The sequence below is a fragment of the Dryas octopetala genome, chromosome 8 (assembly GCF_963921425.1).
Source record: "Dryas octopetala chromosome 8, drDryOcto1.1, whole genome shotgun sequence".
Lineage (NCBI taxonomy): Eukaryota > Viridiplantae > Streptophyta > Magnoliopsida > Rosales > Rosaceae > Dryas > Dryas octopetala.
Window position 1 is genome coordinate 14,647,207 of NC_141373.1, and position 66,436 is coordinate 14,713,642.

General features: G+C 35.7%; 3 protein-coding genes and 2 pseudogenes across 8 annotated transcripts; 3 read left to right on the plus strand and 2 right to left on the minus strand.

Moving 5' to 3' along the window:
• The first annotated feature begins 5,186 nt into the window (after positions 1-5,186).
• Positions 5,187-10,893, plus strand: LOC147277498 (uncharacterized). Of its 2 annotated transcripts, XM_086253804.1 has the most exons (6): positions 5,187-5,311; positions 5,407-5,543; positions 7,246-7,423; positions 8,260-8,350; positions 8,720-8,812; positions 10,188-10,893. In XM_086253804.1, the coding sequence occupies exons 4-6, from the start codon at positions 8,285-8,287 to the stop codon at positions 10,596-10,598; spliced, it is 570 nt and encodes a 189-aa protein (XP_086109930.1). In that variant the 5' UTR covers positions 5,187-5,311; positions 5,407-5,543; positions 7,246-7,423; positions 8,260-8,284; the 3' UTR covers positions 10,599-10,893. The 2 variants fall into 2 exon arrangements, with proteins under 2 accessions (XP_086109930.1, XP_086109931.1); XM_086253805.1 differs by lacking the exon at positions 8,720-8,812.
• A 22,506-nt stretch (positions 10,894-33,399) lies between these two features.
• On the plus strand, positions 33,400-35,055 carry LOC147277499 (flavonol 3-O-glucosyltransferase F3GT2 pseudogene; annotated as a pseudogene).
• Positions 35,056-40,237: 5,182 nt separating this feature from the next.
• LOC147277500 (egg cell-secreted protein 1.1-like) lies at positions 40,238-40,642 on the minus strand. Its single transcript, XM_086255650.1, has one exon. The coding sequence runs from the start codon at positions 40,640-40,642 to the stop codon at positions 40,238-40,240; it is 405 nt and encodes a 134-aa protein (XP_086111776.1).
• Positions 40,643-42,889: 2,247 nt separating this feature from the next.
• LOC147277501 (pentatricopeptide repeat-containing protein At4g13650 pseudogene) lies at positions 42,890-51,754 on the minus strand (annotated as a pseudogene). 3 transcript variants are annotated; one of them, XR_015124068.1, is made up of 8 exons: positions 51,666-51,754; positions 46,002-48,529; positions 45,822-45,874; positions 45,164-45,446; positions 44,635-44,726; positions 44,092-44,153; positions 43,749-43,863; positions 42,890-43,326 (listed from the first exon to the last, which is right to left on the minus strand). The product of XR_015124068.1 is annotated as a pentatricopeptide repeat-containing protein At4g13650 pseudogene, transcript variant X2 (transcript). The 3 variants fall into 3 exon arrangements; XR_015124066.1 differs by having other exon boundaries at positions 44,092-44,726; XR_015124069.1 differs by lacking the exons at positions 42,890-43,326; positions 43,749-43,863; positions 44,092-44,153 and having other exon boundaries at positions 44,708-44,726; positions 45,298-45,446.
• An 11-nt stretch (positions 51,755-51,765) lies between these two features.
• Positions 51,766-56,371, plus strand: LOC147277502 (embryogenesis-like protein). Of its 2 annotated transcripts, none has more exons than XM_086255479.1 (2): positions 51,766-52,465; positions 56,050-56,371. In XM_086255479.1, the coding sequence occupies exon 1, from the start codon at positions 51,928-51,930 to the stop codon at positions 52,456-52,458; it is 531 nt and encodes a 176-aa protein (XP_086111605.1). In that variant the 5' UTR covers positions 51,766-51,927; the 3' UTR covers positions 52,459-52,465; positions 56,050-56,371. The 2 variants fall into 2 exon arrangements, with proteins under 2 accessions (XP_086111605.1, XP_086111606.1); XM_086255480.1 differs by having other exon boundaries at positions 56,053-56,371.
• Positions 56,372-66,436: the final 10,065 nt, after the last annotated feature.

Sequence of the window (66,436 nt, forward strand, 5' to 3'; positions counted from 1 at the left end):
GTATTTAACTTGGCCACTGGAGCAAACGTCTCCAAGTAGTCTATGCCATAGGACTGTGTATAACCCTTTGCTACCAACCTTGCCTTATACCTTTCAACTGATCCATCAGCTTTGTGTTTGACTGCAAACACCTATCTGCATCCAACTGTCTTCTTCCCCTTAGGTAGAGAAACCAACTCCCAGGTTGAATTCTTCTGTAATGCCGCCATTTCTTCAGCCATAGCTTTGGTCCATCTAGAATCTGCAAGAGCATCCTGCAATCTACTAGGGATAGAAACAGAAGATAATTGCAGAACATACGATTCATATGACTTTGAAAGCCTAACAGATGACACATGATTATTAATGGAGTACCTAACTTTGGCATTTGGATCTGGCTCATATTTAGCTGGTGGTTGTCCTCGGTTAGACCGAGGAGGGAGTGTAAATGTAGAAGCATTAGAAACAAGATCTGAACCTGAATGTGAATCAAGAGTATTGTTTGTTACCTCAATGGATGAAGAAGATTGATTCAATGGAGTAGGAGAGATGGCGGTACTATCATGGAGTGGTGATTCCTCAGGCTCAGAATTCGTGGATTCTTGTCCTACCATATCCTCAGTAATTTCCGCAATCTCAGTCTCATCCGCAGTAATTTCCGCAGTCTCAGTCCCATTCTCAGACTCAGACACTAGGTGAGTCTCAGTCTCATTCTCAGACTCAGACACTGGGTGATACACTGAGTGATCAGTAGTCTGTTCTGACCCTTCCTCAAAGAACAACATATCATCTCGATTCTGCACTTCACTAGAAACCTCCCCCTGAAGAGTAGAATCCAATGGACGGGGAGAATAAAAAAGTTGATGTTCATGAAAAGTGACATCCATAGAAACATAGAAGCGCTGAGTAGAAGGATGATAGCACCGGTACCCCTTCTGGGATGGACCATAACCAACAAAAACACACTCTAAAGCCCGAGAGGCGAGCTTGGATTGCTGATGAGAATGTAAATGCACAAAAAACAACACACCCAAAAACCCGGGGTTCCAAATGAAGGATACCTAGTAGAGAGACAAAATCCGAGAGAACATCCAAAGGTCGCCGAAAGTCAAGGACACTAGATGGGGTCCGATTAATCAAATAGACAGCAGAACTCAAGGCATCACCCCAAAACAAAGATGGCACGTGACCCCCCAGAAGAAGGGACCGAGTGACTTCCAATAAATGTCGATTTTTGCGTTCAGCAACCCCATTCTGTTGTGGAGAATGAGCGCAAGAAGTCTGATGAAGAATTCCCGCAGAAGCAAAATACTGAGTCAATTCTGTATTAACGAACTCACCACCATTATCAGAGTGCAAAACTTTAATAGGACAGGCAAACTGGGTGAGGACCATGTGATGAAAAAGGCGAATAACAGCACACACATCACTTTTATGTTTCAGAAGATAAACCCAAGTCATTCGAGTACAATCATCAATAAATGTCACAAACCACTTCATTCCTTTATGTGTAACACACGGGGCAGGACCCCAGACATCCGAGTGTACCAAAGCAAAAGGAACATCCATACGTGTGTCACTAGAAGGAAACACTGAACGATGGCTTTTGGCCAACACACAAACTTCACAATTAAAAGTAGAAATGTTCAATCCAAGAAATAAAGAGGGAAATAAACGCCGAAGATAACGAAAGGAAGGATGACCAAGTCGGCGATGCCACAACCAGATCTTCTTCTTATTTTCGGAGGAATTCTTATTTCCGGAGGAACCATCACTAACTAGACTCACAATGCCACGACCATCGGAATCGGAAACTCCACTATCCAGATAGTACAATCCACCACTCTTTCTACCACTGCCAATCTTCTCCTTGGTATGAATGTCCTGGAAAACACAATGGGTAGAAAAAATGTGGCCACACAATTATGAGTTTTGGTTAGTTGACTAACAGAAATAAGATTACAATTTAAGGAAGGAACAAACAGCACATTATGCAAAGACAAATCAGAGGAAAAGGATACCGTGCCACCTCCTAAAACAAGAGATGACACACCATTGGCATTGACAATAAATGGCTTAGGACAGACAGACGAAAAATGACTAAAAACATAACGATCAGAAGTCATATGATCCGTAGCACCTGTATCAATTATCCATGCACCATCACTAGTACAAGCAGAAGTACTCAAAGCAGAGTTAGAGATACCCGACTTGGCAACAAAGCTGGAGGAACTAACAGAGTTCGAACCAACCATATTATTGGTTCCATGTAAATCCGTAGCCGAGGAACCAGAGGGAGGCGTTTCAGACATGGTGTGCAGCACTTTTTTTTTTTTTTTTAAATATTCAGCACCAAGATTGTGCACCCGCACAAACAGCTCGCTGACACCGCAGGTGCGTCACACAGAACCGATCGGCGCTACCAGAAGCTTCGCACAAAGCCGCACAGCCGCTGCCAGTCAACCAGTCACGCCGAATCCGAGAACACAGCAGGTTACACTCGCCGCCGCTCAGGCCGTCGCACAGCAGATCACACGCACAGCAAGAGGACGGCGCCGGTCTGCTGCCAGGCAGCGTCGCACAGCAAGGGCCGCGCCGTTCGTCGCACAGCAAGGGGGCTACGCCGGTCGTCGCACAGCAGGGAGACACCGTCGCACAGCTGCGCCGGTCGTTGCACAGCAAGGGCCGCGCCGTTCGTCGCACAGCAAGGAGCACCTCCGGTCGTAGCTGCCAATTGCGTCGCACAGAGCAGATCACACGCCACAGCAGCAAGCCCAATCTGAATAGAGACAAAGGGCAATCTGAATAGACTCGCACGCCACGCCACAGCAGCAAGTCCAATGTTGCAGCGGAAAGAAACCAGAAAGACAACAAGAATAGTGAGGAATAGATTTCGGCAAGACACTACTCAAGTTATACCCTTAAACCATTCAACAACACCATGACCGAACCTTAGTACCTATGGAAGAAGAGAGGTGGCTAAGGTCGGCTCTGATACCATGAACAGAGAATGGTTTAGGGTTTTCAAATATAATTCTTGCTTAATTGATTAAGACCACAAAGTGTGGTTTATATACACGGGCCTATAACTAAAATACAGGAATTAATAAATTACCTAATTAATTCTAATAATTACACAATACCCACATGGGTTGACTCACATCATCATTTTGTCCTACATTAAAAAATTATAGCCTTTTATATCTACAAAATACATATATTATACCTTATATAAGTGCTTTTAAGGGTTTTGGGTATGCCTCTCCTCTTAATTAATGTGACTTAGTTTTGAATTAGATACTCTATTTCTTTCGGTGCATAATTAGTTGATCGACTTGTATTTGTCATCAGATAGATCATTGACCACTTGGTTAATCAAATATGAATTCATTCGTGCTTGATTGCATGAACAGATCAATAGTAATGCCAACTGAGGAATAAAGTAACGATACGGCTATCACATTGCTAGTTTAAATCAGTGAAACATTTCAGATCGAGAACGACATCTTGCTAGCTAAAGCTTTGTTCTCTATGTCTGATCTGTTTGAAATTATTCCATACCTTTTTGAGGTGGCCGGGATGGATATGTTTTCAGATTGATATGAAAATAGCTAGCTAGTGACCTTTATCATTCTGGATTAATATATATTATCATTTCACCATGAATTAATAGGCAGTTTAATTCCTAAATTATATATAGTACAAACCCTCTCTACAATATTATGCATGAATCTAGAAGAAATCATGAGTAAACATAATAAATTTTCATGGTCTCTTCAAATGGTTGACAATAGAATCTCATCACATTGGAAGTAGCCTTACATTCGAAAAAAAAAAAGAAAAAGAGAAATAGCCTTACATAATAAATTATTAATACATATGGACTTCGGGCCACTCATTACTAATTAATTTTGAGTTGCACACTTAAATTACCTTTTACATTCTACCAGTGTGGACAATCACCATGTTATAGAAATGATCACTTGTTCGCCATAAAGCGGGGAGAGCAAGAAGCCGGGAAATTCCTCGCTCACCCAACCACCCACTCACTACAGAGCGTGGAATTAATTTAATGATCGTGACCGTCCATTTTTTAGGTCCATCCTTAAAGGTTGTCTTTGTAAAAAATCAGTCAAATCGATAATTGTTTGGTCTTCCAAACTTTGCAGACAAATACATACAGTTCGTCATATAAGGTTGAATAATATATGTTGACAGTAATACATTGGCTAAATAGTTTCTGATTTGGATAATTTTTTGCAAGGGTGGTTTTTGAATAATGCCCTGAAATATAGACATTTTCGATCATTGAAATTTGTTGCTGAGTGACTAGGTAAGCGGGAAATTCCCCGCTCTATGGTGAGCAGGAATTTTCCCGCTCTATGGTGAGCGAGTGATCATTATTGTACCATGTTATACTTATATATGCGTCTACGCGCACATACTTCATGTTTGTCACCCAATATAATTCGTAAGAGTTAATTATAGCAACAGTTTGCAAATTTTACCCCAAGTCTCACTTGAGTTCGCGAACTTTACTTTTTTTATTCTTGACACTACAAGAAAAACTACATTTAGCGACGACTTTTTGGGCGACCGATCTCAATTTCGTCGCCTATATGTGTAATTAGCGACCAAATATATTATCTCGTCGTCTATGATTTTATGTTTGGAAAACTAATATGTAAATTCATTGGCAATGAAACAAATACAAATTGGCGACATAATATTTCGTCGCCTATAGATTATTGGGCGACGAAATAAACATTTGGTCGCCAATGCCTTGGCGGTCTACGCCCGAAGTGACTGAACTTTAGGGCGACCAAATGATTGGTCGCCTATTGTATTTAGGTTGGTCGCGTCACTACAACAAAAGTTTCAATAGATATCACCCATTTTATATCAGATGTGAAATCAACTGATATTGTAAAAATTATAATATCAGATAATTTTTTAGCTGATTTCTAAACTCTATTAGAAATCACATGATTTTTTTCAACTGATATATATTATTTCTTTTTTTCTAAGAATTTATAAATATATCAGTCTAAATTGTCAACTGATATTTTAACATACCACTTATAATCTTTTTGTCCCAACACTCAAACACTCCTGATATGTAATGTTTTTTCTCACTTAAAATTTTTTTTCCTACCTAACTCCCAACACTTAACACAAATTCTATATACAAAAAAAAAACCTAGGTCTATCTCAGTCACTCTCGATCAGTTCTCACTTTTCTGTCTCTCTCTCACAAAGTCACAACTCGCAAAAACTCTCTCAGCTCAGCCTCACACACTCGCCATCGCCGTCGCCACTCCCAGACTTCCTGGTGAGTTCGTCTGTCTCTCTCACTCTCACTTTTCTCTCTCTCTCTCTCTCTATCTCTCTCTCTCACCCTCTGACTCTTAGCCTCTCCCTTCGCAGACGCACTTCTCACTTAACCAGTCGCACCCCAGCCTCTCTCTTGCCGTCGCCGCCGCCGCTTCAAGATCCTCTCGACAGATGGTTGCACTAGGACAAGAAGATCGAGAGCAATACATCCTCAATACATGCTCTTAGTGGTAAATATCTTTAACTTTCCCTGCATTCTCTTTCTTCCATTCTTCTCTGTCTTCAATTCTTCTGTGTCTTCCAATTCTGTTTATTTATGGAAATTTATTTGGTGTATTTTATTTTTAAGCTTTTAATTTTTTCAATTTCTAAGAATTTCCCACATCAATTTTGGGTCTGAATGAGGTTATGGCTGTGTTTTGGGATGGCTGGGTCTGTGGCTTAGAGCATTTTTGTGTTTGATTTTGTGGTGGATTTGGGTTCCACTGATTTTGTGGGTCCGATTTAGGTTTGAGGTCTGGACCTGACCCTTGAGGACCGGACCTCCAGTAAGGTTGGTGTTTGAAATGTACTTATAATGTGATCTCTTTGCAAGGATGAGGTGCAAATTTGTATGATATTTTTTGTATAGTATTCATGTATAAAGGTGAGAGCTTTTGATTGTGGGATGTGAACCTAATAATGGGTTCCCGTAAACAAACAAAGTCATCCTCTCAACATACTGGCATTTCGATCTCAGGAAAGTGCTTCAATTTCTCTAATTTTCTCATTCATTATGTTTTTATTTTTGTTTTTTGGAATTTATGACCCTCTAATTCGATAACCCATAATTTGTTTTGTAGTCATGCTTGACATGCTATAATTCTATCATTTCGAGACTTACTGAGCTTTGTGAGTGTGTTTAGTTTAGTAGGATGCCGATAAAACATGGTGCAAAATGTTTTTTCTTTTAGTTTAGATAAGTAATATTTTCCAATTCAGGTTTTCCTGTGGTATTTCAGTTAAAAAGTTTCTATATTGGAGATATGTGCACCAAAATATCTACCTTTGATGGCCATTCAACTTATATACTTGCACTTTCAAATGTTGCAGCACTTTCAAATCATCAAATGTTGCAGTTCCCCCTCTATCTCTCTCTGTCTCTCTGTCTCTCTGATAAATTTTGTAACTTTCATTTTTGTTAGAGTATAGAACTTCACCTGTAAAATTATTTTGCCTTTTGTCTTTTGTGTGCATGATTTGTCAGCAAAGTGCCATTATTATCTGAGATTAGTTCTGCATAAATTAGAAAGAAAAAGAAAACAAATTATATGTCATCGCACTCTAACAGACAGTGGACACTTTAGGGTCGTATCCATATCAAATACTTTTTGCTGATTCCATACAAGCTTATTCCATCTAGTTAAATTTCTTAAAGCTGATCTGATCTGAAATGAGTCAAAGTTAATTAACAAATGCTACTTTCATCAAGATTTTGTCCTCATGTTCATTGCAAGATTTGTTTTTGAGGGGTTGCATGCTGACATTTGTCTATAGCACTTGATATAAAGCTGGAGATCCTTATTTATGTTTTTTCTCTCATATCTTCTAGTTGTGGTTGTGGGGAATATTCAATAGACTAATACCCTTGGTGTTAGTTTCACTTTTTCCTTCTTTTTTTTAATTTTTAATTTTTAATTTTTTTATAATTTATGCTTTAGGAAAATTGACTTTATGAATCTGATTGCTAAACTGTGCTGAAGATATTTTTGTTTGTATTTCAAGCTTTTATGGATCACTGAAGAGATAGACATCCTGACCCTTTTTATCCTTTTTTTTCTATAATTACTTAGTAAGGAAGGGATCATGTATTTTTAATTCCTTCTGTAAACGAAAATATGTTTAACCACAGTTTGTTATTAATATTAAGTTCATACTTTTTCTTATTTGTAGGAAGTTTCTGGTGCTCCAAAGTTGCTGAAATTTTCATGGACTATTTGTAAATAGGAGTGTTCTTGGCTCTCTTAGCCACTCTCTTCATTTCAAGGATTAGAATTAACTGCCAGGAGTCTTGGAGTTGCCATATCTTGAACAAGGATAGCTTGGGAATTTTGTTGTTGATAAAGCAATGGTATAGTGACCATTCTTTTTGTATCATGCTTTTTGCGTTGTGTCAGGGAATTGTCCTTTCTCAATGTTGTGACTTTACCTTTTGATTTGTTAAGTCAATCTTGTGCTAGATGATTTCTCTCCATTGTCATTTGCTTATTTTTTTAAATTTAAATTAGATAACCGAATTGCCTATTGGGTATTAATATTTTGAAAAGGAATAAAGAAAAGAGATGCAATGAATCTAGAATATCTATGAAAAGAATATAAACCTTGAGAGTGCTTTTAAAAATTATAAAATAAGTTAATTATTACAATTTCTTTGGTTTGTATGATCATAAAGGAGACTGCTTCATGACGATTGCATAGGCTTTGAATGAAATGGTATGTGTTCTCCACTTCAGGATAGTCATATCATATAGGAATTGAAAGATTGCAGGAACATTACTTCTAAATTGATTAGGTATTTTTCCAAATCATATGCCACGCCTTATGCATTATGGATGCTTTATTTGAGTAGTTACCACAACAAACTGCTAGAGAAATTTTTTTTGTTGCCATCTCTCTCTCTCTCTCTCTCTCTCTCTTTCTCTCTCTCTCCCCCTCCCTCCCTCCCTCCCTCCCTCCCTCCCTCTCCTGCCTTTTAAATAATGACAAATTAAAAATAAATTTGATGGTTCCAAAGGAGGAAATTCTTGTTGTATGGGTGTTTTTATTATGTATTAACAAAGGTCGGCATTTTGTAGCTATCAGCAAAGGTTTTCTAAGAAATTTATTTGTTCAAATTAATTTTCCTATATGCATTAAACTATGCACTAATGTTGTATATGTCCTACTGTTCCAAAAATATTTGAGCAGGGAAACACTGTTGTTTGCTTGCTCTATGCTCCATGCTCGGATCTGCTCAATAATAAGGAAATCTGGCAAGAACATAGAGGAATTGAAAAAGGTAAGTTCAGCTGCATTATGTCACATTATTTCTGATCTACTTGGTTAGTCCTACTGCACATTGTACATATATTAGGCCTATATATATACCCACATGCATGTGCTTACATGAGGTCAATTTGCTTATATTATTTATACATATGTATTCTTAATACTGTTGACCCAAAGCTTCTATCCCACTATATCTGTACATATGTATTCTGAATACTGCAATTGAATTGTATGCTTTCTTGTGCTATTTTGTAACTGTTGTGCACTCTTTTTCAGAAACCATTCACCAACTACCAAGAGTATATATTCAGTTGCATGTTTAATTTTTTGGTATTTTAAGTATGTATTCAATATATTTTTCATTTGTTGGCAAATTTAGGAGGGTCAACAAATTACATATATTGAGAATTGGGGCAATATCTATAAGAGCAAATCTGGCAACTGGAGGGACGAGAAAGCCAAGGAAAAACATGTAAGGGATTAATTACACAAATCTGCTAGGCATATGACTAAATCCTTGTGTTTGGAGTAGTTTGTTTTTAATAATTATAGGGTCAGTTAATGATTGCAGCTTAATTGAGAGTCTTTTATGATTACCAATCTGAATGAGTCTTAATCTTAATTGCAGCTTAAATTAATTCATGAAATGTCTCTTAATCTTAATTATATGGAGTAATTTTTAATGAACTATAACAGACAGTAAGCATGCCACATAATTTACATAAACAATAGATTGGAGATTGGCCATTTTTATAGTTATCATTATGGGAAAGGTTTCTTCAAAAAATGGGAAAGGAATATAAGAATCAAACGGTTAGAAATTCTTGATCATCATAGTCATCTTAGATGGAATGATAAGGGATACATGCATTCATTAACTAACAGGCAATGCTTTGAACATCCTACAAATTTGGTGCACATTTGAAACGTTTGGTGAACTGGGTAGGCAATATACACATATATATATACTGGAGTTGGTATAGGAGTTTAGCTAAAAAACTCACCTGCGTTTATGGGAACAGGGCTCCAGCAGCTATGGTCATTTTATAGGATGTGGTTTCGAAGCCTTTGGTCTTTTTCAGGAGACCACAATTCGTTTCTGTGCTTTGGCTTTGGGTTTTGCTTATCTGATTACTTGCAGCCCATTTTGCCACCAATAGAAGAACTCTGCAGCTAATTGTATATATATGTGATCTGAATTATGAGAGACAGCGAGAGACATGCAGAGAGCTAATTAAGTTAGGCTATGATGGGGTTGTACATGAAAGAGCAATGAATAGCTGACCTCTGCTTTACTTGGGCATTCAGTTAGCCCCTAAATTGTTTTTCTTCTTTTCTAATATAGTTTGTTATACCTATTCACATTGAACAATCAGTTGAGCTTGTCAGATGGTTACCAGAAGTGAAGAATTGCAAATTTACTTTTTGTGGTGTTTTGCAGTAATTAAAATACGTTGTGAAGAATTTTTGTAGTCTTTTTATGACCCTTTAGACTTGTTTCTTTGTTTGTGTTAAGGCAACTATCAAATATGTGTGTGTGTGTGTGTGTACTGCAGCAAAGAATTTTCCTTTTCTTTTTTAGAGGGATTGCATTATGAGGAAAACAGTGTACAAATTGAGCATGTTGATATTGTTGGGTATGCTTTTGAATAGTTCTTCACAACAATAATAAGGCCTTTTCTATTTAGTAATTACTGCTTCCAACCTTGAAATCCCTAATTTTTGGTCACTTGAATATTCAATGGTAACCTTGGGATTATTTAGATAAGGAACTAAATGGAAAATAGAGAAATTGTTTGTTTTGTTCTTTAGCTCAACTTTGGGATTTATTTCTTCTTGTATTGTAGGATAAGATGGTGGCAGAGTTGATTGAAAAGAAGAATGAGCTGGCTGAGAGTGCACCTGAGGGTACCCCACTTGAGGAAATCATTGTACCTATTGAAGATCAGTTGGAGATCTTGGGGAGAGGAGTTGGGGTTGCTAAAGGTACGACTATTCGAGGTGTGGGATATGGTCCTCGCCGAGAAACTACTTCTCACATGCATACCACATCAATTGCTTTAGCTGCTGCAAGAGATGAGAAAATTGAGGAGCTTACAGGAAAGGTGGAGGAGCTTACCTCTTATATTATGCAGATGAAAGATGAGCTTGCTGCCATTCGAGGTTCCCAACAAAACAATTCTCATGGTGTTTTTGGTAATGATGTTGGTGAAAATGATGACACCTTTGATGATCTTGAGTATATTAGGTCTACTTAGGCTGTTACACTTTTACTTGTGGATATGGTATGTGTTTTGGGTATTTTGATATTGTGGTCTTTTGGCTTCATGCAGACCATTTGGTAATCATTAATTAAGTTAGATGTGCAGTAGAAGTGCATTAGGTATGTGCCAAATCAGATCTACATGCATTAGGTAAAATGCTAGCTTTCAATGTTTTTGAACTGTTTATAAACTTTGCTCCTTTTGAAGTGTAATTAGATACTTCGATCCTAGATGAAGTGTTCAGATATTTAGGTCCCTTTGGCATGTATATATTCATAGGCTTTGGTCCTTTTGAAGTGTTGGAACACTTGTGTATGTGTAGGTTGTATGTTACATTTAAACTAAAATTATCTTTATCTTTATTTTAGTATTTGTTTCATATTAATATTTACATAAATTTCATTTATATTTTATAATATGATTTAAAATTTCTATTAATTTATAAATGAAAATATAATAAAATGAATCAAAAAAATAAAGAATATGAATTAAATACAAAAAATTGGCGACAAAATTAGCTTTCCTCGTCTTTGACAAATTCATCATTTTGCGACAAAATGAACATAATTGGCATCAAAATTTTGCGACGAAATGAATATAATTGGCGACGACACTTGCTGCCAAACATGTGTAGTTCGCGCCATATCCAGGAAAATTGGCGACGAAATTTTTACAATAGGCGACCAATTTTGGCGCCAAAATTTAAATCTCGCACACTTTTTATTGGCATATTGGCGACGAAATAATGCTATTCGGCGACGAAATATAAGTTCGTCTCAGAAAGTAATCCACGACGAAATCCTTTTTTCTTGGCCAATTATCAAGGGCGACGCCCTATAGGCGACGAAACGGGCGACGAAATATTTCGGTCGCCAAACGTTTTTTGCGACGAAACAGCAGTTTTTAACGACGAAATCGGTTTGTCGCTAAATGTGATGTTTCTTGTAGTGTGAATTCACAAACTTTTTCATGTTACTCACTTTAGTCTACTTCGTCAAATTAATTATTTCCAAATTTTTGTACGTGAAAAGTATATGACCAAATTCACTTAAATTTTTCAGGTCCATCTGCTTGTCACGTTCAAATTAATGACAAAAATTGAAAAAAAAAAAATTTGTGGAGCTAATTGAAGTGAGTAACGTGGAAAAATTTGTGAACTCAAGAATCTTAAAAGTAGAGTTCGCTGACTCAAGTGAAACTTTAAGTGATTTTATTTATCGTACTTAAATTTTGACCTGAATTGTAATTTAATACATAGACAAATCTTAATTAATTTAGTCCAATTGAGTATCCAAATTTTTATTTTATATCTAATAAGTTATTAGTCCAATATTTAACAACCAAATCAACAAAAGTGTCATGTCCGTGGCAAATATGTTCTTCACGGTATTAATTTAAGGTGCACAATTGGTACCTTTGGAAAAACTATAATGTATAATCAATAAATGTACAGTCATATGGTGTAATCAGTTCATGTGTTATAATATGATAAGTGAACGACAAATTTATACTCCTAGAGTTTTATAGGGTACAATATTAATAACGATGAGTTTAACATGTATTTATACCACGTGGTAGTATATTAGTTATACTAAATATATAATGTCTCGTGTCTTTTGGGGACGTGGCACTTTTGTTAACCAAACATAAATTAATTGATTTAAGAACTTAATTAATCGACCCAAATAAAAGTTTGGGTATTCATTTAAATCAAATAAAAATTTGGGTACTAAGTTGGGATATAGTCAAAATTTGAGTACCAACATTGCAAACCAAAAAAAAAAAAAAAAAACCTAGAAAGAAAAAAGAAAAAGGAGGGAGAGATAGAGAAAGAACATAAAAGGCCATAGTGCGATCAAAACTATGACATGCAATACACCAAGCAGCTGCCACCTAGTAGAGATTCATCTGTACTGACATATGCCTTAACCTGAGTTGCAGAGTCAAACCCATGAACTCTCCCAGCTCTTTAATTCCAAGAACTAATTCCCGTTGACAAATTTATATCCCATTTGATACAACCTTATCCCTAGCTAGTTCGTACCCCTCATCTCCAACTCTAAGATTATATTCTCATAGCCAATCAATTAATTCCGTTATCCTTGGGAATTTAATTATGTATATGGTGGGGACAGATTGTTTTGTGCTTGGCCCTAACGACCGAACCTGCACTACTCCTGCCTATAAATTTGTCAATAAGCTGCACATTGATATGCAATTAAGTTGTAGTGATTCGAATGAAATTGGTTGATACACAAGGATTGATATGCATGTAGTTGGTCTAGTCTTTCATGGAGAGTTAGAGAGTAGATATGAGCCAGGAACAAGTTGCCGGCAGCGCACGCAGCCAGTATATGTGCAAAGCAATGTCGGCAAACTAGTTCCTGGCTCTGTTTGCTCTCTTTCTTGTCATGGAAGACGCCGGAAACCAACGTCATAGATTGCCATGCATGCAATCTATGATTTTTGGAGAGGAGAACGTGATGATTTTTTATTTTTTAAGCAACCATCTTAAGCAACCATATATGTTCATTTGAAATTGATAGCAGTTGTTATGGTCCAGCATTGAGGAACTTAAAAACTCTTTTCTATAGCTCATTCTCAACTTCGAGGTCTACTTCTTCAAATAAGTTTATTGCAGCCGACGTTGCATTTGGTAGCTTCAGCCCCATTTGATGCAACACATAATTGATTCGAATAATTAAATTTCCAAACACGTACTACTCCATCAGTTATGTCAGATTTATAGAATGATGCAATCATGGAAATCCATGAAGAAAATCAAGGGTTTAGTCGATCCTCTCATCCTTTAGAAAAAAAAAAAATAGAACGTAAATAATTAATGTTATTTCTTATAGGATAAGTAAGCACAGTGTAGCAATATTTCAACTTATGCTCTAAATTATTAAAAAAAATTAATCGTGCAAAATAATCATGAAGATATATATATATATATATACAAATAAATTTACTTTGAATTAATTAAGTTACTAATTTTGCCAAAGATGGGCTTTTCTTTGCAGTGCATTAATCCTATTTGACACATGAGTTTTTAAGACTAATTGCATGTACGTACCGCCAAGGAATGAAATTTCGACATTTTCGGCGAAATTTCGCTGAAAATTTCTTTTTTTGGGTCACCAAAATTTTATCACATACCCAATTATTTTCGGTAATTGTTTCGGCGAAATTTCGGTTGGGTTTGGGGGAAAAGGGGCTGGGTTTGGGGAGAGAGGGGCGAGGAGGGGCTGGGTGAGGGGGGGTGTGTCGGGGATGGGCTGAGTTGGGGGGAGAGAGGCAGGGGGGCTTGTGCTTGGTGGGGAAGAAGAAGAGGGAGAGTCATGGGCAAGGAGGAAAAAAAAGGAAGAGAGAAAGAAGACTGTGAAGAAGAAGAGAAAGAAAGAGAGTCACGGGTAGGAGGAAGAGGAAGGAAAAAAAAAAAAGACATGCGAATAAACTGTCATGCCTAGGTAGAGGAGATAGGATTTGATCTAGGTTACGATTTATTGACAGGAAATGACAAAAAGCAACAAGATCCTATCAACAATTTTAACTAAAATGGAATTCAATTCCCACCACTGATGATCAAGCAAATGAATGACCATCATGGCATCATCAACGTATATTGCTTACAAAGTTACAAGTTAACTTAAAAGTAAAAGGAAGGAAAGAAACAAAAAAGAAAAGAAAAGGAAGGAATGAAAAATTTAAAAAAAAAAGAAAAGGAAGGAAAGAAAAAAAGAAATAAAAAGAAATAAAAAAAGAGAAAAAAAAAGAAAGAAAAAACTTTTGGGTTGATTGGGGTTTGAGGCTTTTGGGTAATTAGAAAGAAAAAAAATGGTTTAGGGTTTCGTATAGTTGTTTTTAAACCCTAAACTCTAATACACTTTTATATAAAAAATAATTAAAAATACCCGAAAGGGCCTAAATCATAATATTTTATATCATATGGTCCATATTTTAAAGAATATACAGTATATAGGGTTTTAATGCATAGATTATAGAGTATAAAGAGTATTAGGGTATATAGAGTACGTATCTAAGGTTTAGTATTAGGGTTAGTGTATGGATTATATAGTATAAAGAATATATTGATTTCATTTATTCATTATATTAATTTTGTTTAACAGTATTTGTCTCCAATGCGTATTATATTCATCTTATATCACATGAAATATATCTATTATATAATTTGGTTTCTTTAATGTTTTTTATTAATATAGTAGATAATATGTTAAATAAACATATGGTCAAGTTTCATTCAAAATTTCCGTCGTTTTTGTCTAATTTTGTCGAAATCGAAATTTTAATCAAAATTTCTACGAAAATTTCCGTCGAAATTTTCATCGAAAATTTACTCGAAACCGAAATTTTACTCCTTGCGTACCGCTATCCCCCATTGTACCCAAAAAAAAAACCTTTTACCATTAATTAGGTCCCAATTTTTCTCTTACCATTTCAGTTAATCATCTTCTACCCAATATCAGTCTTAGTGTCTTTCATAGCTCTTTTGCAACTTTTCAGGTGATGTATATTAATTTTATCTAATCCTATGTTATTGGAATGTTAAAAGGAGTACATAATAAAATTACGTTCGATCGATGTTAATTTAATTATATATGTTCTTCTAGTATGTGCATTTAATGGAATGTTGCCACTCTAATATACATATAATATATATATGTAGGAGAAAGAAAGTTTAACTAGTTGATGACAACAATGTAATTGATAAAAATCAGCGACGTTAATTTCCGTTCCACAGGTTTGGAAAAATGGTTTGTTGTAAAGCCTTAAAATTAATTAAGTTACAACTGAAAGTTCATTTAACCAGCTCGAACTCATTAGCAATTAACCAATAATTATTAGCATTTAAAAAAAATTTATTGTATGTGACTGTAACATTATGTGGCAAACTTATTTGATGTATAATTCACTTCATTATAACACATGTACAATTTTTAAAATAATTTGGAAAGCTGTTACCACACAAAGTCAGCAAATTTTTTTTTAATTAAATAAAAATCCATCAAAATTTGAAAGGGCTCTCACAATTAAGAATATTAAGAATATAAATTCTCACAATTTATATGCACTTTGCCACTTTCGACTTGTGATGGCATTTTTACCAACAAAGAAAAAGAAAAAAATATGATGGTGAAGAACTAATTATTGGTGTTTTTATTGGTCCATCAAAAAAATTATTGGTCAATTGCTGGAAGTCTGGAACTGGAGCTAGTTAAATACGTACACTTTCGATCAGTTTTAGCTCTTATGGCTTAATTCATAATCATCCATTTTCCAAACCTTCAAAAACGGAAACCTCAATTTTCTCATTTACATTGTTGTCATCAACTAATGAATTTACTTTCTTTCTCCCACATATGTATATTACAGTCAAAACATTTCATTGCATGCACATTAAAGAGAAGAACATAAATTAACATCAAACATATATTATTAGGGCAGCAATGTTATCATACTTGAAGAACATCCAAAATATATTATTAGGTACTCAATTAATTAACCATGCCAATATTGAACCACAAAGCGTGCACACATATTGCCATCTTAGCCTTTCCATTCGCCTCCCATCCGGGCTCGCTTCTTCGCTTTGTTCGTATGATTTCGGCTGTGACGTCCCCGAACATTGTATTCTCATTCCTCAACCTTGCTAGTTCCAATAGCTCCCTCTTCTTGGAGTCCAATATTAGGGGATTCGATAGTATAACGCCTTACAATATATGGGATGGCTTGCCAGAGGGGTACGTGTTCTCTGGCAATCCATTGGAACCAATTGAGATTTTTCTTAAGGCAGCTGTTAATTATAGCAACTTGGGCTCAAATATTTTAGGGTGGTAGCTCTATTTTTATTGATCGTTTATATTTAGATGATTCGAGAAGTAAACAAGGACCGAACCAAACTGTACTGCTTTTCTGTATTCTTTGTTCATGTTTTTTCTTTTTTTCTTTTAGATTTAATGCATTTCTAGCAACTTTGTGCAAGGATATGGGATTGCCTAATCTGATATAACATCTATAAATGAAACCATGGAATTTGTAGAAATGTAATTAACTGAATCATTTAAGGCAGAAATGCAAAGTTCAGAATAGTCTGAAAACTGGACATGAGATCACTTCTGGCCATCACCCTCTGGACATGATATCAATATCTCAATGGGAATATGATCTTATTGTCAAATGACATGAGAAAACTACCAAAAGCAATCCAGCTTGCTAATAGAAAAAGTGGTTGAGAATGTGACTTTGTCAATTACTACTAAGTTTGCTATCATTGCATTAGGCATTGCAGGTCATCCGCTCTTCAACCGCTTGCTACTTTAAACCGGCCACAAACATACAGGGAAATGTGGCCAAACTTCTTCTGCATATCATGCCCATAGACATGGAAGCAAAAGGCATAGCCACTCTCACGAAAACCGGCCACCATTGTTGTTTGGACAACAAAGCTATAAGCTAGAGTGTGTAAGCCTCAAAAGTGTTCTTCTCAGAGGTGTGGATCAGAATGCCAGCCTAGTCCTTTGAAATCAAACTTGCTTGGTAATCATGATTGCATGGACACGGATGAAATTCATCATTGCCCAAGCAGTGATGACTAACAAGAGGCAAATCATTGTGATCAAGGAAGCTGCACGAATGCCAGTCATCATCTGAAATCACACAATGAACAAAGCCATGGTTGTTTGGGCCCTGACTACAATAGCACATGCGCAGAAGATGGTTGCAAAGACTCAATTGGAAGGCATATGCATGGCAATTGCATGTGTAGAAGGTGATGGACTGCATGTGGAAAAACATTTGGAGGAAGGCCAAAAATTGACAAGTATTGGTCATTGCCACTCAACCCATTGTGGCAAAGATCATAGTAGCAATAAAGCATCTGTGGAAAAGTGGTCAGCACAAACTGTGATGAGCATATTGATATTCATGTACTGGCCGGGTAGTGAGAATGCAGACTCAATGCCTATGCCTTCTTGCATCAGTTCAGGGACAAGAGATTAAGTGTTGCTTGAAATTAATTGGAGGCAATTTGAGCTTGTGTGTCAAAGAACCTAGAAGTTGGTGGGTGCTGCAAAGGCTACATGAAGAAATGTTGTGGTTGTCATGGACATATTGGGTCTAGGCCGTCTTGCTTTCAAGGTTTTTTATCAGAAATCTCTATATTATAGATGTAACTAATTGCATATAAGGATGATATATTTCTATGCTTTTTTATTGATGAAATTAAGCATTAGGAAGAAAACATAAACATTGATCAATAAGTTGAAAATGTTAATATATATTTTACTTTTAAGGTACAGCTACATGTTTTACAAAGATACAGTGTGTCATAACCATTTTTTTAAACTATCATATCTGATGGCAAACGAACAGTACTTTCACCTTAATATACAGAAATGTTATAAGAAACAGACAAAAAATGCTATAAGAAATCGGTCATTACTACAATTAAATTAAAATCTCTGTTCGGTTTTTCAATGTTAGTACAAGAAGAAAAGTCCACCTAAACAAGTTCTGTACTTCTATTACATTCATAATAGAAGGCTTGGCCAAGTGGCCTCTTAATCCCATTAGCAGGCTTGGTATTTTATCATGTTACAGGCAAAATTTCGCCAAAATATATATTTTAAAGATAATAAGGGGGGCTAGTGTAATTGAGAGAGAGAGAGAGAGAGAGAGAGAGAGAGAGAGAGAGAGAGAGAGAGAGAAAAGAGAGATGAGATCTCTTTAGAACATAGCAATCATGCAATATAGAGTCAGATCATGATCGACTAGGTCTTGGGTCTGACATGAGAACATAGAGAACCAAGCAGAACCAACAACAACTTGCTGCATATATGCATACCCAATTAATGACTGTATCGGTAGATCGATGAGGCATATACATAATAATTGTAGCTAATTATTCACCTTCAAATATTGCATGCAGCAGCAAGTCATTCTTGGCTCAACTCCACTCTCTACCTCTTCATGCAAGACACTCAAAACTGAGGCCCTTCTCCTTAAAATTCAGATTTTTTCCAAATGATAGCTTATTTTATAAATTACTGTCCACATTTTGAACATATTTATAGGCCTAGCTAGCTGCTAGATCATCATCGATCAACCCCAGTTGACCAGTGCATGGGATTCCATATCTAAAATATTCTAGATCAGATAGGCCAACTTAATTCCCCAAAGAGGAAATTAATTGACCTTGCAATTGCATATGTGGGTCCACTATCCAGCTATATCCATGCAACTAGCTAGCTGATCCTATTATAGCTTCCACTTTCGATCTGTTGCCTTCCAAGAGAACTTAATTCGCGTTAAAAACTAGCTAGATCTACCTGCAGGCCCTACTTCATGTCTGCTGGTAATTAAATTGTTGTTGATGATTATCTTGGGTAATTTAATTATATGTGAAACAGTGAAAGACAACTAATCTAATTACTCACAAAGGACATCTGGTTATATTATACTTTCCAGGACAAAAATTACCGCTTCCTATTAAGCGCTCGGCATTGCATCGGCGTCTAACATTAACTGCATCCCCTAAAACATACTTAAACACTAACTTCGAATTTTCAACTAATAAATCTCCTAAAACATATTTAAACACACTATATTAATTAAAAACTTTAATCAACCTCACAAATATTAAGATTCAAGTGAAAAAAAAAAAAAAAGAGCAGCAACTGTAGATGCAAATGTAGTCGAGTGGAGAGACCTGAGGTCTGTTAGCTGTACGCTTGCCTAGTCAGCAGCCATCCTAGTCAGCTTCTGTGTTAGCTGTACGCTTGCTTAGTCAGCAGCCCATCTGTCAGCTTCTAGAAGATTAGTTTGTTACATTAGCTGGCAAGTTAGTTATGGAACTGTTAGAAGTCAGTTTTAGCTTTATAAGCTCTTAGACTGTATCATTTTTCTGTAAGAAAATTAATGAGAATTCTCCAGCTTATTCTTCGTTTTCTTACATATTTTCTTAGCTACCAATCACGAATTTTTCTTGCTCAATCTTGGTATCAGAGCCACTGATCTGTGTTCGTTGCTGCGATTGCTCTGTTACTACGTTGCTGCGATTGCTCTGCGATTGATCTGACTGCGCTCTCGATCTCTGATTTTGTAAGCTTTCTCTGATTTGATCTTGGTCTTGTTCTTGTCAGTTTTTCGGTTTCTTTTGCGAAGTTTAGCCAACGGTGAATTCTTGAAAGATTTTAGTCTTGTTGATTTGCTGAAGTATTGGAAAGAATGAAATTTTTGGAAATCTTGAAGTGTTAAAGAATGAAATGTCGGCAATCTTGAAGTGTTAAACAGATCGAAGTGTTGTGCTACAGATTAAAGTTGAAATTCTGTGATTGAATTGATCATTGCTTGTGAATTTTGTCTTGAAGTGTTAAAGAATGAAATGTCAGAAATCTTGAAGTGTTGGACAGATTGAAGTGTTGTGCTAAAGATTGAAGTTGAAATTCTGTGATTAAATTGATCATTGCTTGTGAGTTTTTCTCTCTCGGAACTGAGTTAATTGTTGCTATTTGTTGAAGATTGTGAAGTTGGACTTGATTGCTACTCGATTGCTACTTGATTGCTCACTGATTGCTATTCGATTGCTACTCGATTGCTACTTGATTGCTCTCAATTGCCATTTGTGTTCCTTTTGTGATCACCATGACTCCTATATCTCTCCTTCCTCAAATTTGCACTTTAGTTCCTGTACGCTTGGATGACTCAAACTACATGGTTTGGAAGTATCAAATAGAGACTATGCTTCAAGGTCATGGTCTTATGGGTTACATTAATGGTCAAATTCCCTGTCCTCCCAAATATGCTTTTGCTGATGAAAATGGTGCTAATGCTGCTGTCACTCAAGCTTTCTTGGACTGGGAGCAAAATGATAAGGCTTTGATCACTCTTCTTCTTGCTACTTTATCAAGTGAAGCTTTACCTTGTGTTATTGGTTGTGAAACCTCTCAAGAAGTTTGGGAGAATCTGCGAGATAATTTTGCTAGTCTTACTCGCACTCATGTGCATCAATTGAAGACTAATCTTCACAATATTAAGAAGGGTAATGATTCTTGTGCTCAGTACCTGAATAAAATCAAGTTGGCACGTGATGCTCTTGCTTCTGTTGGGATTTTCTATTCAGATGAGGATATTATAATCACTGCTCTTAAGGGTCTTCCTTCTGAATTCACAATGATGAAGTCTATTCACAGGCATCAGAACATTAATTGTACTATGAAGGAATTTCGCATCAACCTTCTTGCTGAAGAAGCTTCTATTTCTGAGAACTCACAAGATGTAGGTTTTACTCCTTTGTCTGCAATGTTAGCCAAGCAAGAGTCTTCTCCACCATCTTCTGGTCAGCCTGATGCTCCTTCTTCTCAGCATCAATCCTCTGCTGTTCCTCCTTATCAACCTCCTTTTATGAGGGGTGGAGGAAGGGGTTCATGGCAGAATAATACCTATCAGGGTCGAGGGAATTCTTTTGGAAATAACTATGGCAGAGGTTTTGGTAACAATGGCAATGGCAACTATGGCAACTATGGCAGAGGTTATGGTCCTAATACTAGATATAATTCTACTTTCAATGGTTTTCATGGTCAAGGCAGTGGTAATTTTGGAGGCAATGGTAACTTTGGCCATAGACAACATGGTAACTTTGGAGGCAATGGTGGTTCCTTCACTAGCACTGGTGGTACAAATGGTCAAGGCAATTTTGGATATAGACAAAATAGTAACTTTGGTGGCTATGGTGGTACCTTTGGTGGAAATGGTGCTTCTGGTTCAGCTCCTCAATGTCAAATTTGTGCAAAGCATGGTCATTCTGCTGCAGATTGCTTTCAACGACTCAATATTAGTCCTTTATCCAAGCATATTGAGCAATGTCAAATCTGTTTCAAGAAAGGGCACACTGCTCTTGATTGCTTTCATAGAACCAACTTTGCTTACCAAGGCAAAGGTCCTACTTCCACTCTCACTGCTATGAATGCTTCTCTTCAGCCTGATGCAACTGTTCAAGATTTTTGGTTAACTGATACAGGAGCAACACATCACATGACCGCTGATCTTTCTTCCATTTCAGCTCCTCAACCATATTCCACTTCAGATACCATTACTGTTGGCAATGGCGAAGGCTTACACATATCTCATTCTGGTTCCTCTTTTATTCCTACTTCCTCAAAACCTTTGCATTTATCCCAAGTTTTTCATGTTCCAAAGATTTCTGCTAACTTGCTATCTGTCCATAAGCTTTGTCTTGATAATAACTGTTCTTTTCTTTGTGATGCTCACTCTTTTTGTATCCAGGACAAGCTGACAGGAGCAATACTCTTCAAAGGTCTGAGTAATCATGGCTTGTATCCCATTCCCAAGACAGTATCTTTTCCTTCCTCTGTTCCCTCTTCTCCTATTCAGCAAGTTTCTCCTTCTACAGCCTATCTTGGACACTCGGTCAAGTCTTCTCTTTGGCATAGACGATTTGGGCATCCTGCAAATGAGATAGTTTCTCAAATGTTGTCCAAATCTCAGATATCTTGTACTTTAGATTCACACCTGAGTCTTTGTGAGTCTTGTTTAGCTGCTAAAATGTCAAAGCTTCCTTTTCAGCTTTCTTCAAATAAATCTGTAATACCTTTTTCAGTCATTCATAGTGATGTTTGGGGTCCAGCTCCTGTTGTATCTTTGGATGGATTCAAATACTATGTTTCTTTCATTGATGAGTGTACACGATTCCTTTGGCTATTTCCAATGAAAAATAAGTCTGATGTCTCTTCTCTTTTCATTAAGCTTCATGCCTTTTTGTCTAATCAATTTTCTGCTAAAATTCATATTTTACAATCTGATGGAGGGGGTGAATATCAAAACAAAATTCTTCATTCTTATCTTGCTTCTCATGGTATATCTCATCAAGTTTCTTGTCCCTACACACCTCAGCAAAATGGCTTAGCTGAAAGGAAGAACAGGCATATTGTTGAAACTGCTATAGCCTTGCTTAAGGATGCCTCTTTGCCTTCTATTTTTTGGTCTTATGCTTGTAGTACTGCTGCATATTTGATTAACAGAATGCCTACTCCAGTCTTGAATCATAAGTCCCCTTTTGAGTCAGTTCATGGCACCTTTCCTGATCTTCATCATTTAAAAATATTTGGTTGTGCATGTTATCCTCTTCTGAGACCATATAATCACTCTAAATTTCAGTCTCGCACCACTCAATGTATCTTTTTGGGCTATGTTGCAGGATATAAAGGCTATCTATGTTTTAATCCTGCTTGTTCCAAATTTTATATTTCTAGACATGTTGTTTTTGATGAATCTGTTTTTCCTTATAAATCTTTGACTTCTTCTTCTCTTGATTCTCCTTTGCCATCTTCTTCTTCTGCGTCTCCTGTTGTTCTTAATTTTTCCATTCCCTCTTCGGTTCATCCTCCCACTGCACAACCTGCTTCTCCAGTTGTAGCTTCTCCAGTTGTTTCCTCTTCAGGTCATGGTACTCAGTCTCCTATTGCTCCTGCTCAAGCTTCTTCAGGTACTTCTTCTCACTCTTCCTCTCATTCTAGTGAGCCTATTATTTCTAGTGAGCCTATTACTTCTAGTGAGCCTCCTATCTCTCATTCTAGTGAGCCTAATGTTTCTTCTCCATCGATTTCCCCACCTGCCATTCATCTTGATATTCCCATTTCCTTTTCTCCACCTCCTCTCTCTAATATTCATCCTATGCAGACTCGGTCCAGGTCAGGTATTGTTAAGCCTAAAACTTATCTTGCTCACTCTCCTGTTGATTTAACACTTGTTGAACCAAAGACTTATGGTTCTGCATCTCGCATTCCTCAGTGGCAGCAGGCCATGCTTGAGGAATTCACTGCCTTGCAGAAGCAAGGTACCTGGTCTCTTGTTCCTCTTCCTCCTCACAAGAACCTTGTTGGTTGTAAATGGGTGTATCGTATTAAGAAAAATGCTGATGGTTCCATTTCTAGATATAAGGCCAGGTTGGTTGCTCAAGGCTTCAGTCAAGAGGCTGGTTTGGATTTTGATGAAACATTCAGTCCAGTAGTCCGCCATTCTACTGTTAGATTGGTTCTTGCATTGGCTGCTCAATTTGGATGGAAATTGCGGCAATTGGATGTCAAAAATGCATTTTTACATGGTCTGCTTACTGAAGAAGTTTATATGAAGCAGCCTCAAGGGTTTGTTGATGCCTCTTATCCTCATTATGTCTGCAAGTTAAATAAGTCTCTCTATGGTTTGAAGCAGGCTCCTAGAGCATGGAATGAGAGGTTTACTTCTTTTCTTCCTAGTCTAGGCTTCAAGGCCTCCTTTGCTGATTCTTCCTTGTTTGTCAGAAGTGATGCACAGTCCAAGTCCATGGTTCTTTTGTTATTGTATGTTGATGATATTATCATCACAGGCACTGATGATTCTGTCATTTCAGCTGTTATTAAGGAGCTTTCTTCTGAGTTTGAAATGAATGATCTGGGAGAACTCAACTATTTTTTGGGTTTGCAAATCACTAGGACTTCTACAGGTATCTTTGTTAATCAACAGAAATATATCACTGATTTGCTTAAGAAGGCAGCTATGGAGGATTGCAAGTCATGCTCTACTCCCTCTATTCCCAATCACAAACTACTCAAGTATGCTGGCACACCTCTTCCTGATCCAACTTTGTTCCGAAGCTTGGTTGGTGCTTTGCAATATCTTACATTCACCAGGCCTGATATTGCTTTTAGTGTCAACACAGTCTGTCAATTCATGCATGCTCCTACAGATGTTCATCTTGATGCTGCTTATCGAATTCTCAGATATCTCAAGCATACTATTGATTATGGCATTCATTATCAAAAAGGTACTCTTGATCTTCTTGCCTACAGTGATGCAGATTGGGCTGGGGATCCCAATGACAGACGCTCCACCACTGGCTATGTCATTTTTCTTGGCTCTAATCCCATTTCTTGGTGTTCAAAACGTCAACCTACTGTCTCCAGGTCTTCTACTGAGGCTGAATATAGGGCTCTAGCCTTCACTGCTGCTGAGTTAACTTGGATCAGGCAGCTTCTTTGTGATGTTCATGTCTTCCTTTCTGCTCCTCCTCTGCTTCACTGTGACAATCTGTCTGCCATTGCGTTGTCTTCTAATCCTGTATTTCACTCTAGAGCTAAACACATAGAAATCGATTTTCATTTCATTCGGGAGAGAGTCATTCGAGGGGATATTCATTTGGATTTTGTCTCTTCCTCTCAACAAACTGCAGACATTCTTACTAAAGCATTGTCCTCTCCCCACATCAAGTCTCTAAGACCTTATTTATTGTTAGGCAATGAATTGATATGGGATTCTTTTTCTCTACAGAGAGAGATCTAGAGAGAGAGAGAAACAATTGGATGCTCTAAGTCCTTCATGATATTAGAGCCTTGTTCACCCATATGACGAGTGGCCACACTTACGTACTCCATGTCACCTAACATATTTGGCTTAAGTGACCCACATATGTACTAATGTGGAGCATTTTGTCCTACATTAAAAAATTATAGCCTTTTATATCTACAAAATACATATATTATACCTTATATAAGTGCTTCTAAGGGTTTTGGGTATGCCTCTCCTCTTAATTAATGTGACTTAGTTTTGAATTAGATACTCTATTTCTTTCGGTGCATAATTAGTTGATCGACTTGTATTTGTCATCAGATAGATCATTGACCACTTGGTTAATCAAATATGAATTCATTCGTGCTTGATTGCATGAACAGATCAATAGTAATGCCAACTGAGGAATAAAGTAACGATACGGCTATCACATTGCTAGTTTAAATCAGTGAAACATTTCAGATCGAGAACGACATCTTGCTAGCTAAAGCTTTGTTCTCTATGTCTGATCTGTTTGAATTTATTCCATACCTTTTTGAGGTGGCCGGGATGGATATGTTTTCAGATTGATATGAAAATAGCTAGCTAGTGACCTTTATCATTCTGGATTAATATATATTATCATTTCACCATGAATTAATAGGCAGTTTAATTCCTAAATTATATATAGTACAAACCCTCTCTACAATATTATGCATGACTCTAGAAGAAATCATGAGTAAACATAATAAATTTTCATGGTCTCTTCAAATGGTTGACAATAGAATCTCATCACATTGGAAGTACATATAAATTATTAATACATATGGACTTCGGGCCACTCATTACTAATTAATTTTGAGTTGCACACTTAAATTACCTTTTACATTCTACCAGTGTGGACAATCACCATGTTAGAAATGATCACTTGCTCGCCATAAAGCGGGGAGAGCAAGAAGCCGGGAAATTCTTCGCTCACCCAACAACCCACTTACTACAGAGCATGGAATTAATTTAATGATCGTGACCGTCCATTTTTTAGGTCCATCCTTAAAGGTTGTCCTTGTAAAAAATCAGTCAAATCGATAATTGTTTGGTCTTCCAAACTTTGCAGACAAATACAGTTCGTCATATAAGGTTGAATAATATATGTTGACAGTAATACACTGGCTAAATAGTTTCTGATTTGGATAATTTTTTGCAAGGGTGGTTTTTGAATAATGCCCTAAAATATAGACATTTTCAATCATTAAATTTGTTGCTGGGTGACTAGGTGAGCGGGAAATTCCCCGCTCTATGGTGAGCGAGTGATCATTATTGTACCATGTTATACTTATATATGCGTCTACGTGCACATACTTCATGTTTGTCACCCAATATAATTCGTAAGAGTTAATTATAGCAACAGTTTGCAAATTTTACCCCAAGTCTCACTTGAGTTCGCGAACTTTACTTTTTTTATTCTTGAGTTCACAAACTTTTTCATGTTACTCACTTTAGCCCACTTCGTCAAATTAATTATTTCCAAATTTTTGTAAAATATTTGCACGTGAAAAGTATATGACCAAATTCACTTAAATTTTCAGGTCCATCTGCTTGTCACGTTCAAATTAATGACAAAGATTGAAAAAAAAAATTGGTAGAGCAGATTGAAGTGAGTAACGTGGAAAAATTTGTGAACTCAAGAATCTTAAAAGTAAAGTTCGCTGACTCAAGTGAAACTTTAAGTGATTTTATTTATCGTACTTAAATTTTGACCCGAATTGTAATTTAATACGTAGACAAATCTTAATTAATTTAGTCCAATTGAATATCCAAATTTTTATTTTGTGTCTAATAAGTTATTAGTCCAATTTTTAACAACCAAATCAACAAAAGTGTCATGTCCGTGGCAAATATGTTCTTCACGATATTAATTTAAGGTGCACAATTGGTACCATTGGAAAAACTATAATGTATAATCGATAAACGTACAGTCATATGGTATAATAAGTTCATGTGTTATAATATGATAAGTGAACGAAAAGTTTATACTTCTAGAATTTTGTAGGGTACAATATTAATAACGATGAGTTTAACATGTATTTATACCACGTGGTAGTATATTAGTTATACTAAATATATAGATATTAATGCTATTTTGTTCCCCAGACTATTACACATCATGTATCAATTTGCTCCCCAGACTTCTAATTTGAAAAATTAAAGACCCTGACTTTTTCAATTTTACCAATTAAGGTTATTTTGTCAATTTATACATTTTTCATCTAAAATGTCAAGATGATCAACCAGAATTTAGCAAGAAATAAAAGAGGAAAAATGATGCATAAGGAAAAAAAGATAAGATCTAAATTGAAGGGACCATTTTGCCCTCAAATTAAGATTTAGATAAAAAATGTGTAAATTGACGGAAGAACCTCAATTGGCAAAATTGAAAAAGTCAAAGTCCTTAATTTTCCAAATTAGAAGTCTGGGAAGCAAACTGATACAAGTGTAATAGTTTGAGGAGGAAAATGGTATTAATCCCAAATATATAATGTCTCGTGTCTTTGGGGACGTGGCACTTTTGTTAACCAAAAAGAAATTAATTGATTTAAGAACTTAATTAATAGACCCAAATAAAAGTTTGGGTATTCATTTAAATCAAATAAAAATTTGGGTACTAAGTTGGGATATAGTCAAAATTTGAGTACCAACATTGCAAACCAAAAAAAAAAACCTAGAAAGAAAAAAGAAAAAGGAGGGAGAGATAGAGAAAGAACATAAAAGGCCATAGTGCGATCAAAACTATGACATGCAATACACCAAGCAGCTGCCACCTAGTAGAGATTCATCTGTACTGACATATGCCTTAACCTGAGTTGCAGAGTCAAACCCATGAACTCTCCCAGCTCTTTAATTCCAAGAACTAATTCCCGTTGACAAATTTATATCCCATTTGATACAACCTTATCCATAGCTAGTTCGTACCCCTCACCTCCAAATCTAAGATTATATTCTCATAGCCAATCAATTAATTCCGTTATCCTTGGGAATTTAATTATGTATATGGTGGGGACAGAGTGTTTTGTGCTTGGCCCTAACGACCGAACCTGCACTACTCCTGCCTATAAATTTGTCAATAAGCTGCACATTGATATGCAATTAAGTTGTAGTGATTCGAATGAAATTGGTTAATACACAAGGATTGATATGCATGTAGTTGGTCTAGTCTTTCATGGAGAGTTAGAGAGTAGATATGAGCCAGGAACGATTTGCCGGCAGCGCACGCAGCCAGTATATGTGCAAAGCAATGTCGGCAAATTAGTTCCTGGCTCTGTTTGCTCTCTTTCTTGTCATGGAAGACGCCGGAAACCAACGTCATAGATTGCCATGCATGCAAACATACCACAGGCAATATTACTTTGCGTTGTTAAGTACTTAATTAGTTGCAATTAATGTCTAAATGTAAAGGATCTGTACGTATATATGTACTTAATTACATGTAGGTTTTTGGTTCACAGAATCATCGCGTCTATGTAAGAGAGTGTTTTGTCATTTGTCATTTGTGCCTGATCAGCTAATACTGCTACCTCTTGTGGGGGCAGTGTTGCCGAACTTCCAAAGCTAATGTATGCTACTGAAGAAGGTTCATGCTTGTCCAACCATCTTAAGCAACCATATATGTTCATTTGAAATTGATAGCAGTTGTTATGGTCCAGCATTGAGGAACTTAAAAACTCTTTTCTATAGCTCATTCTCAACTTCGAGGTCTACTTCTTCAAATGAGTTCATTGCAGCCGACGTTGCATTTGGTAGCTTCAGCCCCATTTGATGCAACACATAATTGAAATGGCTGATTCGAATTAAAATTTCCAAACACGTACTACTCCATCAGGTAAGTCAGATTCATAGAATGATGCAATTATGCAAATCCATGAAGAAAATCAAGGGTTTAATCGATCCTCTCATCCTTTAGAAAAAAAAAAGATAGAACGTAAATAATTAATGTTATTTCTTATAGGATAAGTAAGGACAGTGTAGCAATATTTCAACTTATGCTCTAAATTATTAAAAAAAATTAATCGTGCAAAATAATCATGGAGATATATATATATATATATACAAATAAATTTACTTTGAATTAATTAAGTTACTAATTTTGCCAAAGATGGGCTTTTCTTTGCAGTGCATTAATCCTATTTGACACCTGAGTTTTTAAGACTAATTGCATGTACGTACCGCCAAGGAATGAAATTTCGAAATTTTTTGGCGAAATTTCGTTTTTTTGAGTCACCAAAACTTTATCACATACTCAATTATTTTCGGTAATTGTTTCTGTGAAATTTCAGCTGGGTTTGGGGGGAAAGGGGCTAGGAGGGGTCTGGGTTTGGGTGAAAAGGGGCTGGGAAGGGCTGGGTTTGGGGAAAAAGGGGCTGGGAAGGGCTGGGTTTGGGGGAAAAGGGGTGGGGTTTGGGGGGAGAGGGGCGGGGAAGGGCTGGGTGAGGGGGGGTGTGTCGGGGATGGGCTGGGTTGGGGGGAGAGAGGCAGGGGGGCTGGTGCTTGGTGGGGAAGAAGAAGAGGGAGAGTCATGGGCAAGGAGGAAAATGAAGGAAGAGAGAAAGAAGACTGTGAAGAAGAAAAGAAATTAAGAAAGAGAGTCACGTGTAGGAGGAAGAGGAAGGAAAAAAAAAAAAAGACATTCCAACATACTGTCATGCCTAGGTAGAGGAGATAGGATTTGATCTGGGTTACGATTTATTGACAGGAAATGACAAAAAGCAACATGATCCTATCAACAATTTTAACTAAAATGGAATTCGCACCACTGATGATCAAGCAAATGAATGACCATCATCAACGTATATTGCTTACAAAGTTACAAGTTAACTTAAAAGTAAAAGGAAGGAAATAAAAAAATAAATAAAAAAGAAAATAAATAAAAAAGAAATAAAAAAAAGAAAAAAACAAAGAAAAAACTTTTGGGTTGATTGGGGTTTTGAGGCCTTTGGGCAATTAGAAAGAAAAAAAATGGTTTGGGGTTTCGTATAGTTGTTTTTAAACCCTAAACCCTAATACACTTTTATATAAAAAATAATTAAAAATACCCTAAAGGGCCTAAATCATAATATTATATAACATATGGTCCATATCTTAAAGAACATACAGTATATAGGGTTTAGTGCATAGGTGATAGAGTATAAAGAGTATTAAGGTATATAGAATACGTATATAAGATTTAGTATTAGGGTTAGTGTATAGATTATAGAGTATAAAGAGTATATTGATTTCATTTATTCATTATACTAATTTTGTTTAACAGTATTTGTCTCCAACGCGCATTATATTTATCTTATATCACATGAAATCTATTATATAATTTGGTTTCTTCAATGTTTTTTATTAATATAGTAGATAATATGTTAAATAAACATATGATCAAATTTCATTCAAAATTTCCATATTTTGATAACAATTTTCGTCGTTTTTGTCTAATTTTGTCGAAATCGAAATTTTAATCAAAATTTCCAAGAAAATTTCCGTCAAAATTTCTATCGAAAATTTCCTCGAAACCGAAATTTTACTCCTTGCGTACCACTATCCCCCGTTGTACCCAAAAAAAAAAAATGCCTCTTACCATTAATTAGGTCCCAATTTTTCTCCTACCATTTTAGTTAATCATCTTCTACCCAATATCAGTCTTAGTGTCTTTCATAGCTCTTTTGCAACTTTCAGGTGATGTATGTTAATTTTATCTAATCCTGTGTTATTGGAATGTTAAAAGGAGTACATAATAAAATTACGTTACATCGATGTTAATTTAATTATATATGTTCTTCTAGTATGTGCATTTAATGGAATGTTGCTACTCTAATATACATATAATATAGAAATAATTACTCATTACTACATCTTTGCTATGGTTTTTAACTTCTAATACAATTATTGTTAATATATAACAATTAGGTTAATTTTATTAACAATCAGGTCACTTTGAGTTGGTATCATTATTGTACCCGCATGTACACTCTATTCAGACTATAGCTCACATAGACTTGCATTCACACCACCACACTCACATCCAAACTCAACCACAGCCACAGCCACACCCAAACTCATCCATCTTCTTCATTGATCTCCGACAAAGATGATTGAGCGCAAAGTTTAAGGTAGCTGGTTTTCCATACGGCTGTGGTTATAAGCTAGCTAGTTTTCCAATCCGAGAGAAAGAGAAGTCTGAGAAGTCGCGAAGAGAGAGAGAAGAGAGCTCGATCTGGACTACGTCGCAAGATCGAGAGCTCAGACTTCCTGATCAGCGAGTTGCATGACTCCTTTCGCCGATTTATGCTTAGGTTCTTGATTTTTTTGTTTAGTTCAGTTTCTGAAACTGCAGAAAACTGCAGTTTCTGGAACTGCATAAAAAACTGCTGTTTTACAGTGAACTTTCTGCAGTTTGTGAACTGAAACTGCAATTTCTGCAGTTTGTGAACTGAAACTGAAACTGCAGTTTTCTGGAACTGTAAGTGAACTGAAACTGCAGTTTCTGGAACTGTAAGTGAACTGAAACTGCAGAAACTGCAATTTATTAGAGTTGAAACTGCAGTTTATTGGAGTTGCAGTTTCAGAAACTGCAGTTTATTTGAGTTGCAACTGCAGTTTCAGAAACTGCAAATGAACTGAAACTGCAGTTTATTTGAGTTGCAACTGCAGTTTCAGAAACTGCAAATGAACTGAAACTGCAGTTTATTTGAGTTGTAAGCTTGCAGTTGTAGTGTAAGTGAAACTGCATTTTCTGAAACTGCAAGTGAAACTGCAGTTTCTGAAACTGCAAAGTAAACTGAAACTGCAGTTTTTTTGGAGTTGCAGGCTTGTAATTGCAGAACGATGCTTGTGAGTGAAGATGAACAATTGTCGATTTGGTAAAGTTGAAGAAAGAGATCGATTTGGCAAAAAAAAGAAGAAGATCAGTTTTGGGCTGTTTGTGTAGCTGGTTTAGTTGTTATGTGTTTCTTTTGGAAGGTGTCCGCATGTTATATATTGGGGGACTGGTAGATAGTGTCCGCAAGTTAATAAAAATAGATTAAGTGGTTTTGATTAATATTTTGCTTTGTTAGTACCTTATAATTAATGGACTCTATAATATATATATGGCTTATTCACACCATTGCCCCCTGTAAGATACACTTTTTTTCACTTTGCCCCCTGAAACTTAAATCCTCTCAGTTTGCCACCTGAACTTCACAAAGTTATTGCAAAAGACCCTATGCCGTTAACTCTGTCAATTTTTCTGTTAAAATAGCTGACATGACACTTATATGGCATGAGTGAGACCCTTTTTTAGTTATGTTAAATCCATGTAGACAAACAAAATTATAAAAAATTGACATGGATCTTATTATTTTTTAGTTTAAAAATTATTTTTTTTGTCCACATGGATTTTACATAACTAAAAAAGGGTCTCACTCATGCCATATAGGTGTCACGTCAGCTATTTTAACGAAAAAATTGACAGAGTTAACGGCATAGAGTCTTTTGCAATAACTTTGTGAAGTTCAGGTGGCAAACTGAGAGGATTTAAGTTTCAGGGGGCAAAGTGAAAAAAAGTGTATCTTACAAGGGGCAATGGTGTAAATAAGCCTATATATATATGTAGGAGAAAGAAAGTTTAACTAGTTGATGACAAAAATGTACGTAATTGATAAAAATCAGCGACATTAATTTCCGTTCCACAGGTTTGGAAAAATGGTTTGTTGTAAAGCCTTAAAATTAATTAAGTTACAACTGAAAGTTCATTTAACCAGCTCGAACTCATTAGCAATTAACCAATAATTATTAGTATTTAAAGAAAAATTATTATATGTGATTGTAACACTATGTGGCAAACTTATTCGATGTATAATTCACTCCATTATAACACATGTACAATTTTTAAAATAATTCGGAAAGCTGTTACCACACAAAGTCAGAAATTTTTTTTTTTAATTAAATAAAAATCCATCAAAATTTAAAAGGGCTCTCACAATTAAGAATATTAAGGCCCACAATGATTTCAACAATTGCCAAGTCATATGGTCGGAGAATATAAATTCTCACAATTTATATGCACTTTGCCACTTTCGACTTGTGATGGCATTTTTACCAACAAAGAAAAAGAAAAAATATAATGGTGAAGAACTAATTATTGGTGTTTTTACTGGTCGATCAAAAAAATGATCGGTTTTAGCTCTTATGGGTTCATAACCATCCATTTTCCAAACCTGCAAAAACGGAAACCTCAATTTTCTCATTTACATTGTCATCATCATCTAATTAAGTTACTTTCTTTCTCCCACATATGTATATTACAGTCATAACATTTCATTGCATGCGCATAAAAGAGAAGAACATAGATTAACATCAAACGTATATTATTAGGGCAGCAATGTTATCATACTTGAAGAACATCCAAAATATATTATTAGGTACTCAATTAACCATGCCAATATTGAACCACAATGCGTGCACACATATTGCTGTCTTAGCCTTTCCATTCGCCTCCCATCCGGGCTCGCTTCTTCGCTTTGTTCATATGATTTCAGCTGTGACGTCCCCGAACATTGTATTCTCATTCCTCAACCTTGCTAGTTCCAATAGCTCCCTCTTCTTGGAGTCCAATATTAGGGAACTCGATAGTATAAAGCCTTACAATATATGGGATGGCTTGCCAGAGGGGTATGTGTTCTCTGGCAATCCATTGGAACCAATTGAATTTTTTCTTAAGACATCACCGGAAAGTTTCAAAAGAGCGATGAAAGACGCGGAGGCTGATATTGGGAAGAAGATTAGTTGCTTGATATCGGACGCATTCATTTGGTTTGCCGGCAAGATGGCTGAGGAAATGGATGCCCCATGGGTGGCGTTATGGACGAGTGGACCACGCTCGCTACTTGTTCATGTTGAGACTGATATGATTAGAGAAAAATTGGGAGCTAGTGGTAAGGTTTTTTGTTTCTGGAATACATAACTCATAAGCAATTGGCTAGAAATTTTGCATGTGCTTGTTATAAATCAATCCTTTAAAAATCCAGGTGTGAAATGCGTTTGAACTAGAAAGAAAAACCCATCTTTGGCACAATAAGTAGTTACTTAATTAATTTATATACCTTACAAAATATTAATGATTTCTTTTTCGATCATAATCAATATTTAAATTTTTTGGAGCATATATATAAGATGCAAGAGCAGTATTAATTATTTATGTTCTTTCTCTTTTTTTTTTTTAGTAAGAGAAGATCAAACCCTTGACTTTCTTCCTGGATTTACACAATTTCACGCATCTGACTTACCTGATGGAGTAGTATTTGGAAATTTAGAATCACCCATTTCAATTATGATGCATCAAATGGGATTGGTGCTGCCACACGCAACTGTGGTTGCAATAAACTCGTTTGAAGAAGTAGACCTCGAAGTTGTGAATGAGTTAAAGAAAAGATTTTGTAAGTTCCTCAATGTTGGACCATTCGCCCTAACACCACCATCACTGCCATCAATTTATGATGAACATGGTTGCTTAGAATGGTTGGACAAGCATGAACCTGCTTCGGTAGCATACATTAGCTTTGGAATTATGGCAACATTACCCCCTCAGGAGGTAGCAGCATTAGCTGAGGCTCTAGAGGAAGGTGGATTTCCTTTTCTTTGGTCATTTCGGGGTAATCAAGAAGATTTCCCGGATGGATTACTCGAAAGAACAAATGGAAATGGAAAAGTAGTTCCATGGACTGCCCAAGCACAGATCTTACGACACGCCTCTGTTGGAGTGTTTGTAACACATTGTGGATGGAATTCGATTTTAGAAAGTATAACAGGTGGTGTACCTATGATATGCAGGCCTTTTTTTGCTGAGCAACAGCTAAACATGCGGACCTTAGAGGTTGTATGGAGAATTGGAGTGGGGATTGAGGGAGGCGTCACAAAAAATGGAGCATTGAAGGTTTTGGAACTAGTTTTATCGCATGAAGAAGGAAAAGATATGAGAGACAGAACCAAGTCCCTCACAACAATTGCTCAACAGGCTGTTAAACCGAATGGTACATCAATTGAAGATTTCAATACTCTTGTAGAAATAATATCTTTACCGAAGTATATTTGAGTTATATTTATATATATTTGTGGTTAAAAAGTTTTGTTATAAGTTAATAAATAAAGTCATAATCGTCAAATTTATCACAAACTTACTTAGAAGGTCTCCTAGAGGTCATATTAGTCAATTGATGTGTGACTACGTGACAATTAATTCCCAATTTAATTCAGTCGATCATCACTTAGTTGTGAATCTCAGACAATCACACTTTTGTTGTGCTTATAGCGCGCTGTTGCCACTTTTTGTATAACTTGTTTTACTTGGAATTTGAAATCAATACCAAGTTGTAGCTCGCAAGTATAGCGATAGCGTATAAGTACGAGGTCGATCCCACGAGAAAAGTAATTAATTGGTAGAGTACTAATTCACTTAACTAGCATTTATTGAAAGCAGTAAAAGAATGAGGGGTTGAGAAGTGAGTTTTATTCTAAGTGCATAAAAGTAAAATGGTTAACATGCTAGAGTTTGGAATCTACCTTAATCTCATAAATACTACCATTAGAGGCATCATGCGTTACATAACATGTAACTAGTACCAACGTTTTGCCTACCATCTAGGTTTGGCTAGTGACTAGCTAGCAGCAGCTGTTATTAACAAACTTTGATCCTTATTCATACTTAGATCTCAAAATAATATATAACTAAGCAGTTAACTAAACATGTGCCCCCGTCAGCTACGATTGATGGTTGATTTCCCGGAGATGAACACATGCCAGCTAGAGTCATTAAGATTTATGAACAATTAACAAAACATGCAAATCATAGAGGTAAGACAAAGCAACCCCTACTTTCCACAAAACCAATCCAAATGCCCTCATTAATTTAGTGCTTTTGTATAGTACGTACACGTACACTAAACCCTAATAATAGCTAGATGCAAACAATCTAAGTGATCAATCCTAAGAAATAAACAATCTAACATGTCGTTAAACTAGAGATTAAGAATTTGATACTAAATAACATTGTTATACATGCATGTCATTTGGCTAACCTTGAAGTCTCCTGTCACAATGTTATGGTTTAACTTCGATTAAAGTCTCATCATTCCTCTAACATTTTAGAGTAAACTAATTTATATGAAAATGACGAATTAGATCCATCACTAACAAGAAAAGGGAAAATATAATTGAAATAACTAGATCAAATGGCAAAATTATATAAATTATATAAATTAAATAAATCAGAGAGTTGGAGAACAAGAACAAAACCAAAGAGATACAAGCGGAGGATTGGTGGCAGCTAGGATCGCGCAAGGAGGCAACGGTGGTGCTAGGTGGCCGACGGTGGAAGCTTGGGCGGCGGTGGCGCCAGGCTATTCCTTCTCTCTCCCTCTCTCGGAGGCTTCTCCTTCTCTCTCCCTTTCTCGGCTTCTTCTTCTCTTCTCCTACTATCTCACACTCTCTAAAAAACTACTATGCTTTGAAACTCATTATGATGAGAATGAGAGGTGAGAAGGTGTATTCATTAGGGAGTAGAGGAGGTGGAGGCGGCATGTGATTGGTGGAGTGGGCGGAAAGTAGGTGGATGAGGTGGTAAGGAAGCCTCCTTGCCTTGCAAGCTACTCCAAGGGGTGGCAAAGGGTGGTGGATTGGGCCTTGGGCGTGCGCGGATGGATGTGGGCCACCGTATGCGGCCTATGCAACCGCACATGGGCCCCCCAAATAATGGACCCTCTTTTTCGGAGTTGCTTGTTTGCCTTTACAATTTTGTTGGTTTTTTTTTTTTTTTTTGAGTAATGAAAGAGAGAGAGAGAAAATGAAATGGAACAAAGGAGAAAAGCATAAGAAATGGAAGAGAGAGGGAGAGGGCCAATTTTTTGTTCCCACACTCGATCGGCCTCCAATATATATATATATATATATTAAGAATGCTCTAAAACTAATTGGTTAGCAAGTTAATTCAAAGCTACCACCCTATTGGGCTCACCGCACAATGTAATCTCAAAATCCAAACTGTCCATTTTTTAGGCTTTACTTCAAAAATTGTCTCTGTAAAAAATCTCCAAAATCGGAATTCATTTAGCCATTTGATTATGATAACAATTATTAATTATATATATGCTTTTATAAAAAAAACAGTGATTGTCTATTTATTTGATCATAATTAGATGACTAAATGATTTCTGATGTAGTTGATTTTTTGCAATGATAATCTTTAAAATAGGGCCTAAAAACTAGACGTTCGGATTATGAGATTAATTAGTTATGTGGTGGGTCTAAAAGCATGGTTAGCTTTGTATTAACTTGCTAACTAGTTAACTTTAAAGCACTCCTTATATATATATATATATATGAGATGGTCAAATGGAGACATAAAAAATAGACAGTTCTGATCGTCAAAATACAATGTGGAGTGAACCCCACAAAAAAACCCTTAAATAAGCTTATTTAAGGGATCTCTCATGTGCCCCACTCCATATAGTATTTCAATGATCGAAACCGTCTATTTTTTAATTTTATATTCAAAGATCATCCTTACAACAATTAGACAAATCGAAAACCATTAAGATATCAAACTTTGATCAAATAAATAGATGAACAAAATATGTTTGATAAACACTTGAAATGGTGATTAATTAATCAACGATAAAATGATTTCCGATAAACCTACTTTTTTGTAAGGAAGATCTTTCAGTGGAGACAAAAAAAGAGACGGTTTTGATTGTCAAAATAGAATGTGGAGTGGACCCCACAAGAAATCTCTTCAATAAGTTTATTTAAGGGATTCTTCATGTGGCCCACTCCATATAGTATTTCAACGATCCGAACCGTTTATTTTTTAGGTCCATATTCAAAGATCACCATCGATATTTGCAAAAAAATTAGACAAATCAGAAATCATTAAGATATCAAACTTTGTTCTAATAAATAGATGAACAAAATATGTTCGATAAACACTTGAAATAGTGATTATTTAATCAATAGTCAAATAGTTTCCGATTAACCTAATTTTTTGTAAGAACGATTCTTCAATGGAGACAAAAAAAAAAATAGACGGTTTCGTTCGTGAAAATACAATGTGGAGTTGACCCCACAAGAAATCCCTCAAATAAGCTTATTTAAGGGATCCCTCATGTGGCCCACTCCATATAGTGTTTCAACAATCCAAACCGTCTAATTTTTAGGTCTATATTCAAAGATCATTTTTGCAAAAAATTAGATAATCGGAAACCATTAAGATATCAAACTTTGATTAAATAAATAGATGAACAAAATATGTTTGATAAACACTTGAAATGGTGATTAATTAATTAATCAATAGTCAAATGGTTTCCGATTAATCTAATTTTTTGCAAGCATGATCCTTCAATGAAGACCAAAAAAATAGACAATTTTGATCGTCAAAATATAATGTGGAATGGACCCCACAATAAATCCCTTAATAAGCTTATTTAAGGGATCCCTAATGTAGCTCACTCCATATAGTATTTCAACGATCCGAACTGTCTATTGTTTAGATCTATTTTCAAAGATTATCCTTACAAAAATTAGACAAATCGGAAACTATTAAAATATCAAACTTTGATCAAATAAATAGACAAACAAAATATGTTTGATAAACACTTGAAATATATGGTGATTAATTAATCAACGGTCAAATGGTTTCGGATTAACCTAATTTTTTGCAAGGACGATCTTTCAATGGAGACCAAAAAAATAAATGATCTGATCGTTAAAATACAATGTGGAGTGGACCCCATAAGAAATCTCTTAAATAAGGTTATTTAAGGGATTCTTCAATGAAAATGGTCTATTTAGTCAAATAATACGATATGTTATGTTGTTGTTAGATTGATAATTTGACAGACAAGAGAACACTTTTTAAATACATATATACATGCATCTTACACTTTTTAAATTTGATTATGACTGTATATACATATATACATCTTACATATGTATATATGTTTCTTTATTGTTTGGACAATTCTTCAATAATATGCATATGTGGTTGTTTGGGCCTTAATTAATTTGCATTTTCCAATAGGCCAGGTTTTCCATATGTTGACTGGGTCGCATGCACAGTAGGCCCAGTTATCAAAAGAAATTGGCCGAAGCCCAGCCCCAAATAAAGGAAACTATGCATAAGCATCATTGGCCAAGCCCAGTAGTCACAAAGATCGAATTAAAGGAAGTTACTCTCACTTGAACAAGGAACCAGAGTGTCCTCATAAGATCAAAAGTCATAATTAACCTTGATTCTTGCCAATTACAAACTTTTGAAGGATCGTGACTCTTGGGAACCAACGCATCTATTAAGGTTTGCTCACTATAAATAGAGGCTTTGGATGCCGAAAAGAATAACTTGACAACAACTTATGATGAGATCAATATTATTTATTACTAGTACAGTAATATATACTAAGATTGTGTTATCTCAAATTGTGCAACTTGTGCCTCACTATAATTTTAAAGATTACATTCTCTCTGCTTACTACTTTATGCAAAATATTTCTATGGACACCAATTTCCTCAAATTTATTGTCCATATTTTCTTAAATTTACCCTTACAAATAAATAACCAAAAAAATTAAATAAGAGAGTAAGAGAGAGAGAGAGAGAGAGAGAGAGAGAAAGAAAAGATCGAGGTACGACACAGGTTTTAACTTCTATAAATAATATTTTGATTATTTTTCTTAGTTTAAAGGGTCAATTTCATACATATCCCTAAAAATTCGACTTAATTGGCCACCCTTAAACCTTTAAGGAATCTGCATAAGCAATTCAATGCGAAGCAGTAGATGGCCATAGCGTCCATCTCCAAGCTCCATATGGGTATGGAGAATTTAGGTGAGAGAAGCAGATCCACTGACACATGAAGAACATGATCCACGGCAATTCACCACGTACGTACCTGAATTTGAGAGGTCAGCATACGTGTTCTAACTTTTTTGTTTATTATTAAAATGGCTCTTCAACCTTTTAAAATCAATGTTGAATCATTTTAATTATTTGTAACGGAAAATTAAAGTACTAATCATGCAGTGCTTAGCATAGACTTCAACAGAAACTGATGATTATTATTTCATTAATTTCAGTACTCTTAATTAGTAATACACTCATAAACGCACGTGAGAGCAATTAAAACACAACATAAACCAAACAAACCCTAGTAAGCTCGTGAACTACGTAGCATGAGACCCATGCATTATTTCTTGATGATTTCAAATCACCAAAAGCCAAATTGGTCTTCAAGGAACAACTGTTTTAGTAGGCTCATCAACCGAAGGAGGTGATTGAGTTTGACCAGCTTGATCGCAATAACCTTTGAGTATATCAGTCTCTTCCATGGTAAACCCTAGCGAGCCAAGCAAGGTGGGCCAACATTCGTGTTCAATGATCCGAATGGCTTCACAACAGCCATGCCCTAAGTAAGTCTCACCATTAAGGAAGAACATGACAACCTCACCAGTACATGCCTGGAGTTGAAACAAAGAGTCCCAGCAGTTAGATGATTCTTCATCCAAGTTCAACCTGGATGCAAGGTTCTGGTTCGTCTCCATCGGGTCATTCAAAGGTCGAGAAGTGGCCACGAAAGGCATGGTGAGAGAGATCAGAGCTGCGAGAATGAAGAGGTTGGGAGTGTAAGCTGCCATTTTTGATAATTTCAGTTTTGGTGGATGTATGAGTGAGTGAGATGTGTGAATGTTAAATGAGAAGCAAGGGTTTATATAGAACAGGCCGGGAGGCATTTAGTTTTACAAAAACGTGATGAGCATGGGATGGTGAAGAGACTCCTGAGAATGAATGTGATAATTATGTGGTTAAGAGAAGTTGTTGGGGCTTATGCATATATTATTACCAATATTAATTTGTGGAAATTAATTAGGATTAAAAATTTATTTATAACTTGCATAATTAATAGTTATAATTAGGACGTACGAATTAATTTATAGGACGGTGATGCTTGGTTTTCTTGCTGGTTTTGTTTTGCTAACTGGAGTTGGTTTGCCTAGCTTGCATATATTTTCGGGATTTAGCTTGGCGACTTTTGCTTACATTGAGCTTTTTTGGTCGTACTTAAGTTTGGGTAGTTTTCAAATTAAACATCAAGGAATTAATCGGTTAAAACCCAAGCTTTAAGAACTCTTTTCATAAGTGGTCAAAAAAAGAACTCTTTTCATAACAGAGGTTTAGAGTAGGTATATATTACTATATAGTAAATTAGAGAAATTCTTTCGATTTCATATTTCTGTCAATTTTCAAAAAAACCAAAAAAAAAAAAAAACAATTCATATACTTCTGTCAATAAAATTCATGTAATTCCTATTTAATTTTTATGTGTTAACCCTTTAACTACTTGCCAATAAATATTTTTGAAAATAAATATTTTGTGAATTTCTCATATGCCCTCAGCTCCATTTAAGATATTATTACTCTTTGTTTTTTGAAAAGTTTATATTCACTTCGTGCATTTCAGTGATTTAAATGACGACGTTTCAATGTTAGTACATTTTTTCAAAAAATAAAAAAATAAATAGATACTTGTTTGTTGCCAGCAAATCCCTTTTGATCGATTTGCTTCTACATATAAGATTTTTTTTGTTTGTTCTAATGTCAATCATCAAATTAATTATCCTACACAAGTTATATATGAGTCCAATTGATAATTAGTACAACATATGGGACATGTGTTAAAAACATGCAAATGAAATCTTGATATTAAATCCTAGTTAATTCATAACCTTAGATTTTTGCCTAAATCCCTAAGTCAACATAGATTGAGTGTATGTTGACTTTTATTTTTAAAAATACCGATTCTTCCCTCTCTCTCTCTTTTTTGTTTCCTTGTATGCATTTATTAAAACAATTTTATTATTTGTTTGAATTAAGGTTCTCTCTCTCTCTTTCTCACTGAACCCTATATTTCCTTCAATCCTCGGCCGTCTGATGGTCGATCTGATGAAAACAACGAAGATGAAACTTCCTTCCCCTCTTCCTTGCTATATAACTAGATTGCCAAAAAAAACCCACTCATACGTCCCTTTGATCTAGACCATCGTGTGGTGGTCTAAGAGGTGGTGCATGATCTGAATCTCAATCGCTCCCACCACACGTCCTCGTCATAGTTTCCTCCAGGAAAATTTTGTGAAACAACCCCTTTTAATACCAAATTAATTTTTTTGACTCTCAGTTCAAAAATTAATATTTTTTTACTCTTTTGATACTTTTAGGACCAAAACACCCTTAAGTTGCCAGGGTTGTCGCTAGGTTCACGCAAGAGATCAAAGTTTCATTTCTTTTCCAAAGAAAAAATTAAGAAAATTTGAGTTGGTCGTTGAGCCACTCGATGGTCTCGCAGTCGAAGCAGTGGCCGAGGTTGCAGGTCAGCTAGAAGATTCGTGTGACACACATGGCGAGCATTTGGACCTGGTGGCGGCTTGGGTCTAGAGGCAGCAGAGGTGTGCCAGCTAGAGAGAGAGAGAGAGAGAGAGAGAGAGAGAGAGAGAGAGAGAGAGAGAGAGAGAGAGGGGGGGGGGGATTTGTGGGAAGAATTCTAAAATTTTTTGTTGACACAGCACATATATAATAGGTACTTTGGTCTGAAAAGTGTCAAAAGAGTTAAAAAATATTAATTTTGGAAATGAGAATCACAAAAGTAAGTTTGTTATTAAAATGAGTTATTTCAGAAAATTTACCTTTCCTCTAAAGTCTCATTGTTTCCTTTGTGGCTTTTTATCCATAGTCTCTAAAGACAAATGACTATCATGCAATGTGTTAGTGCACATTATGTTGAAAATAAAACTGTTTTAACATTGTGTTGATACTTGAAATACACTATGATTAATGACCAAATTCCCTCTATTTCCTTCCTTGTACTTACCTGTTTCAATTCATGGACTTAGAGACTTGAATGTCAATACTGCTCATCTTGTGGTTGAAGTATGCTATGTTGCCGAAGCGCTATAGCTGGCGTATAAAAAGCCAGAAGTGGAGGGCAGATACATTTGTACATCATACATGCATGACAAGAATGCAGCCTTTAGTGGACATGATGTGCAGCGTGTATCCTAACTATAAAGGTGCACCAATTGTAAGCAGAGTACTACAATGATCACTTTATCAATCCTCTTGTTACTTCTCTGTTGGGTTTAATCAGTATTGTGCATATCACAGTTTCACTGAAGTAGTCGAAAACGTGAAGATGAGTTCAGAGAAATTGCAGACACTTGGTTGGGAGTATAGGCCATTAGAAGAGACTATTGCTTTTGCTGTTAAGAACTATGAAGAAAGTGGCATCCTGAGCAAATGAAGACCAGTCGACAAACTGGTTGGTTTTCTGAGAAAGTAAGTTCTCAAATCAGTATAGCAGCATGGATAATATCCATGTGATCTGTTATTCATGTCATATGAGTATCCACATATTGTACTCATTATTGTAGGCATGTAGTCTAAACTGATCAGTGACTGTGATACACATGAAGTGAGATCTTAAAATAAATAAGGGTGAGACTTTAGACCTCAACATGCTGACCTAACCCCCTTTCTAAAAATATAATAATAATAATAATAATAATAATAATAATAATAATAATAATAATAATAATAATAATAATAATAATAATAATAATAATAATCTAACTTTACTCTTTAAAAAGAAAAAAAACATATGGAAATCATTTTTAAAACAGATGTACAAATGATGCTCCAGCATTAACAATATATGAACACATAATACTTACTACTACATCTCACACATACCCTGTAAGCTTTGCAGCAAATGTATTTCTGTTGGTGTATCTGAATGCAGCATATAGCTTATCACTGCGCCAACTAAATATAGCCCAACACATACTGCTCATGAACGAATATAGGCCTGCAGAAAATAGACCAAAGAGCAACTGGAGCAATGCCTTCTACAATGGCCATAGATGGCTCATATCATAAAGATAATATATTAAAATGCTGCCATGCCTATATTTTGTAAAGGGGAATGGGGAATTTAGAAATGCATGTGCTGCCTAACAGTTTTTGTTGTAAAGGGAAAGCAGATTATATATATATATAAAATATAGTAGTGTCATTCAAGTAAAAATATCCTTACTTTAAGAAAAATATGAGCATCCTCTCTAAGTACCACCTGGTAGCGCAGTATTGGAAGCGTTCCTGTTTTAGGTAGCACATGAACTTAAAGATGTCATTCAGGCTCCTTCTTTTGAGATATCCCTCAAGTTAAACATGATGAGCTATGCCTTGTGGGACCCACTCTGCATTGTAATTTGATGATCGAAGCCGTCTATTTTTTAAGTCTATATACAAGGATCATTCATGCAAAAAATTAGATAAATTAGAAATCATTTAACCATTTGATTAAAGGGCCATCATTTCAAGTGTTAATGGAATCCATATATTCGTCTATTTATTCTATCATAATTAGATGTCTTAATGGTTTCTGATTTACCTAATTTTTTGTAAGGATGATCCTTGTATAGAGACATAAAAAATAGACAGTTTCTATAATTAAATTACAATGCGGAGTGGGTCCCACAAATCATACCTCATCATGTTTAAGATGAGGTATACCTCAACGGAAGGGCCCTATATATATATATATATATTAGTGTCATTCAAGTAAAGATGTCCTTACTTTAAGAAAAGTAAGAGCATCCTCTCTAGGTACCACCCGGTAGCGCAGTATTGGAAGCGTTCATATTTCAGGTCCCTCCTCAAAGATCATCTCTGCAAAAAATCAGTCAAATTGGTAATTGTTTGGTAATCTAAACTGTACAGACAAGTACAGTCCATCAGATAAAATTGTAATGATGTTGGCTGTAATAAACTGGCTAAACAGTTTCCGATTTGGCTGATTTTTTGCAAGGGTGATTTTTGAATGAAGTTCTAAAATATGGACGGTACCGATTATTGAATTGTAGGTCCAAAGATGATGTTCTTACTTTTTTTAAAGTAAGGATGTCCTTACTTTAAAGTAAGGATGTCCTTACTTTTAAAGTAAGGACATCCTTACTTGAAAATTTCCCCTATATATATACACGAAGCTTCAAGTAAGGATATTCTTCCTTGAAGTAAGAACATCACTTTTGGGTACTACTCTATACATAAAAAGATTAGAATAGCAGGTGAGATAAAAATTGTTAGGTAAAGATATCTGCCTCAACCTGGAACTGATTTCAACTTCAGAGCTGAGGAACCTAGATGAAAAATGTGTAAATCGATGACTCTCATCAACGTGGAATATATAATAAAACAATACAAACCCAGAAGATGGATCACTCTAGATCTCAGCACATACTGTAAGCTGTACAGTTTTCCTCCATCATTGCCTCAATGCATTCAGCATAGATAATTCCTACGACTCAATTCAGCCTTTGCAGGTGGTATATATCAAAGTTACATCACTCCAAACAGATGTAGGACTCTAGAAACTAGACCAAGCAGCAGCTGCAACTCAGGTTCTCAAATGGTCAAAGATGGTCCCAGTCCTTGAGGGTTAAATTTTTATACAAAAGGTTAAAAAAATAAAAAGATTACACCAAGTTCTTCTTATTCAAATGTGCTAAACATCATTCTTTCCTACTTAGCCAATCATAAAAATATAATTAAACAAAAAACAAAAATTCATGTTCCAAATAAGAAATATCAATGTCAAGGGCATCAATTATAAGGATTTTATAATTATCTGTATGTTTTAATCAAAACAATTGCAGAAAACTCTCCAACATTTTTCCACTTAATAATATTAACTCATAATACATTCATAACATGTAAAATGACATAACTACTGCACAAGAGCCACATGGAGGCCAATTCGCATACCTTTTGTATCTTGGATGTCCAAGACCTTATGTCCATGTTGAAGTTCAGTACTCCTGTTCATGTCACAAATAAACATATCTTTAAGAAAGATTGATTTGCAATACTTTATATCTAGATGAAGAATATAACTCCTGTAGATTCAAAACAGGCAAGATTTTTTCAAAAACTGTAATACTGTACCTTTCTGAAAGATTACTATGCTAAGTGAATCGAAGAAACTTCACACTCTTGGTTAATTTAAAGTTCTGAGTGTGTTCTTTATCTCTTCAATTCCGAATGAGAAAACACCCTACTATAAATTTTTCCAAAGTTGCTTCACTTCAATCACACTGCAGCCAGGCTCCTTCCTAAAACCACTACGCTTCAACCTTTTCCTTGCCTCCGCAGAAACATCCCACAATTGTCATCTCATCTTAAGTAGACAAGTTTGAAAATAGAATATATGGTGAAGTACTGACACGCAGATTCTAGCCAAACATTTCCCAGCCATAACAGCACAATGCAGCCGACATACTGAAAGCAAACTCCCCAAGAATGACTGGATCATGCTCAAAAGAAAACTTGATGAAGTACTCTTCTCCTACAGCTAATTTCCCTGTCTGTCCCAACATATCAATGGGACATGAGAAATGTTCTATATGAGGAGCAATTTCCATGTGCAAGAGTATAGCTTCCTTTTGTATTCAACTTTTGTACTCTTTGTCCCACTTGGGGAAGAGAACGTCATTTTATTTGCATGAGTAGCCTCTATACAGCAGGGTCATTGCCATTTTCCTTGAAGGTGTTTAAGGTGGTGATCAAATTGCAACTTTCCACATCTAATGACAAGCTTTAGGTATCCATAAATACAAAAAACCTTTATGAAAGAGGACTATGCTAAGTGAGTGTAAGAAATTTCACACACTGGCCATTTCAAAGTTCTGAGTGTGTCCTTTATGTCTTCAATTCTTGAATGTGAAAAATCACCTACTGTAAATTTTTCCAGCTTTCCCTTCACTTCAATCAGACTATGACCAGGCTCCTTCCTCAAACCACTACCCTTCAACATTTTCTTTACCTCTGCAGAATCATCCCACATGTCATCTGAAGCATACAGGTTTGACAATAAAATATAAGCTGAAGTAGTGACAGGCTGAAGTTGTAGAATATGTCTACCCAAACCTTCCCCAATCCTAACATCACTATACAGCCGGCATGCAGAAAGCAAGCTCCCTAGAATGACTTGATCATGCCCAAAAGGAAATCTGCTCAAGTACTCTTTTGCCTCAGTTAATCTCCCAGCCCGTCCCAACATATCAATGAGACATGAGAAATGTTCTACCTGAGGAGCAATCCCATATGTTTCTTCCATAGAATTAAAGTAAACTTTTCCCTGGACCACCAGCCCGGCATGGTTGCAAGCGACTAAAAGTCCAACAAATGTAACAGAATCTGGTTTCACCCCTAGTGCCTTCATCTGCTCAAAAAGTTCTAGGGCCCTCCCTCCAAGCCCATGATTTCCAAATGCAGCAATAATAGTGTTCCATGAAACAAGATTTCGATGGAGCATTTTGCTAAAAACATCATATGCATATCCAATGGAACCACATTTAGCGTACATGCTAACGAGGGCATTACCAACTCCCACATCTTGATTCAGCCTTGTTCTGATTAGATGAGCATGAATCTGCTTTCCGTGACAAATTGAAGCAAGCCCAGCACAGGCCGCCAAAACACTGGCAAACATGAAGACATCTGGCCTTAGAAAATATTCATCTATCATCTCTTTAAAAACTCCCAAACCCTTTGCATGATCAGAACAATGTGAACAAGCAGCTATGAGGCTGTTCCACGAAATGACATCTTTCTCTTCCATCAATCTGAAGACTTTCTCTGCTTCTTCAATCAGACTGAACCTCGAGTACATTGTTATCATCATATTTCCAATGAACAATGTGGAGTCAAGTTTACGCTTGATTGTTTGGCAATGTAATATCTTTCCTGTCTGTAAATGGCCTAAATCAGTGCAAATCTCCAGAGCTCCCATGAAAGTAAAATGATCCAGTTTAATACCTCGCTGATACATAAGTTTGAATGCCTCAAACCCTTTTTCAGGTTGCTTATTTTCTACAAACCCAGAAATTAAGGCATTATAAGAGATGGAATTTGGTTCTGATGCACAAGCATGGACTGTTAACGCATCATCACAGTAACCACATTTCATATACATTGAGATAAGTGAATTTGATACAAATGAAATGGATGCATAGCCAAACTTGATTGATTGGGCATGAATCTGTTGCCCCTGAGCCAGTGCGATGAGGTTGGCACACGCGCTGATAGCACTACCAAATACATATTCATTAGGCACAAGCCGCATTTGAGAAAACAGTTGGATTGCCATTAAATGCTCTCCAACCTGGTCATAACCAGAGATCATTGCTGACCAAGAAACCAGATTTTTTTCAGACATCTCATCAAAGACCCTACGAGCAGATACAATGTTGCCACACTTGGCATACATATTGAGAAGGTTGTTGGAGATGAAAACATCAGATTGCATGCATATCTTCAACACAGAGGCATGAAGAGCAATCCCAAGTCCAAACGCCTTTATTTTGGAGCACTGGTGCAAAAGTGAGCCAACGGATTCTGGTACCATTGTCAGAAAAGAATTTATCCACCAATGTTATCAAATGATTGACATCAATGACCTTCTCTTTCACACCCTGCACGTAATGACAGGATCTATATTTTAATACTAGATATTTGAACTTCTTAATAGAATAATTGTCTAATTTCTCAAAGTTTTGGCAGCATGTTTTCTGAATTTTCATACTCTATATTAGAATTAACCCTCATACAAAAACAAACCCAATAACAGAGTATGCAACACAACCAGTTTCTTAGGTGAACCTCAATCCAATTTTGCACATGATAGCAAACAAGTCAACCCAAAAAGTTACTCCAATGTAAGCATATATCTCCCTATTAAAAGCAACTTGACTAGAAACATAAATGCAAATGGATATGCTTTCAACTTATCGTCACATTGCTCCAAAGAAAAAAAGGCACACAACCGTATATTGATGATATAAATGCAACAAAGCACATCTCTCTCAGACATTTTATCAAACAAATCCAGTGCTTCAGAAGAACAATATTTTCTATGAAGCATGTGAAATGAATCACATACAACGACACTGCATTACGGTTTGTTTCTATCAAAACCCATTTTTCCAATAACTTCTTTTCTACTGAGACCATATCAGGATAACTCAAACAAACAGTTGGGATGACAAAATACAGTTACACTCTATTTGCTTAAACAAAGAACAAAGGAAATGATAAGAACAAAAAACTTGTGCTCTAAGAAAATATGGGGTTGTCTTAAAGAGAAACAGATGAATATGGTATAGAAGATGAGAGAAATCAGGAAGAATCTGATCAACGTTGATGATTCTTCAGCAAAGTTAGCCTTGTGCAACACCAACACTCTTAGTCTGAGACGGAAATTTCTTACGTATTAGTGGTTTTAGAAAATTTTTGGGGGAATTTATACATTTGTGCAACACCAACAAACATAATGAAGTTAAGAGCACCATAATAGGTTGACAAGAGAAAGCCCATAATTAGGAAGTGCTAACATCCTACTACATCAATCCAACTTTCATATACATCTGGTATTTAATTCAGTTCAAAAATCTTATAAAAGATAGTTTGCTTCATTTCATTACATATACACTAAGGTTTCAATATATCTCCACATACTTAAATTTATACTTAAAGAAAGAAAAATGTGTGGAAGCGGATAAAATTCATCAATAATACATGGGAGTAATGCAAGATAGGAAAGACAGTAAAATATTTCAACATTAGCATAAAAGAAATTTATTATTCAAGCTTGAAAATTCTATAAAATGTGAAATAAAAGCAACAATTGTTATACTTCACTGTTTACAATTAATTAGGAAAATGTTTGCTACTCGCACTGGAAGCAAAATATAGACAAATTTTCAGGTTAATAAGTAGAATGATGATGCTTGTACTTGGATGTTGACCAAGATGACTGATCATTTTATCGAAAAATGATGGATCCCCCATTTATTAGAGCAATGCACCAAACTATCCTGCTTGTTAATTTGATAAAATTTCTGTCACTGATTGCCACAATAATAAGTAGGAACTTCCAATGCATGAGAAAGCAACCCAAACTCCCATGATAGAGCATTGCTGATCATGCGTTCTAAGTTTCTTAAGTTGATATTCAACAAAAAACACACAAATATCAAAAAATCAGTTGCTACATATGAGTATAAAAAAAAATTCCAAAAAGAGAGAATAAAAGCTCGGCTACCCTTTGGGTGGTTTGGTTGGAAAGGAAGTTTAGGACTTTTGAAGGTATGGGGCAGTTTGGGTGGACAATGCTGAAGGTTTTGAAGGTTAGACTTTGGGTGGATTTTTTGTGGGATAGACTGTGCTTTTGGGCTTAATCGCAGGCATTGGTATCTAATGAATTTAGATATATTCCATTCTTCGTTCTTCAAGCAGAATGAGGAGCTGCTGTTTAGTTAGATTGTTGTGCTGGATGGTAGAGATTTTCCAGTACGGCTGGTGGATTGCTTGTTCACTGATGGACAATGCTGATGCTCTTGTATTTTTCTTAGTTTATTTTAAGATATTTTTGTTAAAAAAAAAAAAAAGACAGGACATGAAACCTTAAAGAGATACACAGTGATGCCAAAAACAATAAGAAATCAACTATTGAAAATATCTAGGGAATCATATAGGCAAAGAAAAAAAGGTAGACCTTATGAATTTGTATTTTACTACTCTATTGATTCTGAGAAAAAAACTAATGGTGCTCAATCAAATTACTTTAACCAAAATTAAATGAAAAAGTTCCACTTAGATAATAGGGACAATCCTCTATTACAAAAGCACTAGAAACATTCGAATTTTAAAATTCACATATATTTCCACAGGAAGACTTTTAGTATTGGGAAAGCTTACTTTCATGCCTTATGTAAAAAAAAGATTATTATGTATCCCGACTTCAGTAAATCAATGTTTCTCCAAGCAATTGAAAATACATACACCATAGATAAACAACCTTTCATATGCCCAGAGAAGAAAGGTTAACAAACACTCTGAAGATCAATTTTCGAAGCAGTGAAATAGGCATAAAAGGTTGAATTGTAACTATAGAATATGGCACAAGCTTGGTTAGAAAATCTAATTGTCTCCTTAATTAAGTCAATTTTTTGCAGTCAGGCTTAATGTTCCTTGTGGAACTTACTCAATCTTGAATGTACCTCAATCCAATTTTCACATGCTAGTAAACAAGCCAACCTAATAATTTACTCCAATGTAAGTATATATCTCCCAGTCAAAACCAACTTGACTAGGAACTTTAAATGCAAATGGATTTTCTTTCAATTGCTTTCAATTTATAGCCGCATTGCTTTGACGGGGTTCATATACCCCAAACAGTAAAAAAGAAGCAACCCCCATATATTGATGATTAAACGCACCAAAGCACATATCTCTTTCAGAAATTTTATCAAACACATCCAGTGCTTCAAAAGAACAGTGTACAAAACATGCAAAATGATCACATAGAACGACACTGCATTACGGATTGGTTTTTATCAAAACTCAGTTACCCAATTCGTTTTTTCTACTGATACCATCTCAGGAGAGCTCAAACAAACAGTTGGCCTCACAAAATACAATTACTTGATTGATGAGAGAATGAAGCAAATGTTAAGAACAAGAAACTTGGACTCTAAGAACAGATGGCGGGTTGTCTTAATGAGAGACAAATGAATATATGGCATAGAAATGAGAGAAATCAGAAAGAACCTGATCAATGTCGCTTATTCTTCAGCAAAGTTAGAGCCTTGTGCTGCGGTGCAACACCAAGACCCTCACGTTATTCACTTCTCTTGTTCCTGTTCTCGGTGGATTCTCTGCTTGTATTTTGAGTGCTATTAAGTCCCGTTTAGTGAGGTGCCACGTGGCAGCGTAGAGAGTGATGGGGTTTAGGGTTTAGTTGGGTTAAGACTTGAGACTCGAGATTGAAGTTATATGCCTTTATTCAGTTCTGCAAATTGGTAGAGCAAAAATGCATCAACATTCACACATTCCTCTCTGCAAATTGCTTTTCAGACACCCTTTCAAACGTTCTCCGAAACCCTTTTCCCTCAACTCGCTCACAACGAGTACGGCTCAGCGCGTTTCACACTCAGCTCCATTGACAAAGCCCAAGACTCCCGAGATTCCCAACAAACCCACCACAAATTCCCTCCATTTTCTTCACCCGACTCTCTCAAGCTGGAGGACCCAGTTCATAACTGGCCAAAATCTGCGGAAATTCAGTGGTGGGTCGGGTGAGCTTGATGAGAACAGAGAGGTGGACATGATCAACCTCAAGTTTGCAGAGGCAAGGGAGGAGATAGAGATGGCCATGGAGTCCAAAGAGACTGTTTATTTCGATGAGGAGGCTGAGTGTGCTCGAACTGCTGTGAAGGAAGTGCTGGACTTGTTTGAAGGGCTGTTGGCTAAGCTGCCGGAGAACAAAAAGGCGGCATTGCAAAGGTCTATGGGGCTCAAGATTGAGCAGTTGAAGGCTGAGCTGCAACAGTTGAATGAGTGATGATGAGGTTGGTGGATATAGGGTTTTCCCCTTCTTTTTTTTCGATGAATTCATTTATGCTTTGATTGTGTATTTCTGATTTTTGACGACAATTTAGGTCAAGATTTGGTGGTAGTAAATTAGGGATGAGCTTATAAATAAATGGGTGTCTTCTGTTTTTCCAGGAAATAGATGATTCACATATTTTTTATTGTCAAAATAGGTGCACTCTCTAGTTTATGTTCTCAATTGCATTCGATGGCATTACAGAAATGCTAATTGTCCTGTGCAACGTGTCTATGCTTTTTAAGTTTTCTTTTTGTGTGATTATCATTTTGCCTAAAAGCAGATGAAACCAGTCAAGTGAATAGTGATATGCTTCTTACATATGCAAGTCATTGGTGATATGGTGCTTACATGTGTTTGGGGGTTTAAGTTGTATTGCCATTTTTATTTGTAGAACTGGAATCCATGAGACAGGACCTCGCAGTGAGATCCTACCAGTACTGTTAGTTTCTGTCAGTTAAATTTCCAAGAAAACCAAAAAGTTGCTTCATTTCATAAACATGTTGAAGAGATAAAAATCTTATGTAAGAAATGAGCATGGAAACAAGGAGACAATGTAGAGAAGTAGAAAACTAATCGCGTAATCATTGCACAAATCAGGTCAAAAGAAAAAAGAAGGAAAACAGCATTGCAGAAATAAAATGTTTTTTACCCTATAATGGATTATGGAGCCATTACATTGCCAATCTGGGAAGTGATGATATTTCCAGTCTAACATTTGTGTATAAAATGATTTGCAAAGTCATTTTCCAGTCTCTGGTGCAGATACTTGGTTGCATGATCACAACCATACCACTACTGAAGTTGTCATTCTGCAGAAAACAATGTGATAGCATTACCCACTACATTAGTTAGTGGCATATGAGTTATATTGTTCTAAATTAGGAGCATATAAATATTTGAGCTTGTTTGCATAATTGCAAGGCAGAACTAATAATATGTAGTTATGAGTTAAGAGAATTCCACAATCTTTAAGAGGTACAAGGTGCCAAATATCGCTTAGATTTCATAAATTTCTACTCCAATAAAGTAGGCAGTAGACCTCAGGAAGCCTTTTCTGCTAAAGGTCTAATCACATGTCTTCTTTCCCCACTTGTGACGGAGAACTACAGCATTGTCAAAGCCACATAGTATATGATGCCATGAATACTCACATTTCAAAAACAACTTGAATTTGCTGATATTTACTACTGTAAACTCAAAAGAAAAGAATAAATATAATTCACGGGAAAAGTTCAAAGCACAACAACAACCTTTTGGATTTGTTAGTGGATTGTAAAGTATAAGTAGGTTATTGAAACCAGGTCCATGAGACTTGATAGATTACTGTTGTTTGAAAGCAAGTTGAAGTATATATTGTTCTGACACACACACACACAAAAGTATATATTGTTATATAATATGAAGGAGATACTATATAGCAGGCATGTGGTCATTGATTCTTCTGCTTATTAGTTATTCTTTTAAGTTTGACTCCTATTAATCAGGAGCTGAACCTCGTTTGCTACATCTCAATCAAATAAAACTTGTGATCATATGGGAAGTTGATTATTAGAATTACAAAAAGTAAAATTGGATATATTTTTTAAGTGTGTTTGGATTATGTTTGTTCTGACGGTTTTTGTAAGTGTTGACTGTTCAATTAACTAAACTCTTAGATTTTTGTTTCTTTTCTTTTTTCTCTGCTTGGTCATAAAACTCTCAGTCTCTCAGTCTCTCAGTTTCCATTTTAAGATTGTTTTGATTATATCTAGTTAGTTTTAAATAAACTCTCTGCATTCGTTTTTCACCTTTTTTTTTTATTTATTTAGCTATTCTTCTGTCTTTTTGTGTTCCATATTCTTCCAGAAGTCCCTCATCAAATCCAGGGAAGAGAAACCTTTTGAATTGCTTTTGGCTTAAGAGTTTCTTAATGGGATTGTTGAAGATTTAATTTAAACAAAAAAAAAAAAAATCGAGTTTATAAGTGTTGTTCATATTAGGAAAAAAACTAACAAATGAAGTGATGTTTGATGAAATTTGAACTATTTTATGCGGTCATGGATGATCCAAATTAGGTTAAATGACTGATTAAGATTTCTTTGGATAGTTATCTTAAGATAGGTCACCCAATTTTGAAAGTCCTCTTGGTTCACTACTTTATATGGCATTGGAAGTCCTCTTTATGCACTTCTGTTGCGCTCATACTGACCTTGATCGCCATGCAAATGGAGAAGAGAAGAAAATCTTGTCAACCCACAATTTGAATGCATTTAATTATAGGTAATACTGAGCTGCGACATGCCCAATAAAAGTTTGGAACAAAGAAATTTGATGGTAATGCAGAGATGGAAAATAAATGCTTATGTTAAGAACAGGATTAGCCAAAGTGGACAAACCCATATGGGGAAAACGTGAAAAAAGGCTTATGTTATAGTATAAGAGATAATTACACGTTTGGTCCACTTACTATTCCATAATTCCCGTGCTGGTCCACAAATTTTTTTTAAGTGTCAAATGAGTCTACGAATTAATTGAAGTTTACCACATTAGTCCAGCCGTCAAAATACCCCAAATGGACGTCAATTTTGGTCACGTGGGGAGCACATGGAAGTGCAGAAGGGAGAGGAGGGGACATGAATCACCGATTTGCTCCTCCAGGTGCGCCACACATGACAAAACTTAGCGTCCGTTGGTGGTATTTTGATAATGGACTAAGGTGGTAAACGACAATTAATTCGGGGACTAATTTGGTACTTAAAAAAATTCATGGACCAACACGGAAATTATGAAATAATAAGTGGACCAAAGGTGTAATTATCTCATAATATAATCATTAGAAGGTTGTCTTGAGTGTAGTTTGTTAATAGCTTTTTTTATTTAAATTTTTTTTTTTTTGGTGAAATAGTTCCTTTATAGTTTGGTATTATGCATAAATTTTTTAAATAGAAACTTTATTTAATAAAAGCACAGCCTACTAAGTACACAATAGGTATACACTCAAAGAAGAGTATAAAGAAAGCATTGAATCAATGAAAAAAGTAAAGAATAAATGGGACTTCCATTAATATACGCTTTCCTCTTAAGAATCTAGCCTTCAAGTTCACAAGAGAATCCTCCACTCCTTCAAACCTGTTTGTGTGATAAATTAGGAATTTTTTAGGCTGAGGCACAGGAACCAAGTTGAAGTGAAGAAACAGCTACTAAAGTAACTATATGGCCAGCAATGTTTTTATAAAAAAAAACTTAGAATTATTTATTTGGATTTACTTATTATTGCAGTATTTTATTATTTCCAGGTTCTTAAGTTATTTTGGGATTGCCTTTTCAGGCTTCGAGTATTCTGATTAAGTATATATTTTGTTTCCACTTCTCTTGTTTAATCTATTTCTATCTCATGCTGTATCTTCTTTCTCTATCCTCTTTCTCCCCTATTTCTAGTATTCCTTCTTTGTTCCACATCAATTTGGAAATATAGGAAGCATGCTAGTAGCAGATAAATGTTGATGAATAAATATGATGCCAAGCAATAGAGTTATCTGACTTCTTATTATCCTTTGCTTTCAGAAGTTAGGACCCCACAGGTGTAGCATAGAAGAGACCAAAAGAAGGTGGAAAAGAAAGCAATGGCGTCAACTGTCAAGCTTGTTGAAGGAATAAGATTCTCAGAACAGGACATGGTTTCTCATGTGGTGGGCATGGGCTATCTAGATTAGTCCTTGAAACTACTCTATGGTGGCCTCTCAATTGTGGAGGCACCAAAATATGAATGTACCCTGCCTTCAATTTGATGATTTTTTTGTGCCATTATGTCTAGAATGAGTTGACTAAATTGAATTTTTTTTAAGAGAAAATAATAACAGAAATAAAGAATAGTCACGGTTTTATATTTCTCATTGGTTTAGAAAAGAAACTTAAAAAGGGAGGCTGTTATACAATTGAAATGATGCAAATCCTATTGTTATGAAGTTATATTTTGAAATGCTCCAATCTCTTTTATGTTTCATACGCTAATTTAGGAATTATTACAGTTGTACTCATGGTAAAGAGCATTTAACCCAACAACCGAGAGGTCTTGTGTTTGAATCCCCTCCCCCACTAACATATATATACATATATATATATATATAGAAGATCTTACTAATTAGTTACTTTAGAATATTTTTGTATGTATATATATATATATACAGACTCTTTCTGTTGAGGTATACTTCAACTTATTTATGTTGAGGTATACCATGTTGGGGCCCACACGAGTCGTTTTGTGTCGATCTGAACCGTTCAATTTTTACATCTCCATAGATAGATCATCCTTACAAAAAATTAGCCAAATTGAAAATTATTTGTCTATCTAACTTTGATAAAACAAATGGACGAACCAAATATTTTCGATGAAATCGTCCATTTGTTTTATCAAAGTTAGATAGGCAAATGATTTCCGATTTGGCTCATTTTTTGCAAGGATGATTTATCAATGAAGATGTAAAAATTGAACGGTTCGGATCAACACAAAACGACTCATGTGAACCCCAACAAAGTTATACCTCAACATAAATAAGTTAAGGTATACCTCAACAGAAGGAGCATGTATATATATATATATGTATATATATATAATTGATAGATTACATGCCTTGAACCCAGACATGCCATGAGGCTTGAATTGATGGACAAATTTCGGGAGGATTCTTTTGGGAAAGTGGGCAAACCATATTATATGCAGTTCTTATGTTGGTACCACTTTGCATCATTTTTTGGGTAAAAATAAAAAATAAATAATTTGGTTAATATCATGGTTCGTTGTGATATGTACTGCACTTGCTTCTCTGTGGTGATCCTTTGGGCATGAGGCTTGAGTTGATGAAAACTTTTCAGGAGGATTCTTTTGGGAAAGTGGAACCAATCAAACCAAGTTATTGTTTACCTCAAAATCTCAACGGTCACATGTCAGCCACGCCGCGGATTAAGAAAACTATTTATTTTGAATTTGCTTAGGGTGTGCCAGCACACGGTCGAGAGGCTGAGTACAAAGATGATTTGCTCATAAATTTGACTTCCGGTCAAACGACCGTGGGACAAGGAAGGAGTGGATCTCGGCCGCAAGGGCTCTCACTGCCTTGATGATGCAAGGACATTTGAGAGGGCATGATAGAATAGAACTGATTTTGTGGTTGATTATGAATGTATGGATGATGCGATGTAAGATTGATGAAGATAAAAATAAAAGTAAATGCAAGAATTAAAAACAAAGGTGATCTTCAAAATTAAATAGAAATAACGCGAGTGCATGTGAACAATAAAATACATAATCTAAATTACTCTAAATTAATCTATATTAATCTAAACTAAATTATCACTACGAAAGCAATAAACCTAAGTTACGAGCAAGAAATTAAATCTACTATTATACAATTTAAAAGAACACACGCACTCATATTATTGCTAAGGAAATCTGAAGAAAAAAAAAAAAAACAACCAAATTTTTTGAATCTTAAAGGCTTGAAGAGAACCATGAGATTTCTCCAAGACCGATTACAAATTACTTGAAAAGAAAAATAAAGCATTAAAATCCTAAGAGTAAACTATTTAAAACCCCTAAGTTTGAACTTGGTTATTTATAAACCTCCACCCCTAATAAAACTATTTCTCAACCCCCTATTGGACATTTAATCTCTCCCAAAACCACCTAGTCAACTAATAGTTTGACCCTTATTTTTTTAATGTTCCAATTTTACCCTTTTTTAATCTCTCCCATTGATTATAACACAATAGGGGGTTAGAATCACTCAACTCACTCAGACTCTCTCTCTCTCTCTTCGAGTTCTGTACGCTCTCTCTCTCTCTCTCTCTCTCTCTCTCTCTCTCTCTCTCTCTCTCTCTCTCTCTCTCTCTCTCTCCGCGTGGCTGTCGCAGGTGCGTGCTCCATCATCCGGCGACGGTTGCCGGCGATACTGGTCCCGATCTTCTCGTCTCTCCTCCCTCTTCCTCCCCCTGTATTTCACTCGCCATGAAAGCTAGCATCCACGCAAGATCGAGTCTAGGCAGACCCGAGCTCCCTCGCCGGAGATCCGCCAATTCCGGCGACGAAGAGGTGTCGGACCGTCATGGATGACTTCCTCTCGTCATCCCAAGTCCACTGGTGCCCTCAGAAGATTTGGACGACCCCTAAGTCCGTCGTTTCAAAGAAGAGAAGCCGGCGACATCCTCGCCGGCGATCTCTGTTTTCCGGCAGCCATTTTCGTTGAGTCAAATACTAATATTCTTCTCCTCATTGTACTCTTCAATTCTATGTGTTTGGATTGGACCAATTGTTGATGAATCAAAAAACCCCAAATCGAACCTCATTGTGTGTTGTTGTAACTATGTATTGTTGTAAATGTGTGTGTTGCTCCAAAAATGTTTGGCGTGAATGATAATTAGCAAAGCTTGAGAAAATTCTATTAGACATTGTGCCATTTCATATAATGTTAAAATTTCAGTGGCGTGTTAGGCTTATATGGTAGTTGGTACTATGTTGTGGTCTTCTACATCTCATTTTTGGTGCAATAAAAAATGACCAAAAGAAAGAACCTATTGTAGCAAAGTTTGTCTAGTAACTACTTTTTTTTGAACTAGTTTGTTTTATATGTTATTATATGTGTTGGGCATGTGTGGCTGTGTGTGTATGTGTGTGTGTGTGTGTGTGTGTGTGTGCAGGTGTGCATCTGTGTTTGTAAATATGTATCTTATGTGTGCATCTGTGTGTGTTGTACATTAGTGAGTGAAACAGTGTAAAAATTCAGTTTCAGTTCGTGAAAATTCAGTTTCACTCCGTGAAAATACAGTAGTTGGATAGGGAACTTTAAGCCAACATTTATTGATTAAACAATTTCAGTTCGTGAACATGAGTTTTAAATTAATTTTGAATGAAATTATGGTTTTGAAATATGATGAATCAAATTTTCTAGTAGAAACAGATTAAGGCAGTGGCGATTGTCGTGTACTCGTCGCGCGTGAGGTGATCGGACGACGTTGTCTAAGGTTTCAGTTTCACTAAATTCAATTTCACTGAATTTAGTTTTAGTGCGTTCAGTGAACTGAATTTGAATTTAATGAATGCAATAAAACTGAATCCACTGAAATTGAATTCAGACTGAAACTGAATTTAGTCTGTAGTGAAACACTGAATTGATATAATTGTTATTTTTTGTCAAGTAAAGGTGTAACTGTTTTAGTGAAGTGTAATTGTTTTAGTGAAGGTGTAATTGTTTTTTAATTAAGGTGTAATTGCATTTTAGTCAAGGTGTAATTGTTTCATCACTTAATTCATTTCAGTAAGTGAATTCATAACTGAATTCTTCAATTCAGTGTAACTGAATTCTTCAATTCAGTGTAACTGAATTTCTGAAATTCAGTTTCAGTGTAATTAAATTCTTGAAATTCAGTTTCAGTGTAATTGAATTCTTGAAATTCAGTTTTAATGTAATAAAATTCAATTTCAGTGTTTGATTTTAGTTTTAGTGAAATATTGAGTTTTAGCAAAAACTTCAATTCCAGAAAAAAAAAAAAAAAAAAAAAAAAAAAAAAAACAGTTTCACCAAAATTCAGTTACAGTGATGTCAGCGTGTGTCAGCACGCGTCAGCATGTGTCAGCGCGCGTCAGCATGCGTTAGCACGCGTCAGAAGGGTAATTTAGGATTATAAGTTATAGGGGGTTTTGAAAGAGTTTCTAGATGGGTGGGGGTTTAGGCAAATTTTTTTGGTGATTAGAGGGTTTAAAATTACGGACTAAAATCCTAATAAGTCCATGAGATTAATCATAGAATTAACCTCAATCCCTTATGAACAATCAATTGCAAAAGAGAAAATTAAACTACAAATAAAATATGATAACTGCGAGAATAGCACGCAGGGAGCGGCTGATTTATGTCTTTTTCTGTTAATGATCTTGTTGGTCCCCTTTTTGCTCTTGTAAACGCCTCTATTTGTAGAGTTGATTTCCTTGGTCACCAAGTTTGCCAAATATCTATCCTGATTGCATAACACCTCTCAAATATGGTCTTCATCTTCCTTAGAGCCCAAGCATCCAATCAATCAAATCCAAGATAATTATCCCAAATATTATGGTAATATCACCAAAATAATTGTCATCAATTATCTTGATTTTCCTCATATTTCTTCAAAATCTTGTCAAATCTACATTCAACTGCCTAAAATGGCCCAAGCCGTAGGAGCAAAACATGGGCCCAAATATGCAAAAAAAGGGGTACAAACAGTTATATGCAATTCTTATGTTGGTACCACTTTTCATCATTTTGGGAAGAAAAAAAAAATTAATTTAGTTGATATCATGGTGTGTTTGTGGTAGGTACTGCACTTGCTTCTCTGTGGTGATCCTTTGGCCATGAGGCTTGAGTTGATAAAAACTTCTCTGGAAGATTCTTTTGGAACAGTGGGAAAACCATGTTATCTAGATTTCTTATGTTGGTACCAATTTGCAGCATTTTAGAAAGAAACAAATAATAATGTGGTTGATATCATGGTGTGTTTGTGGTAGCCCGGTAGGTACTGCACTTGCTCAGACAATTAGGGATCTCCCTCATAGGGAGTGTACATTGTGTGGTTTTAACAACAAAACTAATTGCCTGTTGGTTGGAAAGCTTTTGTGTGATTCTTTTGGTTGGAAAGTTTGTGGCAACTTTAGCGTCGAGCATTGGTTTTTTGTTAGAATGGTTTCTTTTGTTGTGAGAGTTGGTCAATATCTCTTTTGTATAGTTCTAGGTTTGCTTTGGAATTGGTTTATAATAATTTTAGATAGTTATTCAAGAATACAACATATAATGAGAACACATGCAGGAACTATCTTCAAGAATACAAGGATGAGAATGATGGTTGAGAACAGGTCATGCCCATGATCATGGCCAATCATTAACTTCAGGGAATGATATAAATTTTTAAGTAAATGATTATAAAACCCAAATTTGGGCTCTCTATAACTTTAAGACCCTGTGCTTTTTTGTTTTTTTTTTTGAAGGAAGTCCAATAACACCTAACCCGGTCCACATTCTAACATTTCTCTCTTCTCTGTTTCTTTCTCTCTCTGACCTCACTCTCTCTCACCTCGTTGGCTCAGAGCTCGTTGTTGAATGGCTGTTCCGATGCCTTGGAAGATTTGCTCACAGAGCTTCTTCGCGCTGGCAAAGACGGTCCCGATGCAGGCCTTGGGAATCGAATCGTCTTCGGCGGAGTAGGCTTCGAATAGTCGATGGGGCTGGTGGTGGACCAGTCATCGAGCACGGTATCCAGGTTGTTGAGAGTAATGTGGAGCAATGTCCCACATCGGAAAACTAAGGCTTAGCATATGTGCTTATAAGTCTTGGGCCTCTCCACCCATTGCCAATTGGTTTTGGGTTGGTTGGATGCTCTAATTCTATCATGGTATCAGAGCTTGGTTATTCGCGTGTAAGGCCCAACGGCCACACGTGCTCCCACGTCATCCAATACAATTTGTTCACGTGTAAGGCTCAAAAATCTCGCCACACGTGCGGGGGCGTGTTGAGAGTAATGTGGAGCAATGTCCCACATCGGAAAACTAAGGCTTAGCATATGTGCTTATAAGTCTTGGGCCTCTCCACCCATTGCCAATTGGTTTTGGGTTGGTTGGATGCTCTAATTCTATCACAGGTATCCATCTCTCTCTCTCTCTCTCTCTATAGCTTCGATTCTCTATTTATGTTGTTGATTTACTCGTTTTGATTTGCGATTCAATTTTGCCTTGTTCGATTTCAATCAGATCTGCATCATGTGCTAAAAACAGGCTTATGGAGGCCATTTCCTTTCAAACTCTGGGCCAGGTACTCTCTCACTTAAGATCGCTGCCCCTAATGTTGTCCTTGTTATTGACATGGGCTATAGATTTCGATTGGTGCTTAGAGAAAAAACTTGAAATAAGTAATAGTCCATAAGGGCCAGATAACTAGTCTTCTCAAAGTCTTGACAATTAATTTGCTATGATACTTGAAGAAATTTTTGTTTGCAGTACCAACCCCCCACGTCTTAGGAATATGCTTGCTTTTTATGATGTATAGTTGGTGTTTGTTCTTTATTTGTTAGTTCTTAATTTGGAAAGCATTCATATCTTAGATGGATTTTAGAAATGTGGTCTTTAAACCTCTTGAAGTGGACTTAAACATTTTATCTTTTTTATGAGATATACCATTTTGTTTCTGGTTTCCTCTAATTTTTATTCTACCTTACATTTGGACGAGACTATTGGTGCATGACTTGGGATTTGACACTTTTTGTAAGGAACATTTGGGGCATGTGTATAGTAGCCATTATGAGTACTACACAACATGGTTTAGATATGAAGCATGTTTTACATGTCTGTTGACGACCAGCATGTATTCATGGCACTCAAGAAAACAATGGAAAATCTGGCAGGGTAGTTATATAGTTGAAAATCTATTGTTACCTTAGATCACTAAGGTGGATGCTATTTGTTTGCATGGGTCTCTGTCACATACCTTTTTTTCCCTTTCTTTTGGTGTGTTTGGCAGGAGAATATCTTGTGTTCTTGAGTTCATCTGTAATTATAGTCACAAAAGAGGACATTTTTGCATATTATTAGTTTCAACGTTTAGATGTTTAAGGGCATCATATATAGTACTGATTTCTCTTTTGGGTTTTGTTCAGGATGATTGTTGTTGCTTATTTTGCTAGTTATTTGTCTCGTGCGAAGTTTCTGTCAGCCTCTATGGTAGTTATTGCTACTGCTTAGCATTAACAACTTTAATTTTACTATAATTTTTAGGGATTAATGTCATTTTGCTCTCCAGACTATTACACATGTATCAGTTTGCTCCCCAGACTTCTAATTTGGAAAATTAAGGACCCTGACTTTTTCAATTTTGCCAATTAAGGTTATTCCGTCAATTTATACATTTTTCATCTAAAATGTCGAGATGATCAAGCAAAATTTAGCAAGAAATAAAAGAGGAAAAATGATGCATGAGGAAAAAATGATAAGATCTAATTGGAAGGGACCATTTTGCCCTCAAAGATTTGGATAAAAAATGTGTAAATTGACAAAAGAACCTCAATTGGCAAAATTGAAAAAGTCAGAGTTCTTAATTTTCCAAATTAGAAGTCTGGGGAGCAAACTGATACAAGTGTAATAGTCTGGGGAGCAAAATGGTATTAATCCCTAATTTTTATGTTCCTAGGATATAAAATTCCACTTATTTTGATTTTTTCTTTATAAGTAGTTGAATATGTAAGGTTTGCTGTTTATTATTTACTTAAAATTGAAAATGTAAGTGAGGCTCACTTGTTATTGTTATTGTTACTGTTTGTGAGGTTATGATTGTTACTACTTGTCAATAATAATATATAAGTGAGGACTATGATTGTTACTGACAAACAGTAACAATATGTAAGTGGGACTATGATTGTTATTAATAATCAATAACAATATATAAGTGAGGTTATGGTTGTTACTGACAAGCAGTAACAATATGTAAGTGGGGTTATGGTTATTACTACTTGTCAGTAACAATATATAAGTAGGGACTATAGTTGTTACTGCTTGTCAGTAACAATATGTATTTGTCAGTAACAATATATAAGTAGGGATTATAGTTGTTACTACTTGTCACTAACAATATATAAGTAAAGACTATGATTGTTATTGCTGTTTAGTAACAATACGTAAGTGGGGGCTATGATTGTTACTTCTTGTCAGTAACATATATAAGTGAGGGCTATGGTTGTTACTGACAAACAGTAACAATATGTAAGTGAGGGCTATGATTGTATATTTGTATATGTAAGGGGCTATGATTTGTATAAGTTGTCTTATTTCTAAGTTTTTTTGTATAGTGAAAAATTGAAAATAGCTACTGTTTGATAATGACAATACACTACAACAAAAATAGGATATGACAACGTGCGAGAAATGTTGTCAAAGCCGTTTAACAACGTTCATATGCACGTTGCGTATCTTGAAGTTGTTAAAAGTTTTGCCCATTCAACAACGCACTTTTGAAGTTGTCTAAAATGTTAATGAACGTTGCTAAATATTTTTCTACTACGTTTAAAGAACGTTGTATCTTATAACTACGTTTTTTAAACATTGTTGTTTATTTTCCACAAGATTTTGTGCATGTTGTTTTTCTTATTGCATTTTACAACATATTTTTATTGTTGTTATTGTTCTTTGTATAACATAAATATGAACGTTGTTAAATAAAAATTTATATTTTTTTAATAAAAAAAATTTAAAATCATAAACCTGGTTCATTCAAGGTGCAATTAATATTTTCTGCATATCATTAGCATAACTTTCAATCATTAATATCATTCATTAAATAGACCAAATATCATTCATTAAATAGATCCAATATCATTTATACAACATTCAGTACCTATCAAAATAAAAAACCAACTATACTAGCCTGCACAAGTCAACTATATTTATCAACATGCTAGCACAAAATGCAGTTCAATGTCTTCTTGGAAATGTAGCTAACAACCAAAATCAAACATAAACTCCTACTATGTCTAGCTAACTCTTTGAATATCTTTTTTCCTTCTCCAAAAGAGCAACATATATTCCACCTTACAAACAAAAGTTTCTTCCTCAAAATAGCTAAAGTTTCCTTATCCAAAAGAGCAAAAGTCAGCCAAAGTTTCTCAAAAGTCCACCTGACAAAGTTTCCATATCCAAAAGAGCAAAAGTTTCTTTCAGCCAAAGTTTCTTCCTCATCAGCAATTCCTTTTCATGAACCTGCCATTTCAATAAAATAAAAAATGGCACAACCAAAGTTTCTTCCTTAGCAATCTAAAAATATTCATTTGCAGACAGTCACATGCACACATCAATATCTAATATGATATTTTCTGTCTAAACATGCCTCTTTGTTTATATATTAGTTACTAATGAAATGCATGATCGATTGCATCCCAGGCACGCCATGTAGTATGTATATACCTGCAACCCTAAATTGGCCAATTAAATTATATGGACTTGACTTATCTGCCTTAGGAAACATATAGAGGGTGCATGTGACCCATCTCACTGCAATGCTCTGGACTTGGATTATCAAAGTGTCCCTATATATGTTCTTTGGAAATGAAAAAAAAATGTGCGATGTGGCTCTATATGTTCCCAAACCAAGTCATTTAATTCCATATGCATGTATATATGTATATATACTATATATATTCTATACATATGGTCAGCTGCCATTAATAAAATCAATATCCCTCAATTAATAAAATCCTACCATTTCATATTCCAAGCGAGCATATCCTTTTTTGCTCATTGTATGTCGAAATTTTTGACCAAGTCTCATTGCCCTAAACTTTTTGCTTTTTGCCTGTAAAAAGAAAATAGATTATGTAGTAAATGTATAGACGTAAGTGTCAAATATAGTGAACATACTATTGTTATAGTCTAAAACATACTTCAAAACCTGCAGATAGTCTTCCATTCACAATGTTTCCCATTCTTGGATGCAGACTATATTTTTTGGTTTGATGAGGGACAAAGCACGTGCTTTATCTTTTTTTTTTTTAGCAGCTGCCCTTATCAGACGTGTTATCTTTGACTTGAATTCTCTCCAACGACATCCCATCATTCCAAATATCATTTTTTTGTTGGTATCATTGACGACAAATCTTTGCTGTTTACCAAAATACATAAAATAAATATGAAAGCTTATAGAAAGTGTAAATTAATGGAATTAGTTTTATGTAATCTAAAATCTTATAAAAAGAGTAAAATTAAGGAAATTAGAAATACCTTAATGAGTGTCCAAAGATCATCTTTCTGTTCTGATGTAACATCCTTCCATTTTTTTATGCAAACAGGAACATGCTCTCGTACTACAACTCCAATATAAGAAGCAATTTTATCAGAATGTCCAGACTCACATTGACCAAAAGTGTTAAATCCAACCTCCAAGCGTTTGGC

What these genes read in the sequence shown, in the direction of transcription:
- LOC147277498 (XM_086253804.1), top strand. Translation starts at nt 8,285, where the DNA reads ATGCTCCATGCTCGGATCTGCTCAATAATAAGGAAATCTGGCAAGAAC. An exon ending in ACATAGAGGAATTGAAAAAG is followed by an intron (nt 8,351 to 8,719) that starts GTAAGTTCAGCT and finishes TGGCAAATTTAG; the next exon opens with GAGGGTCAACAAATTACATA. An exon ending in AGAAAGCCAAGGAAAAACAT is followed by an intron (nt 8,813 to 10,187) that starts GTAAGGGATTAA and finishes CTTGTATTGTAG; the next exon opens with GATAAGATGGTGGCAGAGTT.
- LOC147277500 (XM_086255650.1), bottom strand. Translation starts at nt 40,642, where the DNA reads ATGGCAGCTTACACTCCCAACCTCTTCATTCTCGCAGCTCTGATCTCT.
- LOC147277502 (XM_086255479.1), top strand. Translation starts at nt 51,928, where the DNA reads ATGCATCAACATTCACACATTCCTCTCTGCAAATTGCTTTTCAGACAC.